At 43.4% G+C, this 72,089-nt stretch overlaps 2 protein-coding genes across 4 annotated transcripts in view; both read right to left on the bottom strand.

The window, feature by feature from the left end:
• gpr37a (G protein-coupled receptor 37a) overlaps window positions 1–8,094 on the bottom strand; it is a gene marked incomplete at both ends in the record, with an annotated part of 10,347 nt that extends 2,253 nt beyond the window's left edge. Inside the window, one exon of the mRNA XM_084185722.1 lies at window positions 7,627–8,094. Within this exon, the coding sequence (XP_084041848.1) occupies window positions 7,627–8,094 (468 nt within the window). The remainder of the gene's footprint in view (window positions 1–7,626) is intronic.
• A 4,227-nt stretch (window positions 8,095–12,321) lies between these two features.
• On the bottom strand, window positions 12,322–56,599 carry pot1 (protection of telomeres 1 homolog). 3 transcript variants are annotated; one of them, XM_084185768.1, is made up of 20 exons: window positions 56,516–56,599; window positions 36,062–36,195; window positions 35,536–35,608; window positions 34,449–34,549; window positions 32,743–32,850; window positions 32,567–32,635; window positions 32,073–32,199; window positions 27,383–27,513; window positions 26,113–26,406; window positions 25,096–25,251; window positions 17,788–17,972; window positions 17,603–17,682; window positions 17,435–17,461; window positions 16,045–16,201; window positions 15,571–15,776; window positions 15,155–15,290; window positions 14,950–15,032; window positions 13,631–13,725; window positions 13,362–13,467; window positions 12,322–12,723 (listed from the first exon to the last, which is right to left on the bottom strand). In XM_084185768.1, exons 2-20 carry the CDS (start codon window positions 36,179–36,181, stop codon window positions 12,572–12,574), a joined length of 2,406 nt encoding a protein of 801 aa, XP_084041894.1. In that variant the 5' UTR covers window positions 36,182–36,195; window positions 56,516–56,599; the 3' UTR covers window positions 12,322–12,571. The 3 variants fall into 3 exon arrangements, with proteins under 3 accessions (XP_084041894.1, XP_084041895.1, XP_084041896.1); XM_084185769.1 differs by having other exon boundaries at window positions 34,449–34,546; XM_084185770.1 differs by lacking the exon at window positions 17,435–17,461.
• Window positions 56,600–72,089: the final 15,490 nt, after the last annotated feature.

Raw genomic sequence — 72,089 nt, 5'->3', positions numbered from 1 at the left:
AGAACAGTCTGCAGCACCCGGCCTCAGCCTACTAGAATCTGAAGTAAAATGTCTACGGTTTGCTGATGATCTGGTGCTTCTGTCCCCAACCAAGGAGGGCCTACAGCAGCACCTAGATCTTCTGCACAGATTCTGTCAGACCTGGGCCCTGACAGTGAATCTCAGTAAGACAAAAATAATGGTGTTCCAGTTGACAGGACCATGAATACAAATTCCATCTAGACGTCGTTACCCTAGAGCACACAAACAACTATACATACATTGGCCTAAATATCAGCGCCACAGGTAACTTCCACAAAGCTGTGAACGATCTGAGAGACAAGGCAAGAAGGGCCTTCTATGCTATCAAAAGGAACATAAAATTCGACATACCAATTAGGATCTGGCTAAAAATACTTGAATCAGTTATAGAACCCATTGTCCTTTATGGTTGTGAGGTCTGGGGTCCGCTCACCTACCAAGAATTCACAAAATGGGACAAACACCAAATTGAGACTGCATGCAGAATTCTGCAAAAATATTCTCAGTGTACAACGTAAAACACCAAATAATGCATGCAGAGCAGAATTAGGCCGATACCCGCTAATTATCAAAATCCAGAAAAGAGGTGTTAAATTCTACAACCACCTAAAAGGAAGCGAGTCCCAAACCTTCCATAACAAAGCCATCACCTACAGAGAAATGAACCTGGAGAAGAGCCCCCTAAGCAAGCGGGTCCTGGGGCTCTGTTCACAAACACAAACAGGCCCCACAGAGACCCAGGACAGCAACACAACTAGACCCAACCAAATCATGAGAAAACAAAAAGATAATTACTTGACACATTGGAAAGAACTTACAAAAAAACAGAGCAAACTAGAATGCAATTTGGCCCTAAACAGAGAGTACACAGTGGCAGAATACCTGACCACTGTGACTGACCCAAAATTAAGGAAAGCTTTAACTATGTACGGACTCAGTGAGCATAGCCTTGCTATTGAGAGAGGCCGCCGTAGGCAGACATGGCTCTCAAGAGATGACAGGCTATGTGCACACTGCCCACAAAATGAGGTGGAAACTGAGCTGCAGTTCCTAACTTCCTGCCAAATGTATGACCATATTAGAGACACATATTTCCCTCAGATTACACAGACCAACAAAGAATTTGAAAACCAATCAAATTTTGATAAACTCCCATATCTATTGGGTGAAATACCACAGTGTGCAAATACAGCAGCAATATTTGTGACCTGTTGCCACAAGAAAAGGGCAAACAGTGAAGAACAAACACCATTGTAAATGACTAAAATGTAAATATGTAAATGTGAATACAACCTATATTTATGTTTATTTATTTTCCCTTTTGTACTTTAACTATTTGCACATCACAACACTGTATATAGACATAATATAACACTTGAAATGTCTTTATTCTTCTGGAACTTTTGTGAGTGTAATGTTTACTGTTAATTATTTTTTGTTTATTTCACTTGCTTTGGCAATGTAAACATATGTTTCCCATGCCAATAAAGCCCCTTAAATTGAATTGAGAGCGAGAGAGAGAGAGTGCGCGCTTGTGGAAAGAGTTTGATTTATATGCTAGGTCTTGTGACTCCCTCAGGGGGTTCCGTTTATTGGGATTCGTTGATATAAACTGGTTTAAAATGAACTTTTCTGTAACTGGAGGGGGATATGAGGAAACAGGTGTATCACAACAATATCAAATATCTTTGCTATGTGTCATGACATACAAGGAATGCTTTGTCCCTAAGAACTTTCCCTCTATATGCTCGGTCAGTTGGAAATGTACTGCTGAGTAATTGTACATATGTAGCCAGTAATTTCATCATATCTATGACCGAATCTGTTAAAACACACTATTTCTTCAACTTAATCATCACAGTAGCATTACTCAAAGCCAATTAACCCTATCACTCCCGAGTCCCCAGCTAAAATTGGCTTTTCATTATCTGACTTTAATTTATTTGCATGTCCAGCTCTTATATTTAGCCTCACAAGGAAGTTTTACCATTTTCTTTTCAGGACAACCAGGGATACAAGTAGAACACAAAACAATTTGACATAAACAGTTGTATTCATGAGTTTTACTGACAAAAATAAATAAAAAAAAGTCTGCCAAAGCAAAAACCTGATTTAAAAAAAGATTTATATGAATGCTGTACAGAAATGGTTTGCTCAGTGGGAAATTAATATCCAACTAGTCAGTGACAAATGTCTGGAGTTTGTGACAGCGACTACGTGAGCTTATTACAGTATTATAGACACTATGTCCTGGGACTTCCTATGATACCTTCTAAAGACTTATCTAGCTTGTGAGAAATCAAGAGAAGAGAGAGGGAGAGATAGAGAGAGAAGATATGAAGGGAGAGATAGAGAGAGCAAGGGAGAGATAGAGAGAGAAGAGCGAGAGGGAGAGATGGAGAGCGAGAGAAAGAGAGAGGGAGAGATAGAGAGAGAGAGAGAGAGAGTATTGTCAAGACAAAGCGCTCTCAACCAAATACCATCATCGTCAACGTGACAGCTATCCTCTAGAGCTGTGTCAACAGTGGCGGGCAGGCCTCATCTAACTAACCTCTGTCACATCTGTGTCCATAATGACAAATTGTGACAGAGCACTTTAGTTGTCACAGGAGCCATTAGAATTAATGTCCCCACTGTTTGCGTAGTTATGCTCCATTAATTGCTTGATTAGAGAGTCGCTTAGCATAACGAGGATGCGGCTGCCGCTATTCATTTAATGTTCTTAATACGGAGGCTGGCTACTCAAAGAGACTCAAAGTCTGGGACTGTAGTTTTAAACTGGCCTACAGGTCATGTTGGCATAGAATTGGACTTGCAAACACAATGACAATCACTGCCAATAAGCAGCTTACAGACTAGCGCTGGCACTTCATACAGCATCCCTCATACGGATTGTTTGGGTCTTTTTGAGATGGCTTATTTGTCTTGTAGTCATTATGTAGGTCTATACACTGAGTGTACAAAACATGAAGAACACCTTCCTAATATTGAGTCGCACCGCCCCACTTTATCCCTCAGAACAGCCTCAATTCGTTGGGGCATGGACTATACAATGTTGCCCATGTTGACTCCAATGCTTCCCACAGTTGTGTCAAGTTGGCTGGATGTCCTTGGGTGGTGGACCATTCTTGATACACACGGGAAACTGTTTAGTGTGAAAAACCCAGCAACGTTGCAGTTCTTGACACAAACCAATGCCCCTGGCACCTACTACCATACCCCATTCACCCTCTGAATGGCACACATACACAATCCATGTCTCAATTGTCTCAAGGCTTAAAAATCCTTCTTTAACTTGTTTCCTCCCCTTTATCTACACTGATTGAAGTGGATTTAACAAGTGACATCAATAAGGGTTCATAGCGTTCACCTGGTCAGCCTATGTAATGCGAAGAGCAGGTGTTCATAATGTTTAGTACACTCAGTGTATGTGCCCGGATAGATGAACTGAGCCACCTGGAGAAGGATTTTTTTCTAGATAATTTCCTCTTCCAAAAGGAGCATGCTTCCTTCATGAACAGAATGTAGTTTCTTCCGGGTAAATACTCCACACATTTCCCATGAAAGGCACTCAGGACCAACAGTATGATAGTGAACCACAGCAAAACTATGTCATCTTACAATAATTACATTTCCACAACAGTGAGAACAGACAGACTGCTAAAAGCAGGAGGGTGAATCAAAGAGGTCTGTAAAAGAGTGGAGGATTGGACTGCATAAAACACAGCGACAGATACACCCAGCCCTAGGATTTTGCACTTGTGGAGATCTGAAAGGATGGGATAGGTGTAAACAATAGTAAAAATTGCACCTAGCCTATCAGAAGACAGGGTGGGTCTGTCAACGTGTTGATTATACTTAATCCAATCACCTCAGATCTGTGTTTATTTTCATTGACACTACTTTCACCAAGAAAGCTCATAGTTGTTGAGCAGCATAGGTTTTACACTGTAACCTCGGACTGTATTAGGTGTTCCAAGTTCTTGGGCTACATAACGGGGGTATGAAAAAAAAAAAAAAAAAAAGTGATGTATGCACTAACTGTAAGTCGCTCTGGATAAGAGCGTCTGCTAAATGACTTAAAATGTAAAAAATGTAAAACATAACATCTAGGTTAGTGCTATCCGGATTCCTTGGGACTTCCCTACCCTTGACATTAGGACATCCCAAGGATCCCGTTTAGACTTTTCCCGTATCATCTAGATTATTGTGTGTTGTCCCTAGCTGCACCTGGGTCTGTCTGGGTTTCAATTTAGACAGTATGTGATATAACCAGCTAATCTGCTGTTTTTTTTAAAGGTGGATATCCTGTTCTATGAGGCTCAGTTCTATGATGTCAGATTACGCCATTCTTAATGCACCAATCACAATTTACTGCACTTACACGGCAAGCGGAACAGAACTCAGTTTTCTCCAACTCCGGTCCAGGAGAGCTAGTGGGTTTGCAGGCCTTTGTTCCAGCCCAGCACTAACACACCTGATTCAGCTAATTGTGGTCTAGGTTAAAGACCATGATTGGTTGATTATTTGAAACAGGTGTGTTAGTGCTCGGCTGAAACAAAAGTACACCCAGTTTCTCTGTAGGACCTGTGTTGACGACGTCTGGAAACTGGGTACAAACTGTTCACGTTGTGAATAAACCCCAGGGGCAATAACAGACTATCAACAATTAGACCATTTTTTATTTTTCATAATATGGTCCTGCAGTGAGGGAAAAAAGTATTTGATCCCCTGCTGATTTTGTACGTTTGCCCACTGACAAAGACATGATCAGTCTATAATTTTAATGGTAGGTTTATTTGAACAGTGAGAGACAGAATAACAACAAAAAAATCCAGAAAAACACATGTCAAAAATGTTATAAATTGATTTGCATTTTAATGAGGGAAATAAGTATTTGACCCCTCTGCAAAACATGACTTAGCACTTGGTGGCAAAACCCTTGTTGGCAATCATAGAGGTCAGACGTTTCTTGTGGTTGGCAACCAGGTTTGCACACATCTCAGGAGGGATTTTGTCCCACTCCTCTTTGCAGATCTTCTCCAAGTCATTAAGGTTTCGAGGCTGACGTTTGGCAACTCGAACCTTCAGCTCCCTCCACAGATTTTCTATGGGATTAAGGTCTGGAGACTGGCTAGGCCACTCCAGGACCTTAATGTGCTTCTTCTTGAGCCACTCCTTTGTTGCCTTGGCCGTGTGTTTTGGGTCATTGTCATGCTGGAATACCCATCCACGACCCATTTTCAATGCCCTGGCTGAGGGAAGGAGGTTCTCACCCAAGATTTGACGGTACATGGCCCCGTCCATCATCCCTTTGATGTGGTGAAGTTGTCCTGTCCCCTCAGCAGAAAAACACCCCCAAAGCATAATGTTTCCACCTCCATGTTTGACGGTGGGGATGGTGTTCTTGGGGTCATAGGCAGCATTCCTCCTCCTCCAAACACGGCGAGTTGAGTTGATGCCAAAGAGCTCGATTTTGGTCTCATCTGACCACAACACTTTCACCCAGTTCTCCTCTGAATCATTCAGATGTTCATTGACAAACTTCAGACGGGGATGTATATGTGCTTTCTTGAGCAGGGGGACCTTGCGGGCGCTGCAGGATTTCAGTCCTTCATGACGTAGTGTGTTACCAATTGTTTTCTTGGTGACTATGGTCCCAGCTGCCTTGAGATCATTGACAAGATCCTCCCGTGTAGTTCTGGGCTGATTCCTCATCGTTCTCATGATCATTGCAACTCCATGAGGTGAGATCTTGCATGGAGCCCCAGGCCGAGGGAGATTGACAGTTATTTTGTGTTTCTTCCATTTGCGAATAATCGCGCCAACTGTTGTCCCCTTCTCACCAAGCTGCTTGGCGATGGTCTTGTAGCACATTCCAGCCTTGTGTAGGTCTACAATCTTGTCCCTGACATCCTTGGAGAGCTCTTTGGTCTTGGCCATGGTGGAGAGTTTGGAATCTGATTGATTGATTGCTTCTGTGGACAGGTGTCTTTTATACAGGTAAAAAACTGAGATTAGGAGCACTCCCTTTAAGAGTGTGCTCCTAATCTCAGCTCGTTACCTGTATAAAAGACACCTGGGAGACAGAAATCTTTCTGATTGAGAGGGGGTCAAATACTTATTTCCCTCATTAAAATACAAATCAATTTATAACATTTTTGACATGCGTTTTTCTGGATTTTTGTGTTGTTATTCTGTCTCTCACTGTGCAAATAAACCTACCATTAAAATTATAGACTGATCATGTCTTTGTCAGTGGGCAAACGTACAAAATCAGCAGGGGATCAAATACTTTTTTCCCCTCACTGTATGACATTCAGTATGTAGTCAAAAGTGTGTTAATATAAACCCAGTTACCAATGCTATGGCTACAAAATATAGACTTTACTGTATGGTTAGCTTTCTGGAAAACTCTGGAAAACATGTTATTTTAAAGGCCTGTCTTGGCTCTGTGTGATCCCTCAACACCTACATTTAACATTGTATCTTTTACAATAGATGGCTGACATAAGAGCTGCCTTACAGCTGAAACAGACAAGTAAGCTGATGCAACAACAGGTGTGGGTCTCTGATGTAATTATTGAGGCCTAGTGAGTTTCAGACTACTGCCTTATTAGGGAAAGTAGGACTGTAACCCTATCCCTGACATAGCATAAGTCGCCTAGGGGTTTTTACCTCTGTAGCTAGCCAGTGACACCCACCTAAGAGTTTGGAACAACAGTTTGAGGTGACATTCGGGACAAAAAAATCTAGACCTGGGAAAGGATCCCTCAAATACTGCAAACACTTGAAGCACAGAACATTGTATGGTGTATGAATTGACATACAGTGAGCTACAAAAGTATTGGGACAGTGACACATTTTGTTGTTGTTGATGAGTGAGAAAGTTACACACAAATATCATACCCCCCCAGAAAATGCTAACCTCCCCTGTTATTGTAATGTTGAGAGGTTAGCATGTCTTGAGGTTATGATATTTGTGCGTCTAACTTTCTCATTCATCATTATTCACGATTCATTCAGGACTATCAATCCATAATCATGGTAGCATCCACATTAATGTTGAAGTTTTTAGAAAAATATGATATTCTTATTTACAATAAAAGTGACTCCATTCATTTCTATTGGGCACAAAATAATCTGAAACACAACCAAAACAAACAGCAAATACATCCAACAAACTTGAAGTCACAAGCTTGATGTAGTCATTGCGTGCTATGAATATGGGACCAAATAATTTTTACTACTTTAATACACATTAGTGAATTTGTCCCAATACTTTTGGTCCCTTAAAATGCGGGGGACTACGTACAAAAAGTGCTGTAATTTCTAAACGGTTCACCCGATATGGATGAAAATACCCTCAGTCTGCACTTCATAGTCATTGTATCATTTCAAATCCAAAGTGCTGGAGTACAGAGCAAAAACAACAACAAAAATGTGCCACTGCCCCAATCCTTTTTTAGATCACTGTATGTGACAGCTTTCACAAGGAAGATAGGGTTATTGACAGCAGACTTTGAACAGTGACTGTGTGCCCCCACTTCAGCACCCAATCATAACACTCACTCAAGTAACACAATAGCTAGTGGACATTATTACCTCAATATAGGGGATGATTTTACAGGAGAACTCCCCCAACAGCCAATTCTTGGTCAGTTCATGGAAGATCACCAGGGGCAGGCAAAAAAAGATGATAACAAAATCCCATAGGGCGAGATTGGCCAGAAGAGAATTTGAAATACTTCTCATGTAGTAGTTGTGGCACACAATGCACATGATTGCTATATTCCCAATTATTCCAACAGTGAAAATGATGACCGAAAGTATCATGATGGCATATGCCCCATATGATTCTGCTGTTACAGGGTAAAATGGGTTTTTGACATCTTTTCTCCTAGTTTGAGGATTGAGAGGAATCAGTGGGGTATAGTCCTGGAGGTCTGGCAAAGTGAACTGTTCATAATCAGTGGCATCAAATGGCATGTCTGTTGACTGGTTCTGGGCCATTGGGTTAGGCAGGGGTTCCCATGTGGCCAGCGGTGCGTCCAAAGACGCATCTGACAGCATGGTTGGCTCGCTTATTTTGTTATCTTTTTTACTGCCATCCTTCGCGTTTCTTCTCTGACGGTCTACAGTTGCTCTTTTGTGTCTGCAGATCCGTTTGTCCTCGTTACAGTGGTGTCCTCCTCGCTTATGTCTCGTGGAGGGCTTTAAATTAATGTATACACCATCTTGCGTTTCCATGGCTGCATGCTTCTCGGTGTCCAACTTTTCCTCCATGAGCATTTTTGACTCGCCTTCCTCGGGTAACCTAACGGGTTCTGTTCCATTTGACGAATTGCTTTTGCGCACCATTGTTCTTTCATTCATAACCCTTTTCGTATTGAATATAGTCCCATTTATGTTATCCATCCATGTCCTAACCACATCCCAAGAAGATGAACTTGGAGTATGCACCCTTTTATTGTCAATTTCGTTGATAACTCTGCCATACGCCGAGTGCCATCTCTGACTATCACTATCGGTTTTGTGTAGATTCCCGATAGTGACGGCGGATTCATAATGTCTAGGAGTAAAATGCGTCTTTGTCTTCTCTCCGTGTATGTGAGTGAACACATTCTCGCTCCAAAGCGAGAAACACAGTAATCTTAAGAGTAGTACCAGCATTGTTTATTCTAAAACACGCAACAATAGTATATCGTATTCGAAATAGATTTATCCATGGATGATTACCACATCGGAGAGACGACGGAAACAAAGCCAAACCAAAACTCACAAGTTAGATTTTTTGTTGTTGTTGTTGACAGCTTCATTCCATAGTTGTCAACACCACTTCGAACTAAATAAAGTGCACTTGGCAATGGACAGGTGAGTCTCAGAAATGCGACAAAGGAAAGTTCAACAACGGTTGTTTCCTCACCATGTGAAGTAGGCTTTGTTTGAATTTCGTCTGTGCCTCTGAAGATATAACAGATTGTAAAAGGATTAAGTGGTCAAAAGATCGTATTTCAAAATCATGCGCGTCTAGGTCCGAAAAGCGCCCTGGACGGTTACTGTTACCCACGATCCGGGCGCCCAGAGTCCGTGATGGAGTGCGTATTGTCTGGGATGTGCCAAGCTCCGTCTAGAGCTGCGCATTGTGAGCATCATGGAGAGAAGAGACGGGCTCCCCTCGCGGCTAACCCGAATCTGTCTAACTAAATCAGTCAGCATCACTCAACCACCTCAGACAATGTCGCTCCTTGAAATACTGTAAGTAGCCTACAAACGTTTCTTGTTTTGCTGGAGGTTGATCTCCGTTGAGGACCTAACAGGAAGTGTTTTGTGCAACTTGCCAACGACATGATTCACTGCAACTAGAGGTTTTTGTTAAGCGTGGTGGCATGTTGTATAAGGCCTACTGTACACATCAATGGATATGGCCTGTACTGCAGGACCACAACGTGTAAAACGCATCTCACGGTTGCGCTGTACTGGGGAGCTCAGGTTCATGAACGCAAGCACTCATTGTCTTTTTGTGTAAAGCTAAACAGTTGCCCGACCATGCTTTCAGCAATTCCAAAAAACACCAGCATATTATTCAATAGGCTATTGATTAATTGAACATTTTACAGCCACATTCAGTGGACAGGAGTTAAAGTAAATGTCCAGGATTTCCAGATTTCTATGAAATATGATCTATAATTAATTACAATATGAGTGAAATAGTTTCCTTCCAAAAAACAGTAATTAAGTATGCCCAAAAGCAGCTTTTCTGTGTTGGAATGGTGTGGGTGTACCCCAACAACAGAATGGTGTGGGCATATACAGTTCACACAAAATATTTACGCTAGTAATCTGCTGATTGGCCAGATCATCCTCCTCAGGAGTATGACATCATACTCTATGAGGAAATAGCAAGCATTTTTAAACGGTCTGTTTGAGATACAAGTTTGAGGTGGGTTTTTTTTCCAAGTGTTATTTCCCCTCCAATTTATGCTTTGGCCACAAACACGAGTATAGGATAAGTCAACAAAATTATTTGGGTATGGGTTAACAGGATATTAACTTTTAAAAATGAGATTTCACTGGACAGTTACTTTAATACCTAAGTACCTGGGTCTATCATGTCATACAAAGACAAGTATAATAGATGTAATCACTGTAGCTTTACACACAGCTCATTGGCACCCCCTGGGAAAAATGGTAGCAACAACAAAAACTATTTAGGCTATAGCAAAATATGATGCATCATTCAACATAAAATAAACGGAAGAACACAACAGAAAATAAACAATTGACTCCAATTTACGTTTGAGCAGTCCTGGGTAATTGCAATTGGAGTAATTGCAATTGGAGTTTGTGATTAGGCTACTTTACTTTATGTGGCTATTACATTTAGTTTTACAGGGACAGTGCACATTAAATCAACATTACTGTAAAAGTGCCAGTTTAAGCCAGCCAGCTAGTTTTCAACTGCAGACTGATTGCCTTGGGATAACGGTTGTTAATAACTAATTAGCCAATTAACAATGATGTCACTAGAGCAAATGACACCAATGAGTGTTGCCTAACGCCCATTAGTCCAGGTTAACGTCCGAGTGAGATATACAAATCCACCAAACTTCATTGCTTCAATTGGTTATTAACTAAGAACCAAGACAATCTGATTTGCAGCACAAACAATGAATAAGACTAGAATGTGCACCACCTTTCTCTGGATAAGAGTGCCTGCTAAATGAGTAAAATGTAAATAAATGTAAGCATAAAATCTGTGGAGCCATGCACTGCTACCTTCACATAGGCTACAGGGGTAAACTGCACCTACCACGGTAGAACAAATGTCTGATTTCATAAGCCATTATTATTTATGATAGACTGATACTCACCTTTGTACAGAACAACCTGAAGTTAGAGAGCAGGTGTTGATGAATGGAGATTTTCCCCAAGTGAACACTGTGTCCTCACAGCATGGATGATGCATACGGTACAAAACCAGAGCTCAGGAAATCAGACATCACAAAGTCCCCTGCCAACTGCATTACAGCACACACCAACATCACTCCAGGCACCAGAGTCTTATTAATCTTGAACTCAATATTAGCAAGATGTTCATAATGTTTTATATACTCTGTGTATATTACCTGCTGTGGGCAGTACCTGCCTGATTGATTTGCTATACAGGACTTAATAAAGCCTCACAATTACATAAATCAAAGAACGCATCCAGTAATTAGGCACTTGGTTGTTTCAACCAATGTGTTAATCCGTTTATTACAGATGCAGTGTTTCCCCTATATTCATATAGCAGCGGCCGTTTTTTATTTTTCTACAAAATAATTATCGGGATGGTAAAACGTTTTCAGTCTAAATTTAAAAAAGATTAAAACCAGATATAAAGTACAGTATGTACAAAAGATAATTGAGCTATATATTTTTTAAACAAGATCATCTTTGCCACCGCTACTAAAGGAAATCCTAGGGGAAACGCTGAAATTTATAAAATACTTATAAACCCTTTATAAATAATTTGTTACCAAAATTCCAAGAACGACAAGACTGGCCACTAACATCATTAGCCTAATAATCAAACATGATCAAGTAATACATTACAAACCAAAACCTGCATACACACCACAGGGGGTCCCACATCCATTGCATTCCAAACACATTTCACCGATATACCACCAGATAGAGCCCTAGAGCCACACGTAGAACAGAACATCACTACTAGTTCCCAGGGAGCTATATCCATTTCAGCCACATTACCTCGGGCCATGAAGCCCATCATAAAACAATCGTTCACCCACAGATTAACTCCATTGAGAGTGATACGAATGTGCTTTTAGAACCCATTTCAGGTGCCAGTGAAATTCGAAGACAATTAAGAACTATCAGTAGGCATTTTGGGCACAGAAATAGTAATTCTGTGGTTTTGACATGACACCATTCCACCCTGAGGCGGCCCTAGGTTGAAAGTGCCTACTGTAATGATATTCATTAGTTGATATCCAATTAAAAACGTAATATATTCTTTTTGTTGCAATTCCACAGATGCAAACCTTCAAATCTGTCCCTATAAAAAGGCTACAGAAGAAATAGTGTGATATGATGTAGACCAGGGTTATTCAGCCTGCTGGTTTTCTGTTCTACCTGATAATGAATTGCACCCACCTGGTGTCCCAGGTCTAAATCAGTCCCTGATTAGAGGGAACAATGAAAAAATGCAGTGGAACTTGCTTCAAGGTCCAGAGTTGAGTTTGAGGGATGTAGACAATGAAAATGCCATGATTAAATTCAAATTGACAATTCAAATAATTTGTCATAGAATTTATTTCTAAAAAGGGGAAAAATAAGTTTACACATACTGTCAAGAAAGTACAAAAAATATAAGATGTTGGTACAAAGAAGGAAATAAGACAAAGGAAATGGTCAGAGACACTCAAAGCCAGATACATTTCAGCCAATATAAATTTGTATGATGAATCGAGGTACACAACTATATACAATATTCACAAATGACTATTTGGCATATACATGACATTCTGGTTGGTTATGTTGAGTGCTATGTGTCACTAGGTGTGGCGTGTGTGTGAGGGTGTGTATGTGGGTTAGTGCCTCTGGTATCCGTGTGGCAGATCTGGTAGCAGGTCAGTCTCTGGCCGTTCTCCTCCACTGTGTAGGCACTGAGACACAGGTCCATCCAGGGCCTCTCCGCTGGGCACAGGAAGGGAAAGGTCACAGACAGACATGAATACACCACACAAAAATGAATACAACACACAAACATGCATGCACACACACCAAATTGACGTCCTTAAATACATATTTTAGCCTGGTCTGCTCAGGAGGACATGTGAATACTAATTGCTGTCCAGTCACTTGCTCAATTGCTGCTGTGTATTCACGCTCTGAGGGGCCATCTGCCTGGAAGCTCATCCAGCCTCATTGCTCACTAATGGGAAACCTCTACACTGTATGTCAATGCTTCATTAGTGCCCAATGTTGATGTGGGGTTAAAGACTCTGCCCTTGAAATATTGACAGAATGTTTTTCTCACTTCAAAGGTCTATTTATGTGATAGTGATACATCAGTGGACTTTACAGTGCTGGAAGCAGCCTGCGGCAAAGCCTATATAATAAGGGATGTTTCTATACAGGGCCAATGAGTCAATGTAGCTCAGTTGGTAGAGCATGGCGCTTGCAATGCCAGGGTAGTGGGTTCAATTCCCAGACCACACATATGTAAAAAGTATGCATGCATGACTGTAAGTCGGTTGGATAAAAGCGTCTGCTAAATGGCATTTATTATTATTATTATTATTATTATTATTATTATAATAATGTATGATTACCCATGCTACTCCCTGGTGGGCAGAGTCTGTCCATGGTTTCCTGGACCCTGTCTTGTGCCTCCTGGTCGTTTGCTGCGTCCTCAGCTGACACGTGGAAGAAGGATTCCTGCCATAGGGTTAATGGAGAGTTACCAGTTAGACAACACGTGTACAGTACACATTGAGCCAAACTACCCATGCAGACCTATGGGCACCAAGTTGAAAAATATTTAAATGTGTTGTGTCTGTCTTGTCTCTTCATATGGACTGCCACCCATCCCCTCACGTACTGCATCTCTCCAGAGCAGGGCCTCCAGGGAGCCGGTCCCATCCTGCAGCTCCAGCTTCATCAGTAGGCCATACTGCAGCAGCTGCACCCCCAGAGCTGGGCGAGGGAAGAGAGCCGAGAGGAGAGCCATTACATTAAAACCAAATGATTTAAGAGAGAGACCTGAGCAGAGGCAGGAGAGGACGCATGGTGTAACTTTACAACCCAAGGTGCTGCTGAATCAGGAGGGAAACCATAACATAAAACTGAGGATTGGTGGAGTGAAGAAACACAGCAGACGTAACATTAAAAGTGCTGGTGGAGAGGAGACATAAGATCAAAACAACTGAGGGTTCAGGAAAGGGGCAGGAGCCTAGTAACGAGGGTGAGAGAGAAGACAACACAGTCCAACCAGAAGATGCTGGTGGGAGGAGCTAGAGGAGGACGGGCTCATTGTAAAGACTGGCATGAGATAAATGGAACGGTATCAAACACACCAAACATATGGAAACCATGGAAACCATGTTTCACTCCGTTCCATTTATTCCATTCCAGCAATTACAATGAGCCCTTCCTCCTATAGCTCCTCCCACCAGCCTCCTCTGAGTACAACAGAATCCTCAATAGCTGGTGGCTTGGGGCAGAGAGAAGATCAAGAATAGCCAGCACATTTAAAAGCAAAGAGAGGGATGCAGGTAATCCTAACATGATCAAAACGGAAGCTGTGACCATAGCATTAACAAGCCGAGACGTCACAGACACAACAGAGCAGTGAAATGGAAAACCTAGCCGAGCCAGAATATCCACAAGAGCTAAAGAGAAAGCAGTCATAACACAAACAGCAAGAACATAAACAAAACCCCAGGTCACAAAGGTCACCGTGATAGATCTGTCTCTGTGTACTGTAGCTCATGTTCCACAAAGCCAGTTAATGCCACCCAAGCTAACATTGCCTTTTAATCATCTTAAAAATTAAAAATATATTTTTTATTTTTTTACACCAAATACAAACATACACATATGAACAACTTACAGAAGCACACAAACAACGACTACATCTTCATTGCTATTTCCATTACTAAGATGATTAATCTGACTGATAACCTGTGTGGTGTTCAGTAGACATGGAAGGTAGTAAACAGAAGAGGTGTTACACAAACTGGTCTAATAAGATCTTCCTACAACTGCAAAATGTTTTGCCACAGTTTTGCCTGTGAACACGACCTAGGTGAGAGGTTAATGTGATTAAGGGGCGAATAGGGAGAAATAAAGACGGGGTCAGGTCCACACTAAATCTCCACCACCTAAAAGGTGTACACAGTGAGAAAGAGATCGTCATACCGTCTGCCACACTTTTCTCATCCAACACCTCTACTCCTTCTCCCAATGACTCTCCCACTTTTAGTTGGGAGCACTGTTTGCATCTGAAAAACACAAAAGGCATAAAAACCCACATCACATTTTAGTGCATTTAAGTACACAGATGGACAAAATGTGACCGGTGTCAGATGTGGCTAAGACAGTCACTTTCAAGATAGATACAGACCCATAGTATCTTTTCGTGCCCCGGAAGAGGAAGGGAGCCGAGAGATCCAGCGGGGTCATGGTTCCTTGTGGTGACGTCACTGGGACAATGTTACTGTACGCGGATGCTATCCGACACGTCTCCTCCAAGGTAGCCCCTACGGGAAAGCAGACAAAATAATGGATAACAGTTTAGCCTTTGGCGTAAAACGTAGAGTAAAAACGTCCTTCTACTGTCATTGTGTAGGTTTTAGAAGGCAAACGTGATATGCATCACTAAAAGAGACCCGGATCACTGTGTTTCAGTAGAAATAGATTGCATTTATATAGCGTTTCTTTACTAGCTTTCAAGTCTGTACGGTTGTGGCCATGAGAGGAAGAGAGATGCAGATAACAGTCCATGTCTCCATAGCAACAGGGCAATTGTGTGGTTCTCACCCTTCAGGAAGATCAGCTCCTTTGCCTTGCCCTTTCCCATTAGCTGGCTGGAGATCAGAAGGGTCAGGTTCCGGCTGGGGGATTCAGAAGGAGGCTCTCTGGGGAGATTCAGCTCCAGAGTCCAGTACCCATTATTACAAGGTCCAACGTCCTTCTGGGCCTCTGAGAACACCCCCCCCACTGTGACATCATCAGGGACGTCCCGTCTGAAAGGTACAGGGCAGAGTTTCTCAATCTATTCCTGACTGGTTAGTACTGTCTGGAATCCTTGGGACGTCCCTACCCTAAACCCCTACCCTTATCCTTACCTTAACATTTAAAAATGTTTAAACGTTAACTTCAATGAGGTAAGGACGTCACAAGGATCCCAGATAGCAAGGACCATTCCTGATTGACTCCCAGAGGGTGCACACACCTGTTTCAACTAATAAAGGGCTTGGTGATTTTGGTTGTTAGTGTATAGAAGTAACTCACATGGTTTTACACTCGTGGCAATAGAGTTTCAGGGACTGGTAGAGTCTCTGAGGCTGGTAAGACTTGAGCTGAGCCTGAACGTGGAACACCTGAGGAGGGCCTCTGCTCTTCACTTCAGCCAGACTCACCTGTTCCACAGTGTGGTCACACTTCCTCTCTACACCAACACACATACAACAAGTGTCAGAGTCGCTAGCAGATTGTAACGGGCTAATGTGATGCTCCATTAGCCGTTACGGGATAGGTACTGTTTGGCGTAGCACAAATAATGTTCGACCAACCTTAACTTGGCGATACTATCTTAGTTCTCGATTCACTCTAACATGCATCTTCTAAAATGTCCGTGTCCAGTTGCAGGTGGTTCGTTTGAATGTAGAAAATGCTCTGTTATTAAAATAAATACATGTTTTGTTCTATGAAGTAATCCAACAAAGTGTACGCTACCATCTTGTCTATTTAAATCTTCTCTCACTGATTGAGACAGGTGGGTCCACCCCAAAGTGACGCATGTCATGATGACACTCACTGGTCTTTATCAATGAGAAGATTTGAAATAAACAAGATTGTGGCATACACATTGTTGGATTACTTCATGGAGCAAAACAATCATTTATTTTAATAACAGAGCATTTTCTAAATTCAAATGAACCACTTACAACTGGACACAGACATTTTCTAAGATATATATTTGGCCGAATTGAGAATGAAGATAGTATCGTCAAGTTAAGGTTGGCCGAAAATTATTTGTGCTACGCCGAACAGTATATAGCCTGTAACGGTTAATGGAGCATCACATTAGCCCGCTAGTGTCAGACAGGACTGCAACAATACAAAGACATGTACACCCACATCTGTGATAGAAGTCTATTAGTAGTGTAGGAGTAGTCTGAAACCCAGTTTCCATTGTACTGGCAGGGGGTGTGAAATACGCCTAGACTGGGAAGTGATTTTGTACTGGCAGGGGGTGTGAATTACGCCTAGACTGGGAAGTGATTTTGTACTGGCAGGGGGGGTGAATTACACCTAGACTGGGAAGTGATTTTGTACTGGCAGGGGGTGTGAATTACGCCTAGACTGGGAAGTGATTTTGTACTGGCAGGGGGTGTGAATTACGCCTAGACTGGGAAGTGATTTTGTACTGGCAGGGGGTGTGAATTACACCTAGACTGGAAAGTGATTTTGTACTGGCAGGGGGTGTGAATTACACCTAGACTGGGAAGTGATTTTGTACTGGCAGGGGGTGTGAATTACGCCTAGACTGGGAAGTGATTTTGTACTGGCAGGGGGTGTGAATTACGCCTACAAATATGTAAAAAGATCTGGCAGCAACAATGTGCTTATAATTTTCCCACAAGTGTCAAGAAATAGCTCCATACTTTTCATTTCATACCTGTAGCAATTTCATCTGGAGAAGCACCTAAAATGACAGCAGAAACATATGTGGTGCCAAAAGTTTCCTCCAAACCACGCCCTTCCAAACCATTATGACTGTAAGCAATATTAACAGGAAAACCAGATATTGTACACAAAAGCATCAAAGTGAAAAATGTAAACATACCAATAGACTCTGGTGGTGTACTCCAGACCTCAAACAGGGATGAGTCATTTATGTCAGAGTCTGAGAAGGTCTCCAAGATCCTGAAACAATGAGAAAATAAAAAAGATTGGCACTTCAAGCGATAGTTTCCTATCATTTAGGCCTTGTGAGGTGACAACACAAAATGGCAGACAGCCCTCTCTTACCTTTTGAGGTCCAGTATATCTGGGCTGTCGTCAGGCAGCACGCGCAACCCCTTGCCGTATGAGGAGCCCCCATGCAGGTAGAAACCCAGGTGTTCCGTCTGATCAGACTGGCCAGAGTCATTGCTAGGCAACCGACTAGCCCCAGGAACTGCGTGTAGGTTGTATATCCGAAGGTATGACCCAGGCTAGCAGGAGGAGGGGTCAAATACGTGTTAGAAACATATGTCTCACTCCAACCCCTCTCAACTAATGAAGTATGTTGAATGCTTTGGCTGAAAATAGCACCTGTACATTGGAAATTGATGGGATGAGTCAAAGTGTTTCAGGATCCTTGGATTTGAGTCATCCAATGTTTTCCTTTTTGCCATGCCCAATTGTAAAAAATATTAAATGCAGTTGCAGTCTTCGCATCAGATGGAAATCAGCACCAGACATCTGTGACAGGGACTATTGGTCCCCATAGTGGTCAATCAATAATTTCACTGTTGCTGAATAACAAGCAGCAGGATGCATCAGTTTAATTTGACACTTCCAGCCAGAAGAGTGCGGTATGTTACCAAATCTAAACTTTCCCGGGATACCGAGACAAAATCAGGTTTAAGTAATTTAAAACAAGTATATCTCATCAAGGCTGTCTCATACAGTCACGACCAGCTTCAGGGTGACAGGAACCTGACTTCACCTCTCATGCTCCAGCTGTAAGTACAGGGTAGTAGAGTAGTAGGGGAGCACCGTTTCACTTTCCTGCTCATCAGGGGCTTTGTTCAGCTTCCGGCCATAACATGGGCTAGTATCATGCACCTATCTCTGTCGTAGCCGGCCGCGACCGGGAGACCCATGGGGGGGCGCACAATTTGCCAAGCGTCGTCCAGGGTAGGGGAGGGAATGGCCGGCAGGGATGTAGCTCAGTTGGTAAAGCATGGCGTTTGCAATGCCAGGGTTGTGGGTTCGATTCCCACGGGGGGCCAGTATGAAAAATAAAAAAATAATGTATGCACTCACTAACTGTAAGTCACTCTGGATAAAAGCGTCTGCTAAATGACTAAAATGTAAAAAAATTGTAAAATGTATCTAGTATCACTGGCCATATTTAAAGATGGCATACATTCCTTTAACATGTTCTTGGTTTTTTTGTAAATCGACTGCACAAAGCAGGCATTCCAAAGAACATTTATGGAATCGTGAGAGACTTCTAAGAATTGTATCCTCCACAGGGTGAAAAAAGCTAACCCAACAGCAGAGGAATTCATTCACAATCTCATTGCAAAGATGGGGGTGTCCAATGTTTAGTTAAGACACTGGCCTTACATTTTATTTGAGAGTTCTGTGAGTTGGCCACAGTTTTGTTTGTATTTAAATGCCAAAGATAGAAACAGGTGTTCGAGCCACAGAGTAAATGATGAATGCTCAGAGACTGGTGAGAGAACAGAGGAGGACAGTGAGACTGTAGAGAAAAGGGGGTGATGCTGCATGCCTCTGGTTCAAAGCATGCCAAGCCAAGCACTGCTGCTAACCCCAAAGCTGTTCCTGCCTTGCTACAGCTATTAAATCTACCATCCTCTGCCCAAAGTAGCCAGGTGTGGTTATAATGAGAACACATACTGAGCCAAGCGATGGGGGCTCTCTTTTGGCCAGTGACAGCCCTGGTTCGTTGACGCATTAGAGTGACGTTTTCTATCCGCTTAACAGTCATCGCCCAAAAATACATGTTCAAGTGAGTCTGTGTGACCAAACGTCATGAGCCAACCGACTGACATTTGAGATGTTTCCGCAGTGTCTCATTGTCCGAGTGACGCAATGATTGCTCAGTAAAGGATTCTCCAAATTCAGAAGATTGCTTTCGGCTTTACAGTTTCTCAATGAGTCAGGCTCAATAAACCAGACCAAACTTTAGCCGCCTGGCAGAGCGGGGAAAAAAACACCTAATTTCACACCAGCCTTTTTATAATAGAAGGAACCTAGAACCGGATGCTAGAAAGAGAGCTGACATTACTTAGTTACAGGATTCAGGGGTTGTGGGTGGGGAGTGGGGAGACTCACAGGAGGGGGGGGGGGGGAAGTAGCACAATAAGTGTGGCTCATTGAGATTAAGCACTTCGATTAAAGTACAATGTTTGGGCTCTTGGCAGCCATTTTGTTAACACTTTTCTGTAAGGTAAACAAAGTCAGACAAAGTGTTCCCTAAGATACAAGATTAAGTCATATGAGGAAACAGTGCAGTGAAATTACACGTTTTTTTTAACAAGAGCTGCCATAGTAATGAATGTGGTTTCAGACCACGCTCATGTGACAAGTAACCTTGTCTGAGACCTGAAGACTTGTGTAGACTCCCTGAACTAATGCCTTTAACTCAGCAGCCTAACACAGTCTCATGATAAGATGTGTGGCTAGCAAAGAGGCCACAGTGGTACAGTATAGTGGGAGGGGCCTCACTATCCGTAGACAGAAAGTGATCTCTCTGGTCAACATGCATGGTCCATGAAGGCTAAAGTGGTGGGACATTTACATAGAGGCGGCAGTTTATTCCCACTGTAGAGCAGGCCACATGTTCAAAGTTGTCCATGCACCCAGTCACGTAACTGACACGCTTTATTGCAACCTCATAAACCCAGGGTGAGGTAAAACACCAGTGCGAGAATGGAACTGAAATCCTGAACTTGAGACAGCCTGAGTCAAGAAAGGATACAACTACTAGGAGAGTTGCATTCTGGGAGCAGACCAATGGAACTAGGTAGAGTTTCGAGTTCTATTCTTCACATTGCAATTCTAATGAGCCTCAAACCCCCTCATCCCAACAATGAGTAAGTACCCTTCACAAAACAGCAATGATAGGAATCTGGAATCCCGGTGCTTCAATGACACCGCGACCTCTCCTGGTCCAGACACCAGGGTTCACTTCCTATAAAGCTCTGGGAGAAACACAAGGATGTCAAAGAAATCAAATAACGGAGCTCATGAAGGTGATTAAAACGCTTGTATGTGCCTGCCCCTAAAAAACACAGTATACACACACCCTTTACAAATGGGGGTATTTATACGGACACAGACCCACGCAAAGCAGCGCTCCCAATTTGTCATTTTATCCCCCCTTAAAGAACTCGATAAAAATGACTTCACAGAAGGCGAGCATGGCAGATCACATTGTTTTCACAGGCAAAGGGAGCGAGCGGTGTAATGAAGCAGAAGTGTGAACGATATTCTTTCTCAGAATGCTCTCGCCATTCGCAATTGCTTTTTAAAGCGTTAATCTCATTTTTCACCATTATACACTGTGTTCAATGAACAGGAAGCAAGGGCTATACACTGTGTTCAATAAACAAGAAGCAAGGGAAAGGAGCGGGGGGGGGGGGGGACTGCATCCATTAAGTGCAGGGTCAGCTGTAAATAATCACCATAGGTTGTCCTCTGTACGTGTGTGTGTCTGTAGGTGAACATGGAAGGTCACTAGCTATTAAGGGACTAAACTCTGCCTATTTTCTGACTAAAAGCAATTGAACATAACCAACACCTTTAGCATTGAACTTTCCAGTTTATTTCAAATCCAGAAGTAGTTATCTCTCAGTGGAAAAATTATCTAGAAATAAAAATATATATACAGTTTCATCATAGCGCTTGATGGTTTTCGCGACTACACTTGAAGAAATGTTCAAAGTTCTTGAAATGTTCCATATTTACTGACCTTCATGTCTTAAAGTAATGATGGACTGTTGTTTCTCTTTACTTATTTGAGCTGTTCTTGTCATAATATGGACTTGGTATTTTATCAAATAGGGCTATCTTCTGTATACCCCCATTACCTTGTCACAACACAACTGATTGGCTCAAACGCATTAAGGAAAGACATTCAACAAATTAACTTTTAAGAAGGCACACCTGTTAATTGAACCGCATTCCAGGTGAATACCTCATGAAGCTGGTTGAGAGAATGCCAAGAGTGTGCAAAGCTGTCATCAAGGCAAAGGGTGGCTATTTGAAGAATCTCAAATATAAAATATATTTTGATTTGTTTAACACTTTTTTGGTTACTACATGATTCCATATGTGTTATTTCATAGTTTTGATGTCTTCACAATTTTTCTACAATGTAGAAAATAGTAAAAGTAAAGAAAAACCCTTGAATGAATAGGTGTTCTAAAACTTTTGACCGGTAAAATATATATATATATATATATATATATATATATATATATATATATATATATATATATATATATATATATATATATATATATATATATATATATATATATATATATATATATAGGATATTCTATCTAGGTTTTGCATGTGGCGGAATTGGACCAAGATGGTTGCGGTTTCAGCAGAAAGGGAAACTGGGAGATCCAGAGCTGAGCACTAGTACAGTGTTCGGGTTATCATCTGAGTGAGAGTTTGTGCTGAGAAAGAGAGAAAGGGACATGAGGAGAAAACTTAAGAAATGACAGAGGGATAGATGGAAAGAGATAGAGGGAATGGTAGAGAAGAGAGAAAGAGGGAACATGCAAAGGGATGGGATGAGTGCAGTAAGAGGGAGAGAGAAAGAGAGAGAAGAAGAGAGAGTGGAAGAGACCACGCTGGATAATACCATGTCATTTTCGGGTCTGATACGGCATGTTCCTCTTTCTGGTCTAAGGACATACAAACATACAGCTGGATTTGCATGATCCCACAGTATCATGACTTTGTGGTCAATGTCACTGGACCCTTCCAAGCAGATTAATGAGGCTGGGGATCCAAATCGGTCCTGCACTTCAGACAAAGCACAAAAGATCTGCCAGTCCCCTGCATGCATAGCTCAATGTACTGTAATGTTAAAAAGTAGGTGACACATATATGATAACCAGATACCCCCATGCATATGGTCTGCAATGCATAAGAAGTATCGTTATGACGCATCAGTTGTGTACTATATGATGAATGTGTGCACGTAGGGGTCAATAAGAGTGTGTGTTAACAGTGCCATTGAAAGCTAGAGGCCCCATGTTGTCTCACTGTGTGGTGATATATCTGTTTGAGTGTGTGGAGAATAGAATGTGGTAACCAGACTGCAACTGAAAGCACCCTGCTGTTTTAGCAGTGTCGTGTGTGTGTGTGTGTCAGAGACACCATGCTGTTTTAGCAGTGTCGTGTGTGTGTGTGTGTGTCAGAGACACCCTGCTGTTTTAGCAGTGTCGTGTGTGTGTGTGTGTCAGAGACACCCTGCTGTTTTAGCAGTGTCGTGTGTGTGTGTGTGTCAGAGACACCCTGCTGTTTTAGCAGTGTCGTGTGTGTGTGTGTGTCAGAGACACCATGCTGTTTTAGCAGTGTCGTGTGTGTGTGTGTGTGTGTGTGTGTGTCAGAGACACCATGCTGTTTTAGCAGTGTCGTGTGTGTGTGTGTGTGTGTGTGTCAGAGACACCATGCTGTAAGGGTGACCACAGGGAAACCATAACGGAGGCGGATCGATTGGTCACTTTTCATTCTCCTCCCCTCCTCTTTCTCATTTTCCTTTATCCTAATAACCTCCTTTCTTCTCTAACTAGCCATCTTCTCAATAGCCGGCTCTGCCAATTTCACACACTATTACTGACGATTCGCCAGAGGAGATTGATAAATGGGGAAATATTTCTATTCACACTTATCTGCCCTGAAAAGGCTTTATTTGGGAGGGTGAATCGATTGATAAGCATGAAATTACTCCTGTCAAAGAAATCCTCTTTCATTTAAGAGGCTATGATATTAAATACTGTATTCCACCTAATCAGAGTTGGAGTAAGTCTGAGATAACTGGAGAATGTGTGAAGACAAAATCAATTGTCTTACAGTGTAAAAAAAAAAAAAGAAAAAAAAAAAAAGTGTAGAGGATAACATTTTGTTTTGACCTTCTTTTCTCCCAGTTACAACGAAAAGACAGAAATACAAAATTGTTAAACTTTTTATTATGGTATCCACATAGGATTTGTGTCTGCGTGTGTGTATCAAATGAACGTTTATTGATTGCATACACAGTTTAGCAGATGTTTTAGCAGGTGCAGCTAAATTCTTGCGAGTGTGTGTGTGTGTGTGTAGCATAGGTCATCTCTCTGCTGTCACATGGGTAATATTTTTTCCATGATGAGGGACAGTTAGGCCAGTGGACAGCAGTGATGGGTGGTTCACCACAATACATAACAGATACATAATCCCTCTTCTGTATCAGAAGCAGGTAGCCGACTAAGTGAAAAATCGGTCAATGTGCCCTTGAGCAAGGCACTTAACCCTAATTGCTCCTGTAAGTCGGCCTGGATAAGAGCTGCTAAATGATCAAAAAATAATAATTGAAATAATTTGCACACATGTACAATAACCACACACAGTGAGATTAATGACAAATATGATTTAGTGAAGTAGTATTGGAACAGAAGAACTCTTAATTTAAAGTGCCATTTAACAGTTTTGTCTTCTCATCCTTAATAAAATAGCACAATGTGAAACTGCTTCTTCTTAATCAAGAGAGCTTTGACTTTAGCTACACATAACACAACATGTTACTCATTGCATTGGTCTAGGCTAGGGGCTGTTGATGGAGTTAACACCAATGTGTCCTACAGATGACCCCGATGTGTCCTACAGACGAGAGGTTGAGTGGGTGTGGACAGGCCACCCTGGTGACAAGAGGAATCTTGTCGGAGGGGGTTAACAAATGATACAATTATGCAACCATATGCTAATAGCGCCTATCTCCACTGATAAGGATGATCGCTAAGGCAGAGGATCAAAGCTTTGCTGCTTCTGTCAAGCAGAAAGACAGAATTATACATTCAAAGGAAGGGTGGAGAAGGAGAAGGAGAGAGAGTAAGAAATGGAACGTGTGAGAAAGCGATGCATATTGTAGCATTTTAAATATTCATCGCTATTATAGTCAGCAGGGGAAATGAGAAGAAAGTAAAACAGATTTGCCTGAGGCGCTGCAAAAAGCAAAGAACTCAAAGAGTTTGTATTTTGAAGGAGAACACAGTGAACTATTAGAAGACGAGAGAGAGAGAGAGAGAGAGAGAGACAGACAGAAGGTCAAACTGCATCGTTGATTTAGGGCACGACTCAGCAGAAACAGCCCGTGGCAAAACCTTCAGGTGTTGACGTAGTGACAGGGCACTAATACTTTATTTAAAAAATGTACCTCCCCTCCCCTCTATCTCTGTGTAATCACACAGCCATGTAAGTCTACCGTCACGGACTGGTAGGCCTGTATTTCAAAGTCAAACCACTGGATTGATGACGAGCACAAAGGACCTGATGTGGTTTTCTGTCCCACATTGCTGAGCAACAGTGAGTCATGTGACCTCTCACCTTCAACTGCCGGGAGACCTCTACATGGTTGTCGTAGACCAAGACGTTGGCTGTGAGGTTTGCTATGTCCTTGGACAACGTGGGACTTCCTTCAAGAGTGTTGGGCTCCACAAACACATCCAGCAGGGGGTGAGGGCACTTTGATCCGTCCCAAACCTGGAGAAAGAAAAGGAAAAGGTTGATAATTTTGAACTTCCACAGAGAGGGAGAGAGAGAGAAAGAGTGAACGAGATGGAGAGCCAAAAACTGAAGAAGAGGAAGACAACACAACAACTACAGAACAAGTCAACGACTCAAGTTGTCAACTGCCATACAAATGTCTATGGGTAAAAAATGAAAGAATGAGCTAGAAAGTGTGAACAAATAAAAAGAGGGCATCACAAGATGGCCCCCCCAGACACTAGTAATCTTTACCGCAAATGTCACGTTGTCATCCCAAAACAGGCGGGTCATGGGCTTCCAGTTCTGTGGTTTATCACGGCGTCATTACCCACAATAAGGCTCTTATGTAAACATATATGACTATTATTAAACTGAGTGCAGTGGCATCCCAATGAGGACATATTCCCTGAGGGTTGACACGGCTCCTACCTCATAATGAGTATGTTCTTTGGCATAAAGCGTCAACACTCACAACCGCATCATTGTATTAAGCCCATGTCTTTTCAAGTCCTCATATATATTTCAAACTGTATAAGCAGGGAGATGAAGCGCTCGCAGAGATAAGTTGAAAAGAGAAATAAAGCATCTTCCCTGCCTTAGCCACAAACTGTTAAGAGGGATGCTCATAGACATACACTAGGCTAAATCACAGACCGTCTTTCTTATCATTATGCTTTGCTAAATGTCTGAAACGTTTTATTCACTGTACAACAAGGTAGCCAGCCGATGACCAAAATATCACGTTTTCCATTGGATTTCCAGAGTTTCCTAGCTACCTGATTCAATACAATAAAACAAACTGACGGGTCTAGACAGTCGCTAAAGAAGAGTAAAAAGGTTCTTCCTGGTTCTTACCTTCAACAGGGTGCAGCTGCTGTCCACAGGGGCTTTAGCCAGCAGTTGGCAGGTCAGGTCAAAATAAGTCTTGGGCTGTACTGCCGACAGGGGTACACAGGGCACAGCAGGGACCAGAGACTGGTTGGCTGCCCATGTGCGCAGGGCCTCCACGGCCTGGCAATCTTCCTCCCCAAATTTGAAGGACCCACTGGAGGTACGAGGGACCACAGGGCTGCCCACCGTCCCGTCAAAGGTGACCACGGAGAAACCATGGCTGGTCAAAAGGCTGATGGCTCCATTAAAAAGCTGGGTCTGAGAGAGAAAGAAATGGAGCTTTGTGAACCTCTATCTGGATAATCTCAAACATTCCAGCAAGGCTCACATCCTAAATATCAGTTCATTTCAAATTACAATAAGGTCAGAATCAATCTTGGGCAAGCACAGTAAAAGAGTGCTCCTGAGTGGCGCAGTGGTCTAAGGCACTGCATCGCAGTGCTAACTGTGCCACTAGAGATCCTGGTTCGAATCCAGGCTCTGTCGCAGCCGGCTGCGACCGGGAGACTCATGGGCGGCGCACAATTGGCCCAGCGTCGTCCAGGGTAGGGGAGGGAATAGCCAGCAGGGATTTTAGCTCAGTTGATAGAGCATGGCGTTTGCAACGCCAGGGTTGTGGCATTTATTTTGGCCGGCTGGGATTTTCTTGTCCCATTGCGCTCTAGCGACTCCTTGTGGCGGGCCTGGCGCCTGCAAGCTGACCTCGGTCGCAAGCTGGATGGCGTTTCCTCCGACACATTGGTGCGGCTGGCTTCCGGGTTAAGCGAGCAGTGTGTCAAGAAGCAGTGCGGCTTGGCAGGCTCGTGTTTCGGAGGACGCATGGCTCTCAACCGTCGCCTCTCCCGAGTCTTTAGGGGAGTTGCAGCGATGGCACAAGACTGTAACTACCAATTGGATATCCCAAAATTTGGGAGAAAAAGGGTTAAAAGTAAAAAAAAGTAGTTATTGTGCATAGAGTTGAATGGTTTGTTTAACTTTGCAATCATTGGTTCTTGTTTGGCATACATTTTAAAAAGTGTAAAATCTGAGTCTCGGCATCACTCATTTACATTTTTGTCATTTAGCAGACGGTCTTATCCAGACCGACTTACAGGAGCAATTAGGGTTAAGTGCCTTGCTCAAGGGCACATTGACAGATTGTTCACCTAGTCGGCTCAGGGATTCGAACCAGCGACCTTCCGGTTGCTGGCCCAAAGCTCTTAACCGATAGGCTACCTGCCGATCACACATTTACCTTGACTCTGTGTAGGCGTATGATGTCTCCCATTTTGAAGATTTTAGGGTGTTCCTCAAGCTTGTCACAAAAGATGGTACAGCCCACTTTTTTATTTGATTGGTCTGTAATCTTCAGTGTGGAGCAGTAATCTATTGGGGATAGAAGTCAGGACCACTGTCAGATCAAATTCCAGATATGGCCTATCCAACAAGACAGTCTGATGAATACTGAGACGGGCCCTAGTATGCACATCTTATTGCAATGTGATTTGAGACATCCCAAAATGGTTGCTTGCTTTAAACATACTTTGACGTTGGCTTTCAAAGGCAATGTCCGTTCTCAACCTTCTTATGCTGCCTTTCTAATGCAGTGTTTCTCAACTCTGGTCCTTAATACCCTCAACGGAACGCATTTATTTTGGAGCCCAGACAAGCACACCTGATTAAACTAGTCATCAAACCCTTGACTACTTGAATCAAGTGTGTTTATTCGGGTCTACAACAATGTGTACTTTTGGGGGTACTCGAGGACTGGAATGCCGAAAAACAGTGCTCTATTGGAAGTGATTTGTCTCATTTAAATTACAAGGGCCATTGAATGCTGCAATAGAGGTCCACCCGCAAAGACAATTTGATTGTAGAGCTTGTCTGAAATGCTGTTTGTGCAAAGCAGCACACAACAGTACACAATGTAAGAAAGACACTCACCGGACAGTTTATTCATGAAAATGGATCGCTCCTACAGACAGTGAGTCACGTTGCCGTGGCTTGCTATATAAAGCAGGCAGACAGGCATCGAGGCATTCAGTTACTGTTTGATTGAACGTTAGAATAGGTAAAACGAGGACCTAAGCGACTTCGAGCGTGGTATGATCGTCGGTGCCAGGCGCGCCAGATCCAGGATCTCAGAAACGGCCGCCCTCCTGGGCTTTTCACACACGACAGTGTCTAGGGTTTACCGAGAATGGTGCGACAAACAAAAAAAATCCAGTCTGCAGCAGTCCTGTGGGTGAAAACAGCTTGTTGATGAGAGGTCGAAGGAGAATGGCAAGAATTGTGCAAGCTAACAGGCTGGCCACAAACAGGCAAATAACAGCGCAGTACAACAGTGGTGTGCAGAACGGCATCCCGGAACGCACAACTCGTTGGTCCTTGTCATGGATGGGCTACTGTAGCAGACGACCACACCGGGTTCCACTCCTATCAGCAAAAAACAAGAAGAAGCGGCTTCAGTGGGCACGCGATCACCAACGCTGGACAATTGAGGTGTGGAAAAACATAACCTGGTCTGACGAATCCCGGTTCCTGTTGCGTCATACTGATGGCAGAGTCAGGATTTGGCGTAAGCAGCCTGAATCCATGGACCCATCTTGCCTGGTGTCAACGGTACAGGCTGGTGGCAGTGGTGCATCACCGTCCAATCTGCAGCAACTGCGTGATGCCATCGCGTCAGCATGGACCAACATCTCTGTGGAACGTTTCCGACTTGTAGAATCCATGCCCCAAAGAATTCAGGCTGTTCTGGAGGCAAAGTGGGGTCCGACCCGGTACTAGATGGATGTACATAATAAACGGTATATAATAACACTAGGTTTCTATGCCGAGGGGTGGTAAGGGGTCATCTGGCTAACACTTAACTCTCAGTATTCTCTTCGCTGTGTAGTCAAGTGGGTAGCGTCAGCCAGCCAAGCGGCTCATCCATCTGCCACCCCCACTGTGTCTCAACAGATGGATTCTCTTAATATCTCCCTTCTAACTGCTGCCACTAGGATTCAGTAGCATGACAATACATGGTCAGTTAATGCTGTCCTACGAACACTGCTGTTTTATTTATTCACTCATTACTCAATCCAGTTTGGCTTAAGGGGGAACTCTTTGTATGAGGCTCCCACAAACAAAAAGGACCCAAGGTACAGTTTGCAGGCGTTGGGAGACACACTAGAAAATGTGAATTGGAAAGCCATGGACTTATTACTGTCATTCATTATTGAGCTCTTTCTTTCATTACGGTACATACCGAGACAAGAGTGGCTCAGAGATTACTACTAACAGACTGTCCCCTCAGGTCAAACTCTAGGCATAAATGACTTGGCTCGTGAATGTCGTGCTCCTCAAATAATATCAAGTTTGTTTTGCTTGCTATGTAAACACCTCGTGAAAATAAGCAGAGCAAACCCCTGACAACAGAAGAATAATTATTTTGTAAGGTACTTCCACATAAAATGGTAAACGTTGCAAGTTGGATCACGCACAGATTACAGCTTTGCAAAGCATTAATACACGCTTTGCTCAGGCCCCATTTTCCCATCAACTATACTTAAGCAATAAGGCCAGAGGGGGTGTGGTATATGGCTAATATACCATGGCTAAGGGCTGTTCTTATGCACGACGCAACGCGGAGCCCTTAGCCATGGTATATTGACCATATACCCCGAGGTGCCATATTGGTATTATAAACTGGTTACAAATGTAATTAGAGCAGTACAAATAAATGTTTTGTCATACCTGTGGTATATGGTCTGATATACCACGGCTGTCAGCCAATCAGCATTCAGGGCTCGAACCACCCAGTTTATAATTGCGATTTTGTCATTTGCATCACAGGCACTTGCATTCAAAATGGATATTTCATGCAGAGTTTTCCCTCCGGACATTCTGGGCCACTGATTCAATTGGACAAGATGGCCCAGCACAGTGTACAGTACATCAAAATCAAGTCCGATATCTACAGGGTCGGTTGAGTGGGATGAGGATTGATTTTTCACCACTTTATGTCAGCTTGCATGACAAGATCTAATGCTCGATCAATGCTTAGGGTGTGTTAAGGCAGAGATTAACTACACAAGGACACAGTGACTCAGTGACTGTGGTTTAATCCAGGCTGCTGTAATTTACTTTGTAATTTGTGTTTGTATTGTACAATTTAAAAAGTAATTGGTTTTGAATAGTAGCAATAAAGAGCAGACACTGTAAATGTTGAGTATCCGGTTGTTCTGTTCTGGAGATTATTATTGGACAACCATAATAAAACCATTGGCGATAAAAGAGTTAAAGAGTAGCTAGAGATGAAGAATATTAGGTGGATATGAAAGGGGGAGAGAAGGAGAGGAGAAGGAGGAGAGGAGGGGAGAAGAGGAGAGGGGGAGAGGAGGGGAGAAGAGGGGGAGGGGGAGAGGAGGGGAGAAGAGGAGAGGAGAGGAGAGGGGGAGAGGAGAGGAGAAGAGGAGAAGGGGAGAGGAGAGGAGAAGAGGAGAAGGGGAGAGGAGGGGAGAAGAGGAGAGGGGGAGAGGAGGGGAGAAGAGGAGAGGGGGAGAGGAGGAGAGGAGGAGAGGAGAGGGGGAGAAGAGGGGAGAAGAGGAGAGGAGAGGGGGAGAGGAGGGGAGAAGAGGGGGAGGAGGAGAAGATGAGGGGAGAAGAAAGGAGTCAGAGAATAGGGGGAGGGGGAGAGGAGGGGAGAAGAAAGGAGTCAGAGAATAGGTGCCATGAGGACAGGAGGGACAGAAAGGAGTCAGAGAATAGGTGCTATGAGGACAGGAGGGACAGAAAGGAGTCAGAGAATAGGTGCTATGAGGACAGGAGGGACAGAAAGGAGTCAGAGAATAGGTGCTATGAGGACAGGAGGTACAGAAAGGAGTCAGAGAATAGGTGCTATGAGGACAGGAGGGACAGAAAGGAGTCAGAGAATAGGTGCTATGAGGACAGGAGGGACAGAAAGGAGTCAGAGAATAGGTGCTATGAGGACAGGAGGGACAGAAAGGAGTCAGAGAATAGGTGCTATGAGGACAGGAGGGACAGAAAGGAGTCAGAGAATAGGTGCTATGAGGACAGGAGGGACAGAAAGGAGTCAGAGAATAGGTGCTATGAGGACAGGAGGGACAGAAAGGAGTCAGAGAATAGGTGCTATGAGGACAGGAGGGACATAAAGGAGTCAGAGAATAGGTGCCATGAGGACAGGAGGGACAGAAAGGAGTCAGAGAATAGGTGCTATGAGGACAGGAGGGACAGAAAGGAGTCAGAGAATAGGTGCTATGAGGACAGGAGGGACAGGCTAGGACAGAGTATGTTCGTATAACAGCATCAGAGCGAGGTTCCCCTACCTCGGACAACCACTCTGCTTGCCCTTCTGCGCTTTCTAAAGCTCCTCAGCAAGGTTTTTTTCTGTGTGAACAAACCTCGCCACACTGCCTGACTCCCGGCAAGGGCAGCCCAGTTAAAAGGCAGTCGCAGCACTTCCAAGTCAAAGGTTGCGAGTCGAAGGGCTGAGCAACACCACAAGGACTCATATGTACCCTGTGATGTTGGGTGCTTAGAGAGAGGGTGCAGAGAGAGGTCCTCTTATTCCCATTGCCAGCCTCCACCTCACCTCCCCCTCCCGCCAAACACTACGCCTCTACAAACGCTTGTTTAATGAGATAACAGTACAGTAACCCCCACCCAACCTACCCTGGATGACACCACCTACAGACACACCAACAAACCCCTTATTATCTCGGAGCAGCAGGTCAGGGGGTCCAGTAGTCATAGCAACCAGCCTGTTGGTTGAATATGGACTTCAAAGTGCTTTGCTGAGTAGGAAGTGTGTCCTTTTCTGTCTGAAAAGTATGTTAGCACAGAGCCAACACCTTGAACTGAGCTCAACATGGGGCTGGTGGAATATTATCATATTTGTCAATACCATGTTAGTGCATTTGCAGGGCAAGTTGACCTACCTGTCCCCTTGGTCCGGAATGGCTGCTTGAAGAAGGTGACCACAGCGTAGACGTTCACCACTACCCCAGGCGTCAGGTCGCTCAGTGGGGCGTAGGTATACTTAACCACCTTCGCTGCCTTAGTGACCTGAAGACAAACACTACTACATTACCATTCAGGATCGGACAACAATTTAAGTAAAGAGAGAATGTCTATTTGTAAATGACTTGAGAGAGAACAACGGTCAGTAGTAGAGACTGGATATGAAACATAAGGTCAGTCCCTAAATTGATCGGTTTGACAGAGTAGACAGAGTAAAACTGTTTTGGGATCAGTAAGAGTGATTTAAGTGGAAGGGCCATAGGTCAGCTATTTTACATGTATTCAGTATCAAAAGATCATACAAAACATGACACACGCAGGTTCACATTGGGATAACCATCTGATGACATGTGAATCTTCTGACAGCCTCCATAAAACCAAGGTCTTTGAGCTAATGAGGTCACAGACTGACCTCAGTGCTGACTGGAGAGGTTCTTTTGCTGGGTACAAATGCTCTCAGGCTTACAGTAGATGGCCACACCTAGGACACAGAGAAATGCACTTCAGGAAACTAGGGGTCACATTTTATTAAACCCTTCCCTTAATTATCAAACAACGTAGGAACCCATTCCCTGAATATGTACTCACATACACCCAGGCATCATCTCCAGCCAGCTGCAGGTTACAGGCATGGAGCTTGTCTTTGTGAGCTGTGGGAGACTTGCCCACAGTGAAGCCAGCCACCAGCAGCACGTCCTGGGGGAACAAACACATGCAGCAGAGACAGAGAGAGGAGATATAACACCACCTCCCCCCAAAAATAAACCAGTGTAAAATAGGTTTAATATAGGTCAATGCTATCCGGGATCCTTGGGATGTCCCTACCCTAAATCCTACCCTAACATTAACCATAACCCTTCCCTAACCATTTTAAATTTCAACTTTAATGGGGGGTAGGGAAGTCCCAAGGATCCCGGATAGCACGGACCATTTAATATAGCAGAAATATCAGCTTGTGAGTAATATGCTACACTCAAAATAGAGATAAGCCAGTTGTATTTTTCTTGGGGAGCAGTGTGTGACTGTCCTCCAAACGGTTTAACAGTGTTCTCTGACATTACTCAAACAGCAGACAAAGGGAAGGGAGAGATACAAAGGAATCATGTTACAGTGGATTACACAAACCACTGTTTGACAAGAGTACTCTACAGCCATGATAGCCAATCCCTTTTCCCGCTACGTCTGCTCAGAATGTGATATTCTTCTCCTCTCAGGGGTGTTCTGAGACAATAGGTCAGTCATGTCTAACACTGGTGCATCACTCAGCTCATTCAGCTTCCTGTTTGTGCATTGGTCTTAAACGACGTGGATGCCTGAATCCTATCACTGGTTTTGAGTGTCATTTTATCCAGGTTAATAGAAAGATTTGCTGATCTGTCACCACCGTTACAGAGCATGTCAACACTGTTACAGAGAGAGCATGTGGGATGTCAACACTACTACAGACTAGAGGACGTAAATAACCAAAATGACTAACATCCTGTGCCTTTGCACTTAACAAGGGTTTCTCTGATCCTCAGACTCTGAATAGCATCCCTAAAATCAAACTGCAGACTTAATCTACTTCAATGTAGACGATAATTGCATAAGAACTCTCTCCACAAGGAAGACGCTCCCTCTCATTGGGAGTGTTACAATTTTGATCACAAACACTACGCCTCTGACTAGAGCTCTGATCTGCGTGCTACAGCAGCTAACGCTCCAATCATCTCTTCGAGGATTATCCCCCTCCTAAAAGCAAAGAAATGCCGTCTTGTCACATGCTTCATTCTTATGCACAGCACCTTTTGACGCATGATGTTGTGGATATGTGACGACCAAAAGAGAGAAAGAAGGCTGGGATGAAAGCTGGTTTGTGAGCAAAAAAGAAAGAGAACCCATTGTTTCCCAGCACAAAGTGGGCCAAGAATCACAATTCAACACAATTCTGTTTATTCCTTTGACTGAAAACCCTAAACAAAAGACTAAAGGCGCGTCTGTCTTTTCTGACAAGAATCCATTGCGTGCCTTCAAAGGGTTGGTAAAACAAATGCATTCGAGGCTAAGCATTCAGGTACAATATGTAACTGGGGATATGCATTCAGTTACAAGTGAATAACAAAATGCAGTGTTATATTCTGTCAGAGAACACATCCACCTACACCATTACATTCCAATTCAGATTTTTGTACCCAGACCTCATTAAGTGCAAATCAGGACCATGATACTTTCAAGTGCCCTTACACATGAATGCAACCAGATCTTTATTTATTACACTTTGTTTGAGATCCTATTGGGAATGGTAGGAGACCTACCCCTTGACTGACGGATTCGGAGTAGTCCTTCGCCAGCGCACCAAACAGGATGACATTGATGGACGAGTGATCTGGGGACATGTCCTGTTGGGAGTCTTCTTCTGACGGAGGCAGAAGGTAGTGTACACATGCAGCAAATTAGACAGATGCAAGACATATACAGAAAATACCTCAGAGCCTGTAAGGCTTTATAAGGGTATTCTCTTATTAGGGCTACAGTTCAATTAATGTCACCTAACTCCAATTTCGAAATTGGGTAGTGCGTAATCAGTTTTCCTCTTGTCATGTCAGTCATTGCATATCTTAGAGAGCTATTTAGAACTTGTCAGAAACGTCCAGATCAACTAGCCCATGTCAGCTAAAGTTTTTTAGCCTATAGATTTTGTAGTAATTTTTGAGTTATGGCAAAATGTATAGAATTGCAAGAAAATGAGCTTTAAAACTGCAAAATGTTCTCTACACGCCATGACAAAATGTGTAGAATTGCAGTAAATAAGCTTTAAACCTGCAACATATTCTCTCCGCCAACAAGAGGGGTGTGAACAGTGTGTCATGAACACTGCTTTTGACCAAATAAATCGACCGCTCTGGGTTGTGGAAATGTCAGCAGAAAAACACATAAAAAGTGAAAAACATAATAAAAAAATAGTACTGATAATTCTGAGTCACAACTAACAATTGGTGTGGTAATACAATTAATACACAAGACAAAGAAACAAGGCATATTTCACACTTGCCCCAGAGAAACAGGGCAATATTTCAAATGGGTTTGAAGTACTGTATTAACAAGCGAGATAACTCTCTCTGAATAAGCAGTGCTGCTGTATGAATGTTCATCATAATGCAGAGGGATAAGTGTAGCATGGCCGACACAACAAAGAAGAAATTGCCTTTTTCAACAATCCTATTAAGATCCATTCCAGCTGAACGGCTTACAGTGGGAATGAGACAATCGAGCCAGCTGAGATCTAACACAGCGAGCTACATGCCCTCCAAGGAAACTCAACCAATGCGTGATTGGGCAGTCACTCCTTCATTGTATATGCCTACATCATTCTAGGCCTACATGTTTTCTCATATACAATACCTTGAATCACAGTCTTCAGGACATAGTTGTCTTCTCCCATGGATACCAATGGCCCTTTGTGAACTACTCTCCCCTGGCAGAATAGCAGAAAAATACAAAACTTTAGATGAATGGTAAAACATTTACATCGATTAGTGTTTTATATGCTGCCACTATAGTCATATCGGTCAAGTCCTAACTTCATACAAATCTTTTCACAAGTCAATTAGCACATAACTCCCTTAGACGGAAAATGGAGGAGGGGGAGTGAATTTGTTGTTACTTGCTTTGCCTGCTTTACAATCATCTGCCCATAGTGTACTTGGAAGAAGGATAAGGTAAAAAAAATAAAACTTTTAAAAACTGTGGAGAAACGAAAGAGGTACATGGATAAATAGACCGAGAGAAAGGAGTGTGAAAACAAGAAAGCAGGCACTGGAGGATAGGAGCGAGAATGCAAGAAAGGGAGAAGAGAGGGATTTCTGGAGATATAAGAAAGGAAGGGAAGGGAAGAGTGATGGAAGGGTTTGACCTGACCGAGACACACCTTCACAGTCTTGCCAGTGCAGTCTGAGGTAGGGCAGAGGAGTGGAATGGAGATCCTCTGGGGTTGAGCGGGAACCTGGGTGCTGGGACCGGCCCCGTCCTTGACCACATGGACAGGCATGCCTTCAAGAATACCTGATGAAAAACATAAATTTACATTTTAGTCAATTAGCAGACGCTCTTATCCAGAGCGACTTACAGGATAAATTAGGGTCAAGTGCCTTGCTCAAGGGCACATCGATTTTTTACCTAGTCGGCTCAGGGATTTGAACCAACAACCTTTTGGTTACTGGCCCAACACTCTTAACCGCTAGGCTACCTGCCGCCCATACAGTATGTAGCCTATTAACACAGAGATAACAGATACATCTGTTTAAAAACATTGGCCTACTATGTAATGGCTAAACTTCAAAAGATAACTGATGCATCAAGAAGCATTTTACCAGGTAAGTTGACTGAGAACACTTTCTCATTTACAGCAACGACCTAGGGAATAGTTACAGGGGAGAGGAAGGGGGATGAATGAGCCAATTGGAAGCTGGGGATAATTACATTGGGAATTTAGCCATGACACCGGGGTTAACACCCCTACTCTTACGATAAGTGCCATGGGATATTTAGTGACTACAGGGAGTCAAGACATCCGTTTAACGTCCCATCTGAAAGACGGAGTCCTACACAGGGCAATGTCTCCAATCACTGCCCTGGGGCATCAGGATATTTTTTATTTTAGAACAGAGGAAAGAGTGCCTCCTACTGGCCCTCAACATCACTCCCAGCAGCATCTAGTCCCATCCAGGGACCAACCAGGACGAACCCTGCTTAGCTTCATAGGCAAGCCAGCAGTGGGAAGCAGGGTGGTATGCTGCTGGCATATCACAAAAGCCTTAGGAGAGGTGTTTTAGATGCATTCCCAGCAGGTGCTAGATTGTTACCTGTCAGTGTGAGTACTTGTTTGTTTTGGAGGTATTTGACTGGTGCATCCGACTCCCACAGTGCTACATTGTGTGCCCACCAACGGCAGAATAAGAAGAACAGCCTTGGAGGCAGCCAGTCAGTTAACCATTTAGTCAGTCAGAATTAAAGATTTTCCTTCCAATTTCGACAAGGGGGAAGGAGCCACAGGCACAAACATGTGAGCCCGCTAGGAGGCTCATTGTACCTAGATCTGTCAATTGCTTACTTTTGAAAAAGCGTTCCGACTTAACCAAGAACATCTCAATTTTATCTATAAATCACTCACGGTCACAACTCTCTCTAGGGCAGTCTTTGACATCCTCTCTCCATGTAAAACTAAAAGAGGATAGTCTGGCTCTTGGCTCTCTCCATGTGCATCTTACCCTCAGAACAGCGGCAGTGACACAGTGGGGTTGAGGAGGGGTAGAGAGGCACCAGCTGTAAATACCACCCACAGCCCTGGAGCTTGGTGCCAGCCTGTACCCAGTGAAATGGCAGACGCTCTGGCCTAGGCCCAGCGGTGGAGAGACAGCTGCCTCACCCGTTCCTCAGTCTCCAACCCCCAGCCCTGCCTGGCTCCTTCAAACCACAAGGCGCTCATTAAGTAGAGGCTAATTCCAGTTCAGCCAAACAAATGATTGATGGAGAGGTTTAAATGGCTGAATCATGCTGGAGAATGAGGGAGAAATATTGGCTACTATGGGTTTGTAGGTTAGTACATTCCAGTGTTCTGTAGCGGTTGACCAACTGAGTGATATTGAGGACCAAATTAGACGTAAACTACACTACATTACATAATGCTCTCCTGAACTGAACACTCCCAAGCAGGACCTCAATATTGAGAGTGGATAAGTTCCCAGATGTCCATTATCATTGGCCAATGGTTAGACTATATTAGTCACGCGTAAACAAGCTAACAGCCTTTGGCGCTGCCATCTTCCAGGGCCCTGCTTCATGCCTCCACTGAATATTAGCAGAGGAGTCATTTATCAAGGGGCTCAAGAATTATTATCATTATTTAATTTTTTTAGAAGGTGGATCAGCAAATAGATTGTGGCTTCTATCAATGTAATTGTCTGGATCATTTTGAATCCCCTATATATATATATATATATATATATATATATATATATATATATATATATATATATATATATATATATATATATATATATATATACACACACACACACACACACACACACACACACACACACATACATATACAGTTGAAGTCAGACGTTTACATACACTTAGGGCTCCCGAGTGGCGCAGCGGTCTAAGGCACTGCATCTCAGTGCTTGAGGCGTCACTACAGACCCCCTGGTTCGATTCCAGGCTGTATCACAACCGGCCGTGATTGGGAGTCCAAAGCGACTTACAGTCATGTGTGCATACATTTTTACGTATGGGTGGTCCCGGGGATCGAACCCACTACCCTGGCGTTACAAGCGCCATGCTCTACCAATTGAGCGACAGAGGACCACAATACATGGTATCTACAGATGGGGACTGGCACACAAAGTTTCCTTGTATGCAGATGACTTGGTTTTATATATCTCAGACCCTGAAGCGTGTGTCCCTGAGGTAGTGGACCTACTGCGTAGGTTTGGTGTTTTCAGGTTATACATTTAATTTCTCAAAAAGTGAATGTTTTCCTATTAAAGAATTAGCATTACAAATTCCACGGAATATTATTCCATTTCGTATGTCCAAGTCTGGCTTTAAATATTTAGGGATCAATATCACCCGTACCTTGTCTTCCCTCCATGATGAGAACTTTACTCCCCTGATTAGCAAACTTAAAGTGGACTTTCAGAGATGGAGTATTCTCTATTTTACTTTAGCTGGTAAAGTGAATTGTATCAAGATGAATGTATTGCCCAGATTTCTGTATTTGTTCCAATGTCTCCCTCTTTTTTTTTTTTACCAAAGTCTTGCTTCACTTCAGTGGATAAGCTTATATCTTTATTTTTTATGGGGCGGTGGGAATCCAAGAATACGTAAAGTATTCCTCCAGAGAGATAGAACACACGGAGGACTAGCCCTTCCTAACTTTATGTTTTATTACTGGGCAGCGAATATACAAAAGATTGTTTACTGGCTTCACACCCCAGGAACTGATTGGTGTCAAATAGAAGCCAACTCCTGTTTCTCTTCCTCTTTGTCAGCTTTAGTCACCTCCAATCTTCCTCTTTCAGCTTCGCCCTACACATCCAATCCAACTGTTGTCAATACTCTTAAAATTTGGACTCAAATCCATCAACCATTCTGTGATTTCTCTATTCAAGGTCCTATATGTAATAATCACCTCTTCCTTCCAGGCAAACTGGATTCAGCTTTAAGGCTGTGGCAGAGGAATGGCCTTACTAAGTTTAATGACCTTTATATTGATAGCACCTTTGCTAATTTCGAAGACCTCGCTATCAAATTTATTTTACCACATTCAAGTTTATTTAGGTATTTCAAAATCTGCCAGTTTATTCCCACTCAAAGCCCAACCTCGGGTCTGGATGCCCTTTTGAAAACACATTTTCAACTAAAGGGACTCATATCCCGTATTTTTTAGATAATCATGTCCCTTGATAACCCGTCACTCAATAAAATCAGATCTGAATGGGAAAGGGAACTTGGTGGAGAGATCTCTGATGAAGTCTGGAATGGTATCTTACTGAGGGTAAATGGAAGCTCCTCTTGTGTCCGGCTCAGCCTTGTACAGTTTAAGGTACTTCACCATATCCATTTCAGTAAGGCCAGACTTTCCAAATTCTACCCAAATATTGATGGTACATGTGACAGGTGTAAAGGCTCCTTGGTGGACTTGACCCACATGTTCTGGCCCTGTCCCCATCTGGCAGATTATTGGTCCACTATATCTAAAACCCTTTCTGAAGCATTTGATATGAAGTTGCAGCCTAGCGCAGAAATTGCTATTTTTGGAGTACCAAACAACAATCCTTCTCTAACCAATAGACAGCTGGATGCCATTGCCTTAGCCTCCCTGTTAGCCCACAGATTGGATTGGAAATCTATCATCCTCCCTTAGCCTCTCTATGGCACAAAGATCTGATGCTGTTCCTACAATTAGAAATACCATTAGAGGGTCAACCAACTGGGACCTGATGAACAGCTCCAAACACTTCCTCCAAATTAGTACTCTTGGCCCCACCCCCACCCCCACCCCTTGAGATCACTGCTGTATAGGCCTATAAGATCACCTAATCACATGAAATTGTTAGGCTATTACATTTTTGCTTGTATTGAAGTAACATTGTTGTATACTTTTGTTTTGTTTTCTGACAACTCAATAACTTTCCATTTTTCTTTAAATGTGTTTGGAGGCATTCGGGGGGGGGGGGAACAAAAGGGGGGGAAATGTACAATGTCTTTACATTTAATCTTTCATTAACTGTGAATACAAATATTATATATACACCCAAAAAACTAACATCTGCAGAGCTGGGATGGTTGTATCCCCCATATATACAGTGAGGGAAAAAAGTATTTGATCCCCTGCTGATTTTGTACGTTTGCCCACTGACAAAGACACGTTTGGCAACTCGAACCTTCAGCTCCCTCCACAGATTTTCTATGGGATTAAGGTCTGGAGACTGGCTAAGCCACTCCAGGACCTTAATGTGCTTCTTCTTGAGCCACTCCTTTGTTGCCTTGGCCGTGTGTTTTGGGTCATTGTCATACTGAAATACCCATCCACGACCCATTTTCAATGCCCTGGCTGAGGGAAGGAGGTTCTCACCCAAGATTTGACGGTACATGGCCCCGTCCATCGTATCTTTGATGCGGTGAAGTTGTCCTGTCCCCTTAGCAGAAAAACACCCCCAAAGCATAATGTTTCCACCTCCATGTTTGACAGTGGGGATGGTGTTCTTGGGGTCATAGGCAGCATTCCTCCTCCTCCAAACACGGCGAGTTGAGTTGATGCCAAAGAGCTCCATTTTGGTCTCATCTGACCACAACACTTTCACCCAGTTCTCCTCTGAATCATTCAGATGTTCATTGGCAAACTTCAGACGGGCCTGTATATGTGCTTTCTTGAGCAGGGGGACCTTGCGGGCGCTGCAAGATTTCAGTCCTTCACGGTGTAGTGTGTTACCAATTGTTTTCTTGGTGACTATGGTCCCAGCTGCCTTGAGATCATTGACAAGATCCTCCCCGTGTAGTTCTGGGCTGATTCTTCACCGTTCTCATGAACATTGCATCTCCATGAGGTGAGATCTTGCATGGAGCCCCAGGCCGAGGGAGATTGACAGTTATTTTGTGTTTCTTCCATTTGCGAATAATCGACCACCAACTGTTGTCACCTTCTCACCAAACTGCTTGGCGATGGTCTTGTAGCCCATTCCAGCCTTGTGTAGGTCTACAATCTTGTCCCTGACATCCTTGGAGATCCTTTGGTCTTGGCCATGGTGGAGAGTTTGGAATCTGAGTGATTGATTGCTTCTGTGGACAGGTGTCTTTTATACAGGTAACAAGCTGAGATTAGGAGCACTCCCTTTAAGAGTGTGCTCCTAATCTCAGCTCGTTACCTGTATAAAAGACACCTGGGAGCCAGAAATCTTTCTGATTGAGAGGCGGTCAAATACTTATTTCCCTCATTAAAATGCAAATCAATTTATAACATTTTTGACATGCGTTTTTCTGGATTTTTTTGTTGTTATTCTGTCTCTCGCTGTTCAAATATACCTACCATTAAAATTATAGACTGATCATGTCTTTGTCAGCGGGCAAACTTACAAAATCAGCAGGGGATCAAATACTTTTTTCCCTCACTGTATACACTACCGTTCAAAAGTTTGGGGTCACTTAGAAATGTCCTTGTTTCCGAAAGAAAATCTTTTTTTTGTCCATTAAAATAACATCAAATTGATCAGAAATACAGTGTAGACATTGTTAATGGCTATTGTAGCTGGAAACGGCTGATTTAGAGCAAACTGGCTCTAACCAGAATAGAAAGAGGAGTGGGAGGCCCAGGTGCACAACTGAGCAAGAGGACAAATACATTAGTGAGAAACAGATGCCTCACAGGTCCTCAACTGGCAGCTTCATTAAATAGTACCCGCAAAACACCAGTCTCAACGTCAACAGTGAAGAGACGACTCCGGGATGCTGACCTTCTAGGCAGAGTTGCAAAGAAAAAGTCCAGTGTCTGTGTTCTTTTGCCAATCTTAATCTTTTCTTTTTATTGGCCAGTCTGAGATATGGCTTTTTGTTTGCAACTCTGCCTAGAAGGTCAGCATCCCGGAGTCGCCTCTTCACTGTTGACGTTGAGACTGCTGTGCAGCGCTACACCATCCAATCTGGTATGGGCTTAGTGGGACTATCATTTGTTTTTCAACAGGACAATAACCCAACACACCTCCAGGCTGTGTAAGGGCTATTTTACCAAGAAGGAGAGTGATGGAGTGCTGCATCAGATGACCTGGCCTCCACAATCCCCCAACCTCAACCCAATTGAGATGGTTTAGCATCCTACAAGTGCTCAGGATATGTGGGAACTCCTTCAAGACTGTTGGAAAACCATTCCAGGTGAAGCTGGTTGAGAGAATGCCAAGAGTGTGCAAAGCTGTCATCAAGGCAAAGGGTGGCTATTTGAAGAATCTCAATTATAAAATATATTTTGATTTGTTTAACACTTTTTTGGTTACTACATGATTCCATGTGTTATTTCATTGTTTTGATGTCTTCACTATTATTCTACAATGTAAAAAAAATAGTAAAAATAAAGAAAACCCCTTGAATTAGTAGGTGTGTCCAAACCTTTGACTGGTGCTATATATATAAATAACATTATTTTGGTTGCAAGAATTTTGTATAATAATTTAAATTGATAAACTCTACGTTTTGAATCCTGCGTTGTTTTGTGTATCAGTTCATAAACCATGTGCCATGGAATCGGTACATCGAAAAGCTCTTCCCAACTATTTTGCTATCTGTATGGCACAGCTGTCAATGTTTTGGTCCTTAAATGAAACTGGTATACTTTATTTTTCCCCACTATTTTCTTTAACCAATAATAATCATAATTTTACTTTATGATACCCAAGTCTCTTAATGATAGGACATTGCAAAATCCAAGCCATATGGTTAAAAACCCAATTGCCTTAACATTAGCCTGTAACATAGGTTCATTTCCTGAATATAAAAACGCCAGCTGAATCAGTTTTATGCTCTTGCAGGTTTATGAAAATGTATCCTTTGGCTGAGTAAAAACCCCATTGGAGATAAAACGGTACAGCAGGTGTTTTCCATTGCTCTTTTATCGGCTGGGGAACGGCTTGCCAGTGTGAATGTGAGTGCATGCGAGAGCCTAGTTATGCGCCGTCGGAGCCAAGGCCACTCTCTCACAGACCCAATTTAAAACTCAGCATCACTCTGTTCCTGAGTCAGACTCTCTGCAGGTGAGTGGTGGTTAGCGGTCGGTCCAGCCAGACAGACCCTGCCTCAGACACTTGTCCTTGGGTTGTCCCCTCACGCCCCTCACGTCGTCAAGGATATTGGGCTGGGGACAGACTGAGGGCGCAATGATGATTCGTGCCACTCACTTCTGCACGACAGCATAGGAAGGGTTTCTTATTCAGTCAACATCCTTAGAGGGAGTGTCATAGTGGATACTGTAGGAGATGACATGGCTTTAATTCACAAAGGGCCCCCCTTTTTGTAGGCCCGCAAATAAATGTCCAAAAACGAAAAATAAATGCTTACTGTTGAGAGTTAGAATAGTAGAATACACAAGGTGCAATTTTGAAATGTGGTTGTGAATCAGCAGTTACTAGACTCTTCCTTAACACCACATTCATTGCAACTAACATTTGAGTGTGACTGTAGCTAGGTTTTCATCCAATTGCAGACAGATTTTCATTTGAATGTTCTAAAATCCACATAAAGAAAATATGAGCATTTTCCCACCAGTGGTGTTTCCAGTGGTGTATTTGTCAAAAGACAGTCAAGCATCGATCGTCACCAGAATAAGACCCTCGATACTTATTGGAAAGGAGAATCAAGTTCAACACTGCACTTTCACCACCCTGTGCAGTTCATCATAACTTATTTAATCTGTAGCCTAATAAACTGCATGGTTTCCCAATTCATAGTGGGAGGACCACACACCATATCATACCATATCATCGCTTGACTCAAAGTTTACTTTGATATGATGGTAATTATATCAATATCTGCACATTAAGGTGTTTCCACCTCCATTTCTCGTATAATTAATTTTATACACAAAAAGATCCCACCATGTCAAACAAACAAATATGAAAAACGTTCCATACGCCACCTTTGCCACACAGTAAAGCTGCACGATATGGGCAAAAACATTTTTGGAGCCCTTTGAATCTTTGAACACTCTGGAATATAGCCTAGCAGGGGCTCAGGGAAGACCATTGCACACTCTGGTATTATTCTGACTGATAAAAAAAAAATACAGATACCGACCAGGATTTCCGTTAGGAAAATGTGGCCCCGGACATTTGATCGGCAGCATTTTCATTTCCAATGCCCCCGTGCACAAAGCGAGATCCATACAGAAATGGTTTGTCGAAATCGGTGTGGAAGAACTTGACAGGCCTGCACAGAGCCCTGACCTCAACCCCATCGAACATCTTTGAGATTAATTGGAACGCCGACTGCGAGCCAGGCCTAATCGCCCAACATCAGTGCCCTCCCTCACTAATGCACGTGGCTGAATGGAAGCCCCCGCAGCAATGTTCCAAAATGTAGTGGAAAGCCTTTCCAGAAGAGTGGAGGCTGTTATAGCAGCAAAAGGGGAAACAACTCCATATTAATGCCCATGATTTTAGAATGAGATGTTCGACGAGCAGGTGTCCACATACTTTTGTAAGTGCAGCAAGGCGCACAAGGCAGTAGGCTAGGTTACACTTGAATGTTCATTCCATAATGCAATTAGCAAGAAAACACCCATTACAAATGTAGAAAGAGGGGAGATCTAATATGCAACAAGTAGAATGGGTTGCTAATATGACTAGGATTGTGCCTTTGGCTACTGGACAATGAAAGAAAGTTGATTTTGGCTAGGCTACTTTGAAGCAAGGTAAGACATGCCTCATAATATTAAATATAACTTTCAAACAATTAAATATATGTTTTAAAAATGCATACTGCCTCCAGCTCATTGCAAAGTGGTCTGTGACACGCTGATGAAAGCCTGCCTTCCGTTGCCATTTGAGATGCTGTAGCAGCAGCTCTCGTGTTGTCCGACAGATGTTCCGCTCAAAGGCTCTGTATCTGTATGCTGTACATGTGTGATAAGATACATAATGAATATACTGTAGCCTACACACACGCCAATTTAATTCCACTAAATTATGCAAATTAACCTATAGACCGATAAGCGCAACCAATCAAATGTATTTCCATCAACTGGACAGGCTAAAAAGCATTATTTCGCAATGGAATTTCTTTTATTCTTCTCCCGGTGTCACGTTCGTTCATGAACGAGAAGGACCAAGGCGCAGCGTGATATGCATTCATGTTTATTAACGACTAAACGCACAACCAAAACAACAAACGAAACGTGAAGTCCAAGGTAGACAAATAACATACCTCACACGGAACAAGATCCCACAACTGACTGGTGCCAAAAGGCTGCCTAAGTATGGTCCCCAATCAGAGACAACGAGCTACCGCTGCCTCTGATTGGGAACCACCCTGGCCAACATAGATCTAAACGATCTAGACTCTAACATAGACAAACCCAACACAGAAAATACACACCCTGACTCAACAAATACAAGTCCCTAGAGTCAGGGCGTGACAGTACCCCCCCCCCCCCCCCCCCCACCCAAAGGTGCGGACTCCGACCGCGCCACATAAACCTAACAGGGTAGGGGCCGGGTGGGCATTCCGCCTCGGAGGCGGATCCGGCTCCGGGTGTGACCACCACTTATTCTCCACCTCCCCGTTGCGCCCCTGGTCTGGACCTTGGCGCGCTGCTTCCTCTCTCCTTCCTCCCACGAAGTACCACGCCCTGTCTGGACCCTGGTGTGGGAGACGCCGAACCTGGAGAGGGGCTGACGTCTGGGTCTGGACTGGAACCGCTGACCGGAACTGGACCCGACGACGGTGGATCGGACTGCTCTGGCTCCGGAGTGGAGCCGCTGACCGGAGCTGGACTGGACCCCGGTGGAGCGGATTGCTCTGGCTCCGGAGTGGAGCAGCTGACCGGTGCCGGACCAGGCACCGGTGGAACAGGCACGGGCCGTGCCGGACTGGACACACGCACCACTGGCTTGGTGCGAGGGGCAGGAACAGGCCGGGCCGGGCTGGCGACACGCACCACTGACTTGGTGCGAGGGACAGGAACAGGTCAGACCGGGCTGGAGACGCGCACCACTGGCTTGGTGCGAGGGGCAGGAACAGGCCGGGCCGGGCTGGAGACGCGCACCACTGGCTTGGTGCGAGGGGCAGGAACAGGCCGGGCCGGGCTGGCGACACGCACCACTGGCTTGATGCGAGGAGCAGGAACGGGCCGCACCGTACTGGGAACACACACCACTGGCTTAGTGCGGGAAGCAGGAACGGGCCGGACCGGACTGGCGACACGCACCACTTGATTGGTGCGAAGAGCGGGACTGGGTTCCTTCATTAACCCCCGCTCCTTCTGCTGCCTAACCAGCTCCTCTCGCCGTGCCTCTACACCTTCCTTCTGCTCCCTCTGAACCAATGACCCCCTTAATCTGGCAGCCTCCTCTGCTAAACAGCTAAACCGCTCTATCGCGGCCTCCTGCTGCCTCGTCGTCCAGGGCATGAGCCCCCCCCCCCTAAAAAAATGTTGGGCTTGTCTCTCCCCCGTGATCATGGCCTCCATCCCTCTTGCCAGACTCTCGCTCATCTCCTCCCAAGTCCATCCTCTCTCCTCGTCACGCTGCTTGATCCAGGATTGGTGGGATCTTCTGTCACGTTCGTTCATGAACGAGAAGGACCAAGGCGCAGCGTGATATGCATTCATGTTTATTAACGACTAAACGCACAACCAAAACAACAAACGAAACGTGAAGTCCAAGGTAGACAAATAACATACCTCACACGGAACAAGATCCCACAACTGACTGGTGCCAAAAGGCTGCCTAAGTATGGTCCCCAATCAGAGACAACGAGCTACCGCTGCCTCTGATTGGGAACCACCCTGGCCAACATAGATCTAAACGATCTAGACTCTAACATAGACAAACCCAACACAGAAAATACACACCCTGACTCAACAAATACAAGTCCCTAGAGTCAGGGCGTGACACCCGGACAATTGGCCTGCGCCAATTGTATTTAAAATCGGCTTTCCAATTTCTTGGTTAGGGCCAAAAGCCGGTTATTACCGGCTAACGGAAACCCTAATACCGACCAATACCATATAGTCTATATTAAAAACAGAGAGAATATTCAAACCTTAGGCATTAGGCTAATTCAAAAACAAGTGTTGACAGTCCAAATTCTCCTTTCTATTTTCACTCCACAGGTGCCATTCTAAATGGGTCCGCAAACACTGAAGGAGCTGAAATTCCAAGTGGCATGTGTCATTTGGCGAGTGTGGCATTTGAAGGTGACAGGCCTCATAGAGAAACTCCCATCAGGCTGTGCTTGAGAGGGGCACAACTCCCAGAAATGCCAAACAAAGAGAAAAGCTTGAAGACAACATTTCACAATAAATAGGTGTAAACTGTAAAATGTCCTAAAAAAAAAATCTAGGTCGAGGTACCTATTTCTATATCAAACGCTAAAAAAAGATAAACCACAAAATTGCTGTCTTTGTTTAGGAATTGGATGTGAGGTGTCGCTCTGACACCTTTGAACTGGGATTTTACGGATTAGGCCAAGGCTGCACACCTTTCAGTGTGACTGGTAATGTGATATGTGATACCAGTATGAAAGCAATGTGATAGTTTTGTTTAGTCAACCGAATTAACCACCCAAATATTTCAACATTTGTGCTGAATAGTCAGTAGATTTTCTGTTTGTTTCAATTCTTTCATCCACCAAGGTCTTTGTAAATCGGCTTGATTTCACTAATCTTGCCAGCGAGGGATTCACGACACGAAAAACATGTAAATAATATGCTGTACCAAATGTCTTGCTGTTGCAGAGAGTGTAAAGGGAAAGCGTAAAGAAAAAAAAAAACATGTTGAACAAAGAGCGACATCTGTATTCAGGGATGCCTCCAGCACAATGCTGACAAAGCGTCGCTACATGTCAAACAAACTGTTGCAGATGAACGGAGGTCCTTTTCACTTGCTCCATATTTCCATAATCTGGTTTTGAGAAAGGCTTACAGAATGGGGCTACTGAAATAGGTCTTCAAAAGGGCTTGTCCAAATGTAACGATACCCACTGCCAAGGGAAGCTTTGTGTTCCTGTATCTCTACGGTGCATGGGGAATTATGGCTCCAACAGAGATGCTGCAGCTGTTGTGCTGTTTATGTAAGAAGTGTGATAGGACAGGGTTCTTCCAGAATGTCGTCTTCATCTTTCTCTCCTGATTCGCAGTCTTCTGTTGAGGTTTCACAGCAGACTCCGATGGCATTTGTATCTCTGCTCTTCTTCTTTCAAAATGGAGCTTATTCCTCTTCTGTGCACCTGTTGTGACTTAGGCTACCATCTTAGCACAAACACTTGCCGTTAAGGCCCCAGTATTGGCTCCTGGGCCAATCCCTGTCAAACGACCCAAAGGAAGAATTGGTAGCAGACAGAAGACACTAATGAAAAAAAGCTCCACACCATTTTTATTTTTACAAGATCAGCTTTAAAAAACAACATGTTTTTTTTTCTCTTTCATGAATTACAGAGAGCAGTTTTGTTGCTTCTCTTTTTATTATTTATTATTATTATTATTATTATTATTATTATTATCATCATCATCATCATTATCTTTATTCCATATTTAATAGTCTACGTAAAGGATATATTATTATATTTTCCCTCCTATCTATTTGCTCTAGTTTTTGGAATCATCAGAGGAAATTATCATCAATACAGTACATCACATTTACATTTCATAATACAAAGAGGATTTGAGAATGATTGCAAGGAATATCAACATTATCCCTTCATTCACCCCCTCCACGTTCTTAATCACTGTCACCATCTTACCTATAGAAACCACTTTTGTTTACGTCTATTAGATCTTCCAGGCGGAGTTCTTGTGCCCAAACATATTTTCCCCTTCATATTTAGGGTGGCTTACTATGTAGGACTAGGCTTCTCATCTATTCTTTTTGCATTACCTGTAGATGGGGAGCTGTGACGTCGCTTGACAGGTTGGGCAGTCATTCTGATCTTCTCGGGAGGGGTGGGGGGCAGGGAGGGGGATCTCTCGTTGTCTCCGGTTCCTTCTGGGTCCCCGTTGGAGGACCAATCACCTATGTTGACCTCACTCTCAGGAAGGATAGAGTCGCTGGTTTACTCACTATCAGAAGTGCTCTCTAAGTAGTCTTCTTCCTCCTCACTGTCACTGTCACTCTCCTTTTTGCTTGTTGGCTGACTGGTCTCCCTCTCGGGTTGCTCGCCTTCAAGCTTCTGCTGCTGGCTTTCCTGTTCTGCTGTCTCTTCGCTAGAAGCTGCCTGTCTTCTCGGGCTGGGGGGGCTCTAGATGGTTCTGTCCAGTCTCCCTCTTCCCGTCTGCCGCTGGCCCTATATGCATAGGACTCTGGGCCGTCTGAGGAGGAGTGGCCATCTTCATCACATAGGGTACATTTGCTGGAGTTCTCTAGCCTTGTGTCCAAGGGATTCAAAGCACTAGCACTGTATGTATGTGGATTCTTTGGCTGTAGGTGAAGCAGCGCAGGACCTGTCCGGGGTAGAAAATCCTACCACTGTAAGGGCCCAAGTGATTGCGTTCGGCACCTCTAACAGCTCTCCCATCCTTCCCCTCTTCAACTTCACCCTGTACTTTCTCACTCTGTACCAGATACCATACTTATCTACAGCCTTTACAGCTGGCTATAGAATGGTGCAGTATCTCTCGATAAAGTGCTCAACATCTTCATCAGTTAGCCTTCCCATCCAGAACTTAAGCACAAGGTTCTTCTCATCGATGTTCATTGCAGATTCCACCTGCCAGGACTTCCACTTTTCTTCATGTGACTTACATAGACTTCGAGAAAGACAAGATACTGTTCCTTCCTATTAGGTAAGGCTATGAAACTATACAGTGAGGGAAAAAAGTATTTGATCCCCTGCTGATTTTGTACGTTTGCCCACTGACAAAGACATGATCAGTCTATAATTTTAATGGTAGGTTTATTTGAACAGTGAGAGACAGAATAACAACAAAAAAATCCAGAAAAACGCATGTCAAAAATGTTATAAATTGATTTGCATTTTAATGAGGGAAATAAGTATTTGACCCCTCTGCAAAACATTACTTACTTGTCATGTTAGGTGGCAAAACCCTTGTTGGCAATCACAAAGGTCAGACGTTTCTTGTAGTTGGCCACCAGGTTCGCACACATCTCAGGAGGGATTTTGTCCCACTCCTCTTTGCAGATCTTCTCCAAGTCATTAAGGTTTCGAGGCTGACGTTTGGCAACTCGAACCTTCAGCTCCCTCCACAGATTTTCTATAGGATTAAGGTCTGGAGACTGGCTAGGCCACTCCAGGACCTTAATGTGCTTCTTCTTGAGCCACTCCTTTGTTGCCTTGGCCGTGTGTTTTGGGTCATTGTCATGCTGGAATACCCATCCACGACCCATTTTCAATGCCCTGGCTGAGGGAAGGAGGTTCTCACCCAAGATTTGACGGTACATGGCCCCTTCCATCGTCCCTTTGATGCGGTGAAGTTGTCCTGTCCCCTTAGCAGAAAAACACCCCCAAAGCATAATGTTTCCACCTTCATGTTTGACGGTGGGGATGGTGTTCTTGGGGTCATAGGCAGCATTCCTCCTCCTCCAAACACGGCGAGTTGAGTTGATGCCAAAGAGCTCGATTTTGGTCTCATCTGACCACAACACTTTCACCCAGTTCTCCTCTGAATCATTCAGATGTTCATTGGCAAACTTCAGACGGGCCTGTATATGTGCTTTCTTGAGCAGGGGGACCTTGCGGGCGCTGCAGGATTTCAGTCCTTCACAGCGTAGTGTGTTACCAATTGTTATCTTGGTGACTATGGTCCCAGCTGCCTTGAAATCATTGACAAGATCCTCCCGTGTAGTTCTGGGCTGATTCCTCACCATTCTCATGATCATTGCAACTCCACGAGGTGAGATCTTGCATGGAGCCCCAGGCCGAGGGAGATTGACAGTTATCTTGTGTTTCTTCCATTTGCGAATAATCGCACCAACTGTTGTCACCTTCTCACCAAGGTGCTTGGCGATGGTCTTGTAGCCCATTCCAGCCTTGTGTAGGTCTACAATCTTGTCCCTGACATCCTTGGAGAGCTCTTTGGTCTTGGCCATGGTGGAGAGTTTGGAATCTGATTGATTGATTGCTTCTGTGGACAGGTGTCTTTTATACAGGTAACAAGCTGAGATTAGGAGCACTCCCTTTAAGAGTGTGCTCCTAATATCAGTTCGTTGCCTGTATAAAAGACACCTGGGAGCCAGAAATCTTTCTGATTGAGAGGGGGTCAAATACTTATTTCCCTCATTAAAATGCAAATCAATTTATAACATTTCTGACATGCGTTCTTCTGGATTTTTTTGTAGTTATTCTGTCTCACTGTTCAAATAAACCTACCATTAAAATTATAGACTGATCATTTCTTTGTCAGTGGGCAAACGTACAAAATCAGCAGGGGATCAAATACTTTTATCCCTCACTGTAGATGTCACTGGCATTAATCCAATTAGACTCAAATAAAATATTATCTCATACAGTCTCTGTTAGGAGTCCTCACTTTCATCCACATACAGTATCTCAGCTGGGCCCAGTACTGGCCAAAAAGGTCAGAACTGGGAGCCATGATGGTAAGGCTTGGGTCGGCTGATCACTGTGGGAGATAGGGAGGGTCGACCACGGCTTACTGCCCGCGTCCTGAAACCGTGTGTTCATTAGTTGAATTCAAGTGAATGAATGCACACCTATGCCCTGGTGGATAATACCAAGGTCTTGCACAGCACTGTGTGATCCACAGCATGCAGTTTTTACTTCAAACGGGAGGTGCACTGGACAAACTTTCACAGGCTAACCTCACTGGGGCTTATAAATATTCTCACACTATTACACTGGGCACTCCAGCACCAAATTGCAGCCTCTGGTGCGCATCAGAGAAGAATACACGTGGTGAATGAATTGCCCAGTGATGCGGGGAGATTTAAACAAAAGGAATAATTTGCTTGTTTTTTACAAAGAAAGAGACAGGAAAATATAAGAGGCTTATTAATTCCATACGGGGCCTCTTCACACAGTGATAATCTATTATATAATTACATTCCCCTGTACCTGAACCATTACTCTTAAAGATTCATGCTTTGATTCTAGCCGCTGCCTTTCCAAAAGGTGAGATTCTAAAATAATGGCACCGGGCAATTTATCAAAACAAATCTATTAGCCTAAATGATAGAGCAGATTAAAGTAAACAGGGATTTTTAAAGAAACTAGTTAAAATTACAGAGCCAATTTAAACATGTTATGCCCTACCTTTGACAAATACGGCACTACCTTAAAAGCACTTGGCGATAGGCTTAGGACATGAATAACTTCTATGATTTAAAATGTAGCCTTGCTATACTTCAGCTAAAACTAACTTTGGCTAGGCTTAATTTAAACCCTGTTTATTACTGAGTGAACATGATAAGGCCACAGACACCTTCACCTCATAGTATAGGGAAGTGGTTTTCCAACCTCTCCTTGGGGACCCACAGACTAGCTCACCTGATTCACCTGAAGAGCTATAAAATTAGTTGACAAGTTAAATAAGGTGTGATTAGCAGTTAGGGCTGGCACAATTACCAGGGGTCCCCTGATAAAAGGCATAAGAAATATCTTGCTGCGTTTTATAAATGCAGACCTAAAATGATTCTTATTGTAATTTCTGCTCGGCATCAAACAAATATTGTGCTTCAGTTGAACACGAACAGGCATTCTATCAGCAGACAGTGTTCTGACTGATGTGCAGATACTTTTCTCCAGTACTTTTCTCGGTGCAGCCAGCCTACTTTTCTTTGGTGAAATGCAAGATTCACTTTAAGAAAAACATTAGGAAATGTATCTTGCTACATTCTTTCTATGATAAACATTAGAAATATGATGGCCATGCATTGTGTTTGCAAAAAATACCTTGATTTCTCATTTACATGTGTGGCTACTTGCCAAATAGTGTTGCACTTCTGTTGTCATCTGATAAAAATTAAGCTAATTTCTGACGAATGTGTTGCACTAATGTATTTTCTGTGAAGGAAACCTATAGTTGCACGCCCCTGATCACTAAAAAGAAACACTTGACTTTCAAAAGAAAACGCAGGTAAAATGGTTTGAAAACGCAGATTTTTTTATGGTCTGAGTTTTGAAAATGCAGTTTTCTGAACTCTAACGCAATCCCTTAATTACTGTATAACCCTGTAACCAACGGTTATGGATGAAGATGTCATGAAAATAAAAATAACCATCATAACCATTGAAACAATTTGTTATTCATTTTTGTTTTTTGTTGGAAAGAACAGCTGAGTGAAGACGGGACGGCTGGGCATTCATGCGGTTCAGTCCGTTTCTGCTGTACCATGGACTCTACAACATGAAACTTTGTTGCGCACTGCTGAAACAAGCAAGATGTTGTAGCAAACGAGTCTTCGGTTGCCTATGCAAAACACCCCTCCCTGTAGCCACAGCACATGCAGTCAGGAGTGGAGGAGAGGAGAAAATGGGTCTTAAAATATATAGAGATATTATTATTATTTGTGCTATTCAAATAGTTATTACGGTGACCGCGGTAATTTGGCTGACCAATAACCGTCATCCAAAATTCCATGACTGTCACAGCCCTACTAGCAGTAAAATAGTTCAAATACATGGAACGCCTGGGGGACCCCGAGGAGAGGTCTGAAAACCCCTGCTGCTGTAGGTAGGCCTACCTTTAGGAGAAAGGCCTTTCAAATAGGCTTTCTTTTTAGTATTATTTGCGTAATCACACTGTCCTGCACCGATTTAAGTGACGTACCATAATGCCAGAGGAGGCTGATGTCAACATCAAGGTCAGCAAGACCTGCACCCTTCAAGTGGGACATTTGTAATAATTTCCAGCACAATAATCTACCCTGTGCTTCAAAACACTTCAAGAAACTAGCAAGCTTTGAGTATATGGGTTAAGGAGATCTGAAAGTTAGTCTGTTCTGATGGTGGATGCAGTGAATTACAATGTAGAAGCTCTTTGAAACCTTGTGAAGACCTATAAAAATGCATTCCATCATTATCATGCTCCATTTCTGTTGCACTCAGTCTCACCTGGAAACACCTATTCCATTCCATACCCATCCCTAACAGAGGGGGCAAAACAAAGGCCTCGTCTGTTGCCTCCCTATAGGCCTTTGGTATTTGTTGTCCCTTATTGTGTCATCTCTACTCTGGGCCCAGTATCTCTGATCTAACCTAATTGAAGTGATTACAATAGGCTAAAAACAAACACAGGAGCAGAATTAAGAAAACACTTGAAGGTGTGAACACAGCACTGGTAACACAGTGATGATGCAAACCTCACTACAACTAAGTGCAGTGCTGACGTTGGCGTACAGCTCCAATATTTTGCATGAGTGTTACTGTAGATTGCGGAGCAGTTTTTTTTCTTCTACAAAATCGCATTTGCTCGATTTCAAACATTAGGCTATACAACTTTCTTATAGTAAACTAGTCCTAGACAGTCCCTCCAGCCCTGATACTAGTAGCAAGCTTTTGTCCCAGCCTAGCACTACAACAGCTGATTCTAGTAGCCTAACCAAGGTGTTGATGAATTAGAATATGTGTGTTCGTGCTGGCCAGGAACAAAAACCTGCCCACCCTGTAGGTCTCCAGGACCAGGGCTGGTCACCACAGCTCTACAGGGTTTGATCTTGACTTGCCCTTTTATGCGATACATTTACAAAGAAAAACTAAAGGTGAATAAAGTAACTTATAAATCAGGACGGAAAACCACAGCTGTTAATTACAGGAATGTATGATTAACAATAGCTCTCAACAATTTTGAACTTGATTAAATTATTTTGTCTACGTGCCGTCTTGATCACTAGAACTAGTCTGCTATTTAATATTCTTAATTATTACTCGTTTGTCTCTGTACCACCACACAGCCATCCAATGGGGACCAATTACACAGTGGAATTACAGTGCCCTTAAATGGTCATTATGCCTACTCTGGGGCCCACAGTGTAGCACTACATAGTAATTTAGCTGCTTCAGTGACTTTGTAAGTTCACTGGGAACTTATTCCATTACATTTAAACAGAAAGTCATCTTGGCCCATTTTATTTCTTATGCAGCTTCTGTCTAGAAAAGCGTTATGAAGAGATAGGTCACCCTAGGTGAATGGGGTGAAATACCTTGCACGCACACACTAACACCCTCACACACCCACCCACCACTTACGCTGCTTCCATACAGTTTACTATTAATATTACTATTATTATTATTATTTATCCTGCTACCAGTCACTTTCTCCTAATCCCCCACCTACCTGTACCTCTACCTCAAACTACACCAGTATCCCTGTTCATTGTAAAATTGGTATTGGCACTGACCCTGTATATAACTTTCCCTCATCTTATTTAGTGTTTTCTTTATTATATATTAGTTATACTGTTTAGATATTGATTACTGCACTATTGGGTTGAGCTTGCAAGTTAAGCATTTCACTGTATTTGTGCATGTGACAATACAAACTTAAACTTTAAATGTTTTGGACTAGTTTGCTAGCTAAAGACAATAGCTAGGCTTGCTGGCTTCAGTTTGCAGCTTACTTGCTAGCTTTATCGCTCTGGTCCACTCGCATGCGCCTGATACACACGCTGCTCAGATGCAACGCATGCGCGTGGAGAGCTAACATTTTTGGAGAAATTACATCCTGCGCACACGGAACAGTTCTTCAGCACTCTACCAAAATGTTTACTTTGTTGAGGTTACGAAAGTATACTGAAGACAGTCACTAAACAAAATCGGTAGGGAAACAGATACAACTTGTTGTTGTTGTGCGATGGACCAGAGCTACTTGTAGCTAAAATAGCTAAATTAGGTAACGTTAACTTGCTAAAACAATTGCTGGTAGATATGACGCTACAATATGTCTCAATCTGATTAGATAAATTGCCTAATTTAGATCTTAAGTAGCTAGAAAGTTATCCATATTCTGACCATACGAAACGTTTCTGACTGTTGGCTAGCTAACGTTGGTCGGTGAGATAGCCAGCTTCTTCACAGCTAGCAGTAAACAACAAGATAAGTCTTGCTAGGATCAAAAGCAAGTCAGTTTGTCCTCATACGTGACAGACGAGGACACCGATATAAATTATGTTGTGGAAATTAAAGTCAAAGTTTGTCAACTTACTTTGAGTTTACATGCAGCACGGACTGATTGCCTGAATTTCCCTCTTGTTTTCAACTATTGAGGAACGAACTACCAGTATGACAGACGTCATCTTTTTGCGCATGCGTACGGCATATGGAGGGTCGCGTTCACTTGGGTCAGAGAGGAAGTCGCTATAGTATATATTTTGAAGGTTTTGTGAGTGTAATGTTTACTGTTCGTTTCTGATTGTTTATTTCACTTTAGTTTGTTATCTATTTCACTTGCTTTGACAATGTAAACATATGTTTCCCATGCCAATAAAGCCCATTGAATTGAAATGAATATAGATGCTCATTGCTTGGGTGCAAACAGTCAGACCTGCTTCCAGAGAATCTTATGCAGGGTTTCAAGTCATTTCTATCTGCCACGCTTTCAGAACGTTACGCCCTTCTGAACGCGCCCATGTTTCCTTTTTTGTTCAGACCATTTTGGTGGAGGTACTGTAGATGGCTTCAGTAGCCTGTAGGCTACATGTTTAACGGTGGGGATGCAAAAATACCAAAGATAATGAATTGAGCCTACTGAGCATTGCTGGGGAAGCGTTAATGTAATGGTATATTATGAACTGGGTGGTTCGAGCCCTGAATGCTGATTGGCTGAAAGTCGTGGTATGTCAGACCATATACCACGGGTATGACAAAACATTTTTTTTTACTGTTCTAATTACATTGGTAACCAGTTTATAATAGCAAACTGGACTACAAAGAGAAACCCATCCGCGAGCTGTCTAGTGACGCGAACCTACCAGACGGGCTAAATGCCTTTTACGCTCGCTTCAAGGCAAGCAACACGCATGAGAGCACCAGCTATTCCGGACGACTGTGTGATCACACTCTCTGTAGCCGATGTGAGCAAGACCTTTAAACAGGTCAACATTCACAAGGCCGCAGGGCCAGACGGATTACCAGGACGTGTACTCAGAGCATGCGCGGACCAACTGGAGAGTGTCTACATTTTACGTCATTTAGCAGACGCTCTTATCTTATACATTATTTTTTCATACTGGCCCCCCGTGGGAATCGAACCCACAACCCTGGCGTTGCAAACGCCATGCTCTACCAACTGAGCTACATCCCTGCCGGCCATTCCCTCCCCTACCCTGGACGACGCTGGGGCAATTGTGCGCCGCCCCATGGGTCTCCCGGTCGCGGCCGTCTACAACAGAGCCTGGATTCGAACCAGGATCTCTAGTGGCACAGCTAGCACTGCGATGCAGTGCCTTAGACCACTGCGCCACTAAACTGACATTTTCAACCTCTCCCTGACCTGAGTCTGTAATACCTACATGTTTCAAGCAGACCACCATAGTCCCTGTGCCCAAGAAAGCGAAGGTAACCTGCCTAAATGACTACCGCCCGTAGCACTCACGTCGGTAGCCATGAAGTGCTTTGAAAGGCTGGTCATGGCTCACATCAACAACATCATCCCGGAAACCCTAGACCCACTCCAATTCACATACCGCCCCAACAGATCCACAGATGACGCAATCTCAATCGCACTCCACACTGCCCTTTCCCTCCTGGACAAAAGGAACACCTATGTGAGAATGCTGTTCATTGACTACAGCTCAGTGTTCAACACCATAGTGGCCACAAAGCTCATCACTAAGCTAAGGACCCTGGGACTAAACACCTCCCTCTGCAACTGGATCCTGGACTTCCAGACGGTGGTAAGGGTAGGCAACACCACATCTGCCACACTGATCCTCAACACAGGGGCCCCTCAGGGGTGCGTGCTTAGTCCCCTCCTGTACTCCCTGTTCACCCACGACCATGTGGCGAAGTACGACCACAACACCATCATTAAGTTTGCTGATGACACAACAGTGGTAAGCCTGATCACCGACAACAATGAGACAGCCTATAGGGAGGAGGTCAGAGACCTGGCAGTATGGTGCCAGGACAACAACCTCTCCCTCAACGTGAGCAAGACAAAGGAGATGATCGTGGAATACAGGAAAAGGAGGGCCGAACACGCCCCCATTCACATCGACAGGGCTGTAGTGGAGCGGGTCGAGAGTTTCAAGTTCCTTGGTGTCCACATCACCAACAAACTATGATGGTCCAAACACACCAAGAAAGTCGTGAAGAGGGCACGACAATGCCTTTTCCCCCTCAGGAGACTGGAAAGATTTGGCATGGGTCCCCAGATCCTCAAAAAGTTTTACAGCTGCACCATCGAGAGCATCCTGACCGGTTGCATCACCGCCTGGTATGGCAACTGCTCGACATCCGACCGTAAGGCGCTACAGAGGGTAGTGCGTACAGCCCAGTACATCACTGGGGCCAAACTTCCTGCCATCCAGGACCTATATACTAGGCGATGTTAGAGGAAGGCCCAAAAAATTGTTGAAGACTCCAGTCACCCAGGTCATAGACTGTTCTCTGCTACTGCACGGCAAGCGGTACCGGATCACCAAGTCTAGGTCCAAAAGGCTCCTTAACAGCTTCTACCCCCAAGCCATAAGACTGCTGAACAATTAATCAAATGGCCACCCGGACTATTTACATTGACCCCCCCCCCCCCCCCCCCCTTTGTTTTTACACCGCTGCTGCTCACTGTTTATTATCTATGCATAGTCACTTTACCCCTACCTGTACAAATTACCTCGACTAACCCGTACCCCCACACATTGACTCGGGACCGGTACCCACTGTATTTAGCCTCATTATTGTTATTTTATTGTGTTACTTTTTATTTTATTTTTTACTTTAGTTTATTTAGTAAATATCTTCTTAACTCTATTTATTGAGCTGCATTGTTGGTTAGGGCTTGTAAGTAAGCATTTAACGTATATGGCGCATGTGACTAATACAATTTCATTTGATTTGGCACTTCGGGGGCTTGTGATATACAGTACATTCGGAAAGTATTAAAACCCTTGACTTTTTTTTACGTTACAGCCTTATTCTAAAATTGATTAAATAGATTTCCCCCTCATCAATCTACACACAATACCCCATAATGACAAAGTGAAAACAAGTTTTTAGAAATGTTTGCACATTTGTTAAAATTAGAAATACCTTATTTACGTAAGTATTCAGACCGTTTGCTATGAGACTCGAAATTGAGCTCAGGTGCATCATCCTGTTTCCTTTGATCATCCTTGAGATGTTTCTACAACTTGATTGGAGTCCACCTGTGGTAAATTCAATTGATTGGACATGATTTGGAAAGGCACTCACCTGTCTATATAAGGTCCCACAGTTGACAGTGCATGTCAGAGCAAAAACCAAGCCATGAGGTCGAAGGAATTGTCCGTAGAGCTCCGGGACAGGATTGTGTCGAGGCACAGATCTGGGGAAGGGTACCAAATAATTTCTGCAGTATTGAAAGTCCCCAAGAACACAGTGGCCTCCATAATTCTTAAATGGAAGAAGTTTGGAACCACCAAGACACTTCCTAGAGCTGGCCACCCGGCCAAATTGCGCAATCGGGGGAGAAGGGCCTTGGTCAGGAAGGTGACCAAGAAACCAATGGTCACTCTGACAGAGCTCCAGAGTTCCTCTGTGGAGATGGGAGAACCTTCCAGAAGGACAACCATCTCTGCAGCACTCCACCAATCAGGCCTTTAAGGTTGAATGGCCAGACGGAAGCCACTCCTCAGTAAAAGGCACATGACAGCCCGCTTGGAGTTTGCCAAAAGGCACCTAAAGGACTCACAGACCATGAGAAACAAGATTGTTGGTCTGATTAAACTCTTTGGCCTGAATGACTGAGGTGAAGGTACACCTTCCAACAGGACAACGACCCTAAGCACACAGCCAAGACAAAGCAGGAGTGGCTTGGTGACAAGTCTCTGAATGTCCTTGAGTGGCCCAGCCAGAGGCCGGACTTGAACCCGATCGAACATCTCTGGAGAGACCTGAAAATAGCTGTGTAGCTATACTCCCCATCCAACCTGACTTGAGTGGATCTGCAGAGAAGAATGGGAGAAACTCCCCAAATACAGGTGTACCCAAGAAGACTTGAGGCTGTAATCGCTGCCAAAGGTGCTTCAACAAAGTACTGAGTAAAGGGTCTGAATACTTATGTAAATGTGATATTTCCATTTTTTTAATGTCTAAAAACCAGTTTTTGCTTTTTCATTATGGGGTATTGTGTGTAGATTGATGAGGAAATAATTTAATCAATTTTAGAATAAGGCTGTAACATAACAAAATTGGGAAAAAGTCAAGGGGTCTGAATACTTTCTGATTGCGCTGTATTGCCAATATATCACGGCTAAGGGCTGTGTCCAGGCACTCCGTATTGCATCGCGCATAAGAACAGTCCTTAGCTGTGGTATATTGGCATAAATATAATGCAGTAAACTACTTTATTTCTTGTGACAGTTAGGCAAACTATTATCTGCTGTTTGGCAATTTACAGTACACTGTAGGCAATCTGAAAAACAGTGCCAGTGCAGTTAGTTTGGGGCCTTACCGAGAGAAAAAAAACGTTACAAGCGTGACATTTGGTACAAACATTCCGCAGGTGATATGAAAACATCCCAGAAGGGGTGCCCATTTGAAATTAACCAGGAAGCGAGTTATTGTGAAAATTCAAAATGGCTGCCATAATAGCTGGTATTTCACCATGAAATCAAAGTTTATTGGTCGTGTACACAGTTTAGCAGATGTTATAGCGGGTGCAGCAAATGCTTATGTTACTAGCCCCTAACTATGCAGTAAAATGTCAAACAAGTACACAAATAATTCAAATGTAAAACAAATTATATTTAAAAAATGAAATCAAGAAAGCCATGACGAATTCAATTAACCCAAACAGACATTTACATTTTAGTCATTTAGCAGACGCTCTTATCCAGAGCGACTTACAGTTAGTGAGTGCATAAATTATTTTAATTTTTTCATACTGGCCCCCCGTGGGAATCTAACCCACAACCCTGGCATTGCAAACGCCATGCTCTACATCCCTGCCGGCCATTCCCTCCCCTACCCTGGACGACTTGTGCACCGCCCCATGGGTCTCCCGGTCGCGGCCGGCTACGACAGAGCCTGGATTCAAACCAGGATCTCTAGTGGCACAGCTAGTCACTGCAATGCAGTGCCTTAGACCACTGCGCCACTCGGGAATACAGCACTGTAACAGTAATGAAAATGCAATCTATTCAACAAATAAAAGCATGAAATGTGGTATAAACATTCCTCAGATTGTATGGAAACATCCTAGAAGGAATGCTCATTTCAAAATCAACCAGGAAGCGGAATTCAAAATTGCCACCAATGGAGATGGTAATATATCCATAGTCATATTTAAAACAGCTATTAAGTTAAATAAAACAAAAACATGAAATCAAGTAATAATTAACGGTTGGAACCGGTTCAGGGAACAGAACAGAAAACTGGAAAATAACTAAATTTTTTGAGGAACAGAACGCAAACCGGAAACTAAAGTGATCTATAGTGTTCCAGAACATAACCTTTATTTTAAAAGCATGGGAACTGGTTAATAACGTTATTTTGTGTTCCAGGCAAAATAAAGCGTCTATGCAAAGCATTTACTCTGTCACTCAGAAACTTATTCCAGTGTCTGTCTGCCTGCCAACTGGACATCTTTGCCAGTGGGTGTGCGTGTGTGTGTATGTAGGCTGTAGGCTACCTGCCCCTCCCATCTAAAGCATAGATTACTGTAGCCTACTGACAACGTTACAAGCATGATTCAGAAATTAGGGAGACATTTAAAAGAATGGATTCACTTTTTCCATGCTAGTTCAAGATACTATAGTTATCACTTTTCACATTGGATTTATTAACTACAAAAAAGTAAGACCTGTTTTTAATTCTAGTGCTGCTCTGCACACACAAGCTTGTTAGCTAGCTAACTTTTGCTCTGGTCCAATGTTAAACCAACTCGGAAGTTCAAAGACATTCAAAGTTCCTCCATAGAAGCCGCTCCTCTGTAGGTATAATGCTGTGGGCATATAATTCAGATAATGCATGTCATAACAGTGCTTCAAGGCAAGCTTCCATCCTCTCTCGCTCTCTCCTCTCCCACAAAATGTCAGTTGCGTCTCGTGCCCTACACTGTGACTGTGACTGGCAGCACAGTGTGTGTTTGTCTTTCATTATGATTAAACCATTCTGTTATGGCAAAATACAATTAGCTCTTAACGACTTTCCTATACAGATTACATCGTTTACCCACTCCATAGCAAGCTGCTCTGTCCGCACTGATTGGTGAAGTTATTTAATGTCGAACTAAATGTTGATTTCAGAGGTTTAAAAAGGAACAATATAAACCAGAACTTTTTGGCGGTTCTAACCAGTTCAGAACTTAATTTTGCTGGTCAGACGAACATAATAATGGTTCTGTTCAGAACGAAACGATTGGAAAATAATTGGTAATAACTGGTAATAATACATCAAATGTATTCCTTAAATTCTGATTAGTGAAGAAAATAAAAAACATAGGGCCCTGGTTCACATGTGCCAGCACAATAGCATAATGCAGTGCATGATAATCCAGCATCCAGGCATCAACACTTCCAAGAACAGAGGGGCTCACTTTTGCAGCCACACCTTAAGAGTTCTCTACAAACTTTGTCAGCCTCTGGTAAGAGCGTCCACAAAGGTGTCCAGGAATCAACTGTTTTTGTTAGCCCATCCAAATCTTTCTGGTGAAGGTGCCAATTGCAAAGCCAAACGGTTGTGCATTCCAAGCTTCTAATAGATGGTGTTGATGCAAATCTCCTGGTAGCTTTTACTCATACCAAAAGTAACCCACAGCTTTAGGGTTGGATAATCCTTGTTAAAATGGAAGAACAGCCCAGCAAGGAGGACAATGACGTCTGTATCCACTGTTCCAATGATAATGGTTAGTGCACCCTTTTCAAATCAAATTGTATTTGTCACATGAGCCGAATACAACAGGTGTAGATCTTACTGTAATAATAATAATAATAATATGCCATTTAGCAGACGCTTTTATCCAAAGCGACTTACAGTCATGTGTGCACACATTTTTAGGTATGGGTGGTCCCGGGGTACTTACGAGCCCTTAACCAACAATGCAGAGATTCTTTTTAAAGTTAGTGAGAAACATTTGCTAAATAAACTAAAGGAAAAATAGTAACACAATAAAATAACAATAACGAGACTTATATTCAGGGGTTACCGGTACCGAGTTAATGTGCAGGGGTATGGGGTAGTCGAGGTAATTGAGGTAATATGTACATGTAGGTAGGGGTAAAGTAAATATGCATAGATAATAAACAGAAAGTAGCAGCAGCAAATGTGAAGAGTGTAAAGGAATGTAAATGTATGTGTGTGTGCGTTTGTGTGTGGCGTCAATATGCGTGTGTGTGTGTGTTGGAGTGTCAGTGTAGTATGTGTGAGTGTGTGGTTAGAGTCCAGTGAGTGTATATCGAGCCTATGCAAGACAGTCAGTGAAAAATAATAATAATAATAAGGGGTCAATGCAAATAGTCCGGGTAGCCATTTGATGAACTGTTCAGCAGTCTTATGGCTTGGGGGTAGAAGCTGTTAAGGAGCCTTTTGGCCCCAAACTTTATGCTCCGGTACCGCTTGCCGTGCGGTAGCAGAGAGAACAGTCTATGACTTGGGTGGCTGAAGTCTTTGCCAATCTTTAGGGCCTTCCTCTGACACCGCCTGGAATAGAGGTCCTGGATGGCAGGAAGCTCAGCCACTGGGATGTACTGGGATGTACGCACTAACCTCTGTAGCGCCTTGTGGTCAGATGCCGAGCAGTTGCCATACCAAACGCTGATGCAACCAGTCAGGATGCTCTCAATGGTGCAGCTGTATAATCTTTTGAGGATCTGAGGTCCATTGCCAAATCTTTTCAGCCTCCTGAGGGGGAATAGGCATTGTCGTGCCCTCTTCACGACAGCGTTGGTGTGTTTGGACCATGATAGGTCCTTAGTGATCTGGACACCAAGGAACTTGAAACTCTCGACCCGCTCCACTACAGCCCTGTCGATGTGAATGGGGGCGTGCTCGGCCCTCCTTTTCCTGTACTCCTTTGTGTTGCTGACATTGAGGGAGAGGTTGTTGTCCTGGCACCACTCTGCCAGGTCTCTGACCTCCTACCTATAGGCTGCCTCATCATTGTAGGTGATCAGGCCTACCACCGCCGTGTCATCGGCAAACGTAATGATGGTGTTGGAGTCATGCATGGCCACACAGTCATGGGTGAACAGGGAGTACAGGAGGGGACTAAGCACACAACCCTGAGGGGCCCCCGTGTTGAGGGTCAGTGTGGCGGATGTGTTGTTGACTTCTCTCACCACTTGGGGGCAGTCCATCAGAAAATTAAGGATCCAGTTGCAGAGGGAGGTGTTCTGTCCCAAGGGTCCTGTGATGAGGTTGGAGGGCACTACGGTGTTGAACGCTGAGCTGTAGTCAATGAACAGCATTCTCACGTAGGTGTTCCTTTTGTCCAGGTGGGAAAGGGAAGTGTGGAGTGTGGAGTTTTTCAGTCTCTCGGTCCCAGCTTTGATGCACTCGTTCTGACCTCGCCTTCCGGATGATAGTGGGGTGAACAGGCAGTGGCTCGGGTGGTTGATGTCCTTGATGATCTTTTTGGCCTTCCTGTTACATCGGGTGCTGTAGGTGTCCTGGAGGGCGGGTAGTTTGCCCCCGGTAATGCTTTCGGCAGACCGCACCACCCTCTGTAGAGCCCTGCGGTTGCGGGCGGTGCAGTTGCCATACCAGGCGGTGATACAGCCCGACAGGATGCTCTCAATTGTGCATCTGTAAAAGTTTGAGGGTTTTAGGTGCCAAGCCAAATTTCTTTAGCCTCCTGAGGTTGAAGAGGCTCTGTTGCGCCTTCTTCACCACGCTGTCTGTGTGGGTGGACCATTTCCGTTTGTCAGTGATGTGAACGCCAAGGAGCTTTCCACCTTCTCCACTGCGGTCCCGTCGATGTAGATAGGGGGGTGCACCCTCTGCTGTTTCCTGAAGTCCACGATCATCTCCTTTGTTTTGTTGACGTTGAGTGAGAGGTTATTTTCCTGGCACCAGAGTCCCAGAGCCCTCACCTCTTCCCTGTAGGCTGTCTCGTCATTGTTGGTAATGAAGCCTACTACTGTTGTGTCGTCTGCAAACTTGATGATTGAGTTGGAGGGGTGCTTGTCAACGCAGTTATGGGTGAACAGGGAGTACAGGAGGGGGCTGAGCACGCACCCTTGTGGGGCCCCAGTGTTGAGGATCAGCGAAGTGGAGGTGTTGTTTCCTACCTTCACCACCTGGGGGCGGCCCGTCAGGAAATCGAGGACCCAGTTGCACAGGGTGGGGGTCAGACCCAGGGCCTCGAGCTTAATGATGAGCTTGGAGGGTACTATGGTGTTGAATGCTGAGCTATAGTCAATGAACAGCATTCTTACATAGGTATTCCTCTTGTCCAGATGAGATAGGGCAGTGTGCAGTGTGATGGGGATTGCATCGTCTGTGGATCTATTGGGGCGGTAAGCAAATTGAAGTGGGTCTAGGGTGACAGGTAAGGTAAAGGTGATATGATCCTTGACTAGTCTCTTAAAGCACTTCATGATGACAGAGTTCAGTTACCTTTGTTTTATTGGGTAAAGGAACAATGGTGGCCATCTTGAAGCAAGTGGTGACAGCAGACTGGGATAGGGAGAGATTGAATATGTCCGTAAACACACCAGCCAGCTGGTCTGCACATGCTCTGAGGACGCAGCTAGGGATGCCGTCAGGGCCGGCAGCCTTGCGGGGGTTAACACGTTTAAATGTTTTACTCACATCAGCCACGGAGAAGGAGAGCCCACAGTCCTTGGTAGCGGGCTACGTCGGTGGCCCTGTGTTATCCTCAAAGTGGGCGAAGAAGGTGTTTAGCTTGTCTGGAAGCAAGACGTCTGGAAGCAAGACGTCTGTCTCGGCGACGTGGCTGGTTTTCCTTTTGTAGTCCGTGATTGTCTGTAGACCCTGCCACATACGTCTCGTGTGTGAGCCGTTGAATTGCGACTCCACTTTGTCTCTATACTGAAGTTTTGCTTGTTTGATTGCCTGAATAACTACACTGTTTCCTAGTCACGTTGCCATGGTTAAATGTGGTGGTTCGCGCTTTCAGTTTTGCGCGGATGCTCCACCAAACATAACCACAAACAGTTGCTATCCATAAGCCGTAGGACAGCTCCACTAAACAAACTTTGCAAGAGCAAACATTGGTAGGTCAAAAGCCATCACAGGTATTTGGTCAGCATTGAGATGTTCTGTGATCTACGCAAATGATCTATTCGATTGCCAGCTAGCCTAACTGATTGATCTACTTTGTGTATTAAAAGCTTAATTCCCTCATATTACAACCACAGTTTGGAACTTGCAACATTTTCCATTGGATGAAGTTTTGGGTAGTTGCTAACTGTAATATAGGCTAGTATTTGTATTTACGAAAAGGTTGGAATTGCCCAGCTAGCTACCCAACTAATAGGGGACATCCTAGTGGACGTTCACAACACTCCCTTTTGGTCACTTACCATTTTCCCTCAGGACATCCTTTTGTTAGCTGAGTAGCTAGCTAAAAATAATATTATATGTTGACTGTTGTTAACCATGGTCTCAATAAATTAGCTATATAATGTGTTTCCTATTGTGTGTTGGCAATTTTTAAGCTTGATAACATTATGTTTTTAAGGTGATTCATGATTCAGAATTTGAGTGGTTTCCAGGTAGATTTCTGGTGTTTCCAGGCCATTTCTGCCACTTTAGGCAGGTTGTTTATGAAATATAATGGCATATTGTTGAAGACTGGTCCAGGACCCACAAATACACAATATTTGTATTATATATGGCAACAAAAAATCAACAGTAATATCACCATTTCAAAATCGGATTCAGTATTGGCGGTTGAATTTTTTTTTTAAAGAAATAGGGGTGCCATGCCCCAATTTTTGGGCACCCCTTCTAATATCAATTAATACATCCCAAAGAGCATTTCTACCAAATTTGACGCTTATATCCACTGCGTAACAGTTTCATATCAAGGTGATATTACATAAATTGTAGCCTAATGTAAAAGCATATGTTCGAACGACCATCTCCTGTTTAAGGTCGTATTCAGAGTAAACTACCTATGTTCTCAATAAATGAGCTACATAATGTAACTCCTAGGGTGTGTTGGGAATGTTTTTACTTGATAACATGGTATTTTTAACCTTTAAAATAGATTTGTTGAGGTGATTCATGTAGTAGGTCAACAAAATTTGAGTGGTTTACAGGTATATTTCTGGGATTTCCAGGCCATTTCTGCCACTTTAGGCAGTTGAAGACTGGTCCAGGACTCACCAATACACTAGATTTTTCATTATATATGGCAACAAAAATTCAACAGTAATATCACCTTTCCAAAATCTGATTCCGTATTAGCAGCCATATTGGATTGTGTAAAAAAAGAAATTGCGGTGTCATGACCCAATTTTTTGGCACCCCTTCTAATATCAATTAATACATCCCAAAGAGCATCTCGACCAAATTTCACGCTTGTATCCACCGTGTAATGGTTTCATCACTTTTTACGCTAAGGCCCCGGACTAGAGTAGGCTAGTCTGTGAGGGACTAACAGGCACTGGGAGAGCTCAGCTGCTGAAGTGTAACCTGCCAGCCTGAGGAGTCTCTGGCCATTGGAAGTGACATGAGAGAAGTAGTGACTTTGCAGTCAATACCTCCACTAAGCTCGGATAGAGTGTAGGCATTTCTCCACCACTCCATGTGAAGATTCAAAATAATGTCACTCCTTGAACTCTATCTGTCCTGCAGCACCAATAAAAAAGGGTGAAACAGCTGATTGCAATTGAATTCAACACCCCTGACCAAGACAGACTTTCTGAATACTGCCTAATCATTGTATATTCTAAATCATCCAAAAACAGGGGCAAACAATGTAATGCACGTCTATCTTATTAAATCATTCTAATTGTATGCTTACATACAGTATGCTAGCACCCAGCATCCATTTTTGCTGATGTCATCCATATTATATTATGGATGTAAAGCTTCTGAGCTTTACAACCAGATTAGCGACTGTTTAATTAAATTGAAAAATGCCTAACAATCACAAAGTCTGTGATAGAAACCGTAATTCTTTATTCAATGCTTTATCTCCCTTCCCCTCTGTATTAGTAGGATGCTCATTACTCAGCTCTAATGAGTTTTCCAGTTGTCATGGTAATTTGCAGTAAATAGTGTCAACAGAGACATCACAAGGAAATGTATTGTGTTTCTGCCTTTGTTTATGTCTGTCATTGACCATGATGGTCAGTGAGGGGCATAATAGATACAAAACATACAAGTACCTCTCGAATCAAATGGCAAGTGAAAGGTTTCAATTTCACCCAATTGAAAAAGGAGGACTTGAGTGTGTTAAAGGTCCCGAACAGTCATTCTGAGTCCCATGTACAATAGCCATTTGAGTGGCTAAAGTATATACACTCATAATATTTTTGGGGGATAGACATGCTCAAAATTAGAGAAAAATTACTTTTCCTCTCAATGCTAACTACTAGGAAGTTTGAAAAGACAGGCTGAGTGGGCGGGGAACTTATATTCATGAGCTCGGCTTGACTGGCAGCTCTTTGAAACACAAATGTCAAGAAACTTGGATGCAGTGTTGCAGTAAAATCATCTCAAACTAATTTGGTGATACACAAAGCAACTCAAACAACATTGAAATTGCATCAATTATCTCTCGTTTGTCATGTCTCTTGTGATGCAGTTCACAGCAGCACTGACGTATGTGTTGACATGACAACTGCATCAGAGTTTTGAAAGACCCTTCCCCCCTTTTGTTCCATGCTGGCTGAAGATATTTTACATTTTAGTCATTTAGCAGACGCTCTTATCCAGAGCAACTTACAGTTAGTGAATGCATACATTTTCATACTGGCCCCCCGTGGGAAACGAACCCACAACCCTGGCATTGCAAGCACCGTGCTCTACCAACTGAGCTACAGGGGACCTAGCTAGCCAATAACTAGCTAACACCAGACACAGATGAAAGGGGAAACATATATGTATCTTTGCCATAGATGAATAGTGTAAACTTTTAATTATAGTTACTGACACCCTATAGTCCAATTTTGGCACCAGTAGAGTAGCTACAGTATCTAGCTATATAAACCACGCCCCTCCGCAAACTCGCCTTCTCAGATGTTCGTTACAAGGCGGTACCTATTTAAATTAGGTAAGAGAATATCATGTTACCATTGGTGTATTAAAATGAGAGTTAGGGTGATGTCACCCTATCCCCTTAATAATCCTGCCTACTGAATCCAAGTGTTTGACATGGGGGAGGGGACCAGTAACTTTATGATCAAACTTTATCAATGTAGAAGCAACAGTAATTTGTCATACTTTGGTCATCCTACTTTGATCTGGTTTCATCCAAATATTATCACATTTCATGAAAAACATGATTTTCACTGTTCATGATCTTTAAATATTACATTCTGACAACGGTGCAATCGTGAGAAAGAATAGGCTACTGGTACATTTAGATTATCACACCAAACAATGTGTAGCATGAACACAATATTATTAAACATTATTGTCTGAAATAATTTACAAAGACCTACCAAGGAGCAGTACAATGACATTTCTTTTGTTATTGAACATGGCAGTGAACCTCATTCTCACACCATCTTCTGAGGACAATGTTCAATTATTCAGTATGGTTGAGGGGATGTGGCTGGAGATTTTATTGCCCAGTTCAGGTCAGAAGTCTGATTTCCTTTTGCAGCAGATATGGCATTCCCTTTGCACTTTTCAAGACCGTCTGCAAAATTGTAAAGTCACTGCATCCTTTATTATATATGACAATTATATATGACAGGGTGGTTATGTAGACATAAAACCAAACTAGACAATGGTCAAATCCGAGGCGGCAGAGAGATATCAGGCCGATGGCACACAGGAGTACAGTACCTGGGAACCTCCATCCATTAATAATAACCACAATAACAAGAGGAGGGTGACAGAATGCAAGTCGCCACCCTACAAAAATGAAACAAAGATGATCATAAATCCTGCGGCCGATGCCAGCACCTCCAGGGCACGGAAGGGGAGGCACAGTGATTTACTCCTCCTGCCCAGCCTCCGGACGTCTTCCATCATCGCCTTGAGAAACGACTCCCCGCCAGGAGGAGAGTGGAGCTTGAGACAGGGCTCTCCCCTGCAGTACCTGACTGATGTTGCGCTGGGGCCGCCAGTGAATAAGACCGGAGCATACCCAACGTTACTGCACTGTGCCATGTGTTATTCTGACAAGGCCTGTTTGGCCCACCATATACAAACTATAGCAGGGTTCTCCAACTGAAATCTGTGTCTGTATTTATTGGACAACATTTCAAAATGTTTTCTCCCTACTGAACACGACCCAGGGTGACCAACCCTCCTCTTGGTGCCCTGTTCCTGGAGAGTAATCCTCTTTAGGATTTAGTTCCAGCCTTAATCTCACACATCTGATTTGCTAATCAAATCAGAATTATTTGAATCAGGTGTAACAATAAAACATATTTGGGGGGGGGGTGCTTATAGTTGTCCTGTTACACACTTGTACAATGGAAATGTGTTTCTTGCATATCCCAACTCCCTCTGAGACACCCACAGGGAGTGGGGTCACAGCCAGGGTTGCCATTGTCCAGCACCCCTGGAGCAATTGGGGTTAAGTGCATTGCTCAAGAGCATAGCAACAGACTTCTCACCTTGTCGGCTCTGGGATTCAAACCAGCAACCTTTTGGTTACTGGCCCAGTGCTCTACCCTCAAGGCTACCTGCCACAGGGCTGGAGCAAAGGTCTGCATATTCAGCAGAGTTCTAGGAGGAGGGTTGGTCACCCATGGTGTACACTTCTAGAATCATTCAAATTCAGACACATTTTCAATTAAGTGAATGGGGACCACTTTACTGATGTCTAAATTAGCTGGAAACCATTTCCCCCTAAAACAATGTTGAATGTGTTAACCGTTGATGCTACCAGTTAATTGGAATTGATAGTGTGAGAAATATCAATGACAGAATAATTTTGATGATCAATGACAATATGAACAATCATATAATGAAAATAATACTGTGATTTAGAAATGTGATGAAAAATTATGAGGCGGTTAATTAAAAGCAATTTCAATGGTGTCACTAAAAGAACAAAAACCCAATCAAGATGACAGAGATTACAAACAGAGTCATATTGATTCTGAAAGATTTGCTCAAAAGAAAATTAATTGGGGCCAACAACTTCAAAAACGACACAATCAATAACCTTCGCATACTATGAGAGGATTCTAATGATTTATTAATGCAGGATTTTGCTATTAATTCCATATAGTGTGTATGACTTCTAGAATGAACTCAACTATAATAATATAATAATATGCCATTTAGCAGACGCTTTTATCCAAAGCGACTTACAGTCATGCGTGCATAAATTTTTGTGTATGGGTGGTCCCGGGGATCGAACCCACTACCTTGGCGTTACAAGCGCCGTGCTCTACCAGCTGAGCTACAGAGGACCACATGATCAACTAAATGTAGATTCAAGTTTGTGATTACCTCTTTGTAAAGATATCTTCTGATCTTTG

The sequence above is a fragment of the Coregonus lavaretus genome (genome assembly GCF_964263955.1).
Source record: "Coregonus lavaretus genome assembly, chromosome: 21".
In the NCBI taxonomy this organism is placed as follows: Eukaryota; Metazoa; Chordata; class Actinopteri; order Salmoniformes; family Salmonidae; genus Coregonus; species Coregonus lavaretus.
This window is presented reverse-complemented; position numbering and strand designations above follow the sequence as displayed.

Coding starts and splice junctions, on each gene's coding strand:
- pot1 (XM_084185768.1), bottom strand. CDS start 36,181: ATGCCTGTCCATGTGGTCAAGGACGGGGCCGGTCCCAGCACCCAGGTT. Junction 34,550..35,535: donor CCTGAAGACTGTGATTCAAG/GTATTGTATATG, acceptor TGCCTCCGTCAG/AAGAAGACTCCCAACAGGAC. Junction 32,636..32,742: donor GAGATGATGCCTGGGTGTAT/GTGAGTACATAT, acceptor TCTGTGTCCTAG/GTGTGGCCATCTACTGTAAG.